The sequence below is a fragment of the Mangifera indica genome, chromosome 1 (genome assembly GCF_011075055.1).
Source record: "Mangifera indica cultivar Alphonso chromosome 1, CATAS_Mindica_2.1, whole genome shotgun sequence".
NCBI lineage: Eukaryota > Viridiplantae > Streptophyta > Magnoliopsida > Sapindales > Anacardiaceae > Mangifera > Mangifera indica.
This window is the reverse complement of record NC_058137.1, coordinates 16536712-16608800: the sequence shown is the minus strand read 5'-3', so window position 1 is coordinate 16608800 and position 72089 is coordinate 16536712. Positions and strand designations below refer to the sequence as shown.

General features: G+C 31.1%; 3 protein-coding genes and 1 long non-coding RNA gene across 6 annotated transcripts; all 4 read left to right on the top strand.

The window, feature by feature from the left end:
* Positions 1-21409: 21409 nt before the first annotated feature.
* On the top strand, positions 21410-39252 carry LOC123221818 (CCR4-NOT transcription complex subunit 11-like). The gene is made up of 12 exons (XM_044644742.1): positions 21410-21738; positions 23575-23685; positions 23967-24053; positions 24767-24820; positions 24952-25097; positions 25242-25392; positions 25473-25610; positions 35808-35879; positions 35968-36041; positions 36147-36288; positions 38377-38455; positions 38840-39252. Exons 1-12 carry the CDS (start codon positions 21592-21594, stop codon positions 38950-38952), a joined length of 1314 nt encoding a protein of 437 aa, XP_044500677.1. The 5' UTR covers positions 21410-21591; the 3' UTR covers positions 38953-39252.
* On the top strand, positions 25622-32252 carry LOC123221828. Its single transcript, XR_006503296.1, has 3 exons — positions 25622-30788; positions 30884-30963; positions 32119-32252. It is a non-coding gene; the product is annotated as an uncharacterized LOC123221828 (long non-coding RNA).
* An 810-nt stretch (positions 39253-40062) lies between the features above and the next one.
* On the top strand, positions 40063-44186 carry LOC123208883 (ribosomal lysine N-methyltransferase 3). Of its 3 annotated transcripts, XM_044626512.1 has the most exons (6): positions 40063-40196; positions 40311-40683; positions 41076-41272; positions 41832-42090; positions 43261-43307; positions 43398-44186. In XM_044626512.1, exons 1-6 carry the CDS (start codon positions 40186-40188, stop codon positions 43942-43944), a joined length of 1434 nt encoding a protein of 477 aa, XP_044482447.1. In that variant the 5' UTR covers positions 40063-40185; the 3' UTR covers positions 43945-44186. The 3 variants fall into 3 exon arrangements, with proteins under 3 accessions (XP_044482447.1, XP_044482440.1, XP_044482455.1); XM_044626505.1 differs by having other exon boundaries at positions 43261-44186; XM_044626520.1 differs by lacking the exon at positions 40063-40196 and having other exon boundaries at positions 41072-41272; positions 43261-44186.
* Positions 44187-66899: 22713 nt separating this feature from the next.
* On the top strand, positions 66900-68848 carry LOC123210538 (extradiol ring-cleavage dioxygenase-like). The gene is made up of 3 exons (XM_044628957.1): positions 66900-67280; positions 68075-68445; positions 68524-68848. Exons 1-3 carry the CDS (start codon positions 66915-66917, stop codon positions 68714-68716), a joined length of 930 nt encoding a protein of 309 aa, XP_044484892.1. The 5' UTR covers positions 66900-66914; the 3' UTR covers positions 68717-68848.
* Positions 68849-72089: the final 3241 nt, after the last annotated feature.

The window sequence follows — 72089 nt, the reverse complement described above, 5'->3', positions numbered from 1 at the left end:
TCATGATTAATATGATTTTTGTATTCCCACCATTGATTACATTAATTAGATTGATTAATTCTTCATGCGGTGTTGAATTGGTTAATGAAGAATGTAAAATTTGAATTTTCTTAGGAGTTGTATTTTGAGTTGAAGGGAGCAGTATTTATGGGCACCAAATATGCACATAAAAGTGTGCATATTTGATCTTTGGAAAATTGGTAAGGTGTCTTTTTTTTCTTTAATTTAATTTAATTTATATATTTATTTATTTCCCTTTTTTATTTTAATTATTTTTTGGGAAAAATACATATACATATTTTTCTTTCTGCCGTAAATCTACCTCATTTCGGTGTCACACGATTTTCTCTCCGCAGTGGCATCTCTTCTTAGGGCATGCCTTACCTCTCATCTCCCTTCAGTAGCAAACATGCTCGCTATTCTTCTCTAAACAACAGCACACGTTAACCTCCTCAACCCAGTCAACTTATTCCTTCTCAAAACCATATCAGCAAACAACCCATTTCTCTACCAGTTTGACGTGTTACTCTTTCCTTCAGCCAACAGAAGCACACATAAGCTTTCTTTCTCCTTTTAGCTAGCGTAGCACACAACAATCTTCCTCTTCTTCTCTGTACAGCACGCGTCCTCTATCTCCACAAACAGCCACATCTCCTACACAAGACATGTAGCATTGATGTTCTCTTCCTCTAATTTCTCTTAATAGACACATCAACCTTCCTTAACGCCACCCTTTGCTCTGATTCATCCACGTGTCACCCCAATTTCCTCTTTAACACACTTCTTTTGCATCCCAACTCCAACCATGTTGCTATTTCTCACCACTGTAACAAACAACACCAAAATGGGAGCTTGATACTAACAACTGCTCATTTCCCTCATTCAAACAAAAGCCACGCATCACACAACCCCATTTTTGCACAAGCTTGACACGTCCCTTATCCTCTTCACAAAGTAGCAGCTATGTTAGCTCTAGCATCCAAACCACTTAATTTTAGCAGTACCTCTCTTCCACTTCCTCTTCTTCTTCGCACAACACACATCCTCCTCATTTCCCCAAAACAACCACATTTTCTCACTTCTTACCAAATTCTCTAGCCAACATTGAACAAATTTTTTTGTTCCAAAATGGGTCAAATTAATTGCATTCCCAATGGAAGAGACCATGCGAATGTCTGACCAAATCTTCCACCGTAGCACCACCGCCTTCCTCTCTAACGACCAGTGATATAATGACACCATCGCCTCCTCATCTAGCTTTAAAGATGCCTAGCAACTCATTAAAGCCCAAAAAGAACCAACAGTAACGTAAGTCGCACCCTACAACAGTAAAGCATTCTCTATAGACACCCTAAGTAAGCTCTCGACCTTTGCTACTCTTCCCCTAAACTTTGCAATTTTCCAGCATTGATCAAATGGGTAGGTATGAAAAGCTTTTACCTAGAAAACTTATCCAAACAATGTATTTAGACCATCATACCCTAGAGACCTTGATTTTACATGATGACATCTATGGAATCCTACTTTGGGTAGGTTGGGATAAATTTTATTAACTTCATCACCACACCCATAAAGAGCTTATTGTAGAATTTCTAAGTTCTTACCACTTTGTTAATGATCTTACTGGTGCAGTCTATGGATTAATGAGTTTAAGGTTTAATAATAAACATCACAGTTTAGCCTTTAGTGATATAAATGTAATTTTTTATTTCTCAAATGATGCGGTAACACTTCGCCATAAAGGAAATTTTAATTATGAAGACATATAACATGATTTGACAAATCATACCTTCCACAAATCACCCTTGGATAAAGCATCCAAATTGTATAGCACCTTTATAGAATTTTATATAGATTTATTGTAAAAATCATTTATGTAAGAGGGGACAATGATGACATTGTTAGTAAAACTGATTTGTTCTTACTTTATTGTTTAATTAATGGCACAGGAATTAATGGTAAAGCCTTGTTGGGATGATGATTCAAATATATAGTCTTAGATGAAAAAAATAGAAAGGGAAACATTGTTTGTGGAGGTTTTATAATAGCGACAACTATCACTGTTGGGGCCTTTAGTGTGTCACAATGTGGGTATGAACCAATAGTAGGAGAAGAATTTATCAACCTTGAAATGCTTAGAAAAATAGTTATTTATCAAAAAATTGTAAATGGTTCTTATGTTTTAATAGGCAAAAACCTAACTCAAGACCAAATGAGGGAAGAGGCAGAGGTTCCAGTCGCAAAGGAAACACTTGAAAGCTCCAACATGAGGGTAAGATTGCAAGATATAGAAACACGACAACTCAAGCTCCAAAAGATAAAGAAAAAAATTAACAGCATGTTGAAAGCTTGTTTCCAACATAAGGGTTCATTCCCTCTCCTTTTTCACTTGACCAGACTCCTCCATATCCAATTTAGAATCCAACCGGCAGACTGTGATGATTATCTCACTTGTTCTATTGTTTAATTACTATTTTGAACTAACTTTCATCATGTTTTGATATATGCAGCCATATTTTGATGAATTGATTCATTTGATTATGTGGCATTTTGATGATTGTGTTGATGTTGACAGAGTGGACATTTTGACCATATGTTTTTCTATCACAATTGATTTAATATGTGGTTGGATGCATGTGAGAAATTTATGTTGATTTAATGTGATGTTTTTCTAGTCTAATGATGATTTGGTGCTCAATTTGTTGGTTTACATGTGGTTTATTGATGTGAAGATTTGATGAAAATTTAAATGTACAGGTTGACTGAGAATTTTACCTTATTGTTATAATTGAAATGCTAAGCTTATTGGATAATTGTTGCCAATTTGCTTATTATTTGATATTTTGATGATAGAGAATATTGAGTCTATGGATCCATAATTGTAAATAATGCTGTCATCTTTTCTTTTTCATTAGTTTGATATGATTCTTTTGAACCTCTTTTACTAAATGGTGCAGTTTTGTTCATATTTACTCATTCTAATTTAAAGGACAATGTTTGCATCTTCATTTAATTTCATCACATGTGCTTATACTGAGTTGGGGAGTTTTTCCTCTCTTTCCTCTTCTTTTGTCCATACTTAGTTATATTTTCTCTATTACATTTAAATTTTCATGCAATTTTATTTTCAATTTCTTTTTATTTGATTCTATGTTGCAATTATGTACATATTAGTTTTAATTAAACCCATATTTGTTTATGTCTACTTTGACTTTGGACTAAATTTTGCAAATTCACTTTTTAGTATGTCAAAAGACATATTTGGGTAAATATTTTCAGGTGATTTGAATGATTAAAGCACTTTTAGCAATTGAACCCATTTTTTGTTCATAAAAGGCAAAAAGTGTGGATATAATCATAATTCGTGATAAAGTTACGATTGTTACATTTGTCGTTTAAGGTTTATTATGCATGTGGTCATTATTTTGAAATTGTACATGCGTACTTAGAGAGAGCTTATCTATGCTTCGGTATATTTTCGAGTGTCTCAAAAGTCCTAGACTTGTCACTCAATGTTTCAAGGCGAAATAAAAAGTTGTATGTATTGATAAAGGACATGATATAGACATTTGTTTGATTGTTTGTATATCTCAAAATGTCTTATTCTTTTAGCTAACATTTATAAATGTTTAATCTTCTGTTAATGCTTTGAGCCATTTCTATTATGTTTTATTTATAACTTTTGCATTTTTTTTGTTTTAACCTTTAATCACTCACCTAACTAATATACTAAACATTCCCTTTTACATTAGTTATTTTGTTGATAAAATGAGTGGATTTGCATGAATTTTTTTGGATTAATTGAAAATGGAGAATGAAGATCATAGCATTATCACTTTATATGTCCAATATACAAAGAAATAAATTTAGGAGATCTTTGAAAGAAATATAAATATTTATACATGTATATAAAAAAAGAAAAAAAATGAGATAAATCTTAAAAAAAAATGAGAAAAAGACCCAAAAAAGGGAAAATGAAAAAAAATGAAAAAGAGAGAAAATCATATCTCTCTAGCTTGTGGCATACTTGGTTAGACTTATGTAGCTTTTTTGTGTGTTTAATATATTCCACTAAGGTGGAGTGATCTCTTCACTATGATCAACCATCTATAATAGCACATTATTATGTCCAACATCTTTGGTATCTTATGGAACTAAAACTTTATCAAATTCCACCTTCTTCCTATTAGTCCTATTGAGAATGAATTTTCTCTTAAGGATTACATCAGTTCGAGCAACAAAAACTTTTTTCTTTTTCGAGTGGTAAAACAGTATCCCTTAGTTTCCTTCAAGTACCTCACAAAGACACTTTTCAAATTTAGCACTTAGCTTGTACAAAGTCAATATCTTGACATAAGGTAATCCTTAAGTAATCTAGATTTGACTTTCACCTAATCCATAACTCATATGGAGTTTTGTCTACAAATTTTGATGGGACACGATTTAGTGTACAAATAGTTGTTTTTAACGCATAACCCCAAAATGACAAGGGTAAATTTGTAAAACTAATCATAGACCATTTCAATCAAGAACTTATTTCTCTGTTTAGATACACTATTATGTTATTAGGAAGAGTAAGTTGAGGTACTATCCCATTCTGTTTTTGGTATTCTATGAATTCAACACTTAGACATTCACTTCCTTGATTGCTTTGACGGATTTTAATATGTTTCCCAAGTTGTTTTTTTTACTTTGTTTTTGAATTATTTGAATCTTTCAAAGTATTCATACTCATGTTTCATCAAAAAAACATAGTCATATTTATTGAAATCATCAATAAATGTGATGAAGTAGGATTCCTCATATCTGTTATGCACTATCATAGGCCTACATACATCATTGTGTATGATCCTTAACAATTCAGTTGCGTTTTTGTTATGCCTAGTGAAAAGTGTTTTGGCCATTTTACCTAATAGGCACGATTCACGTTCATCATACGACTAAAAGTCAAATGATTACAAAACTTATTATTTGAGAAATTTTGATATGAGTTTCGGTCTATATAGCCTAGCCTGCAATGTTATAGATATTTGGTATTCAGATCATTTGTTTTCAATCGTTTATTCTGGATATTGAGTACTTCATTATCAAGTTTCAAAATATACAAACCGTTACATAGTTTAGTTGTTCCATAGAGAATATTATTTAAGTTGATAGTTGTAATACCACTAGCAATAAAATATAAATATCTGTCTTTGTCCAACACGGGCATAAAGGTACATAGTAACAATTATTCAATTTTAAGGCTATCCCAATGGGTAATCTAAAATAATTAGATCATATGACTAATGTAACAATGTGTGCTCCATTTCTAGCACCTAGGTCAACTTATCTTTTGGTGAGCAATCTACTATGCCATAGCTCCTGCATATATAATAAATACAAGAACCGCATCTTATATTTACAGCCCAAGATGTACAAAGAGAATAGTTTATCTCAACGACAAAAATACCTAAAGTAAAAGCAATAACTTTCTTTTTCTAGCTTTCTAAAAGGGTTTTGCAATGTCTCATCTAATGACCAAACTTACCAAAAAAGAAGCAAACTTTTTTTCCCTTTCCCATACCATCAATGGTCTATGTAGCAATAATGGGCGACATTTAGGTCTTGGACTTGGAAGTTCCTTAGTGGCAACAATAAGCATATTAGTAACAACATTCTTCACATCTTGCTTCGTAATCTTCACATATACAAGAACTCCTTGAGAGTTTTCTTTTTCTTGCTCGGGTTTAAATTCATAATGAAATTACCTTAAGACAAAGGAAAAGACTTTAATATCAGGTCAATAACAAGCTCATTATTCATGATAAAACCTAAGCTCACTAATCGTTTGATGTAGCCAATTATCTGGACAACATAAGGGCCAACTTGGCCTCCCTTTGAAAGTTTATAATTGCATAATGTGCTTGATAAGTCATAACGTTCAACCCTTGCTCAAGTGCCATACAACTCATAAATAAGAGTGAGAATAGATGGTGCATCCATCTCATTGTGTTGCTTTTATAGCTTAGGTGTCATGGAGGCCAGCATGAGACACTGAACCTTCATGGAGTTATCAAAATACTTGTTGAAAGAATGCTTATGCTCTTAGGTAGCATCAGGTATAGGCTCATGAGGTGGTATCCCTTTAAAAATATACAACCACTTTTCTTGATATAGTACAATTCTAAGATCTTAATACCAATTAGTGAAATTGTCTCCTTGCAACCTGTTTTCTTTCTCAAGAATTGAAAGATACGTGGTTGCCACAGTGATTTGTTTGTCTACTTTAATTATTTTATTAATTCATTTAATTTCAAATTTTAAATTAAATACCCTCATTATTTTCCTTAAATCGACAACACTCACTATTGGACTTAAGAAGTTTCGGTAAACTTCCTAATAGACTAAGATCCTATCAGACTAACCCAACCTTCATTTTAACAAACATGCTAAGATTGGACTAATTACGTAAATCAACATATTAATCACAAAAGCTCATAATCTCAAGTTAGGTGTTACCTTAACAAACTATGCGATCTCGATTATGGCTCTTAATATCATTAGGGTGAATACTACATATCACCTTACATTGACAAATACAATCCCTACTTTGTTTTTAATACAGTTTACCTTTGTTTTAACGAACAAGCAAAGTATATAGTTAAGTTAGAGCCAATTTGACCACCACCAAATTTCCACCTAATAGAAGTGTACCTTTCACTTTGGTAAACACAATCGAGGTGTTATATTAGAAGGCGTCAATTATTAATCTTTAACTTAATATTATTTGAATTATTAATCTTTAACTTAATATTATTTGAGGGATTTTTATTAATCGTGTCTTACTAGTTTTAGTCTACATGTTAGGTGATATCTGTGAAAGTAAAACCTTAAGCATGTAAACTACAACATAAAGTAAATATGCCAAAATACAGCTAATTCTAATGGCAAGCCCTATAAGCAATGAAGGGTTTTACTGGTTAACCTAGGTCATGCTCCTCGGGTCTTCAATTCTTTCCCTTCATCTTCATTCTTCAAGTGTACATGGTTTTGTCTGTTAGTTACATATTTTTTAATAAAAGCAAATAATATAAAACCTAATTATAATTTTATATTTATTCAAATAAAAAATCTCGTGTTATATTTGAGGGGAGTTAGGTGAGAAAATAGGTACATCTAAAATAAAGAGAAGGTAGGATGCACATGTCTTATTTAAAAAAGATTACAAGCATACATTCCCAAAAATTAAAATAACCAATCATAGGCTTTTTAGTTGTACATCGGGCACCATGTATATACATTCATACAAACATACATAATCAAAATTAAATTAAATTAATTTTAATTATTTAGCCAAGTGCCAAATTAAATTTTAGTCTCTTATATTTTTCATAATTATATTCAACCCGATATGACTATAAATTTGTAGTTTGGTCTTTATACAGCCAAACAGGGTTAAAAATGTAATTTTTGCCTTGAATGGGCATGCAAGCCCTCATGGACGGGTGTTCATCATTACATATATGAAATTTGTCGAAATTCTAGAAGCGTGAACAATGAACTAAACAACCATGGTAGCAGGCCAATTTTTGATTGATGAACAGACGTTCATGTTGGATGAATGAACATTCATCCATGAAATTCTTCACGCATATTGATGAATGGACATGCGTCGTCACATGCATGCCTATTTGCAATGTGTTTTCTAGGTTTTGTTGAGAAGCAATTGTCAAAAAAGCTCCCCAAATCTGCTACGTCATTGTTGAGATGAGACAATACGACATGTAAGCCTATCTCACACTAGCAACAACCCTCAAAACACATAACAATGCTAATTAAAGGCAATTTTATGTAATAACATGAAATTGATGACATTCTATTGAATTCTTAAACTACACTTTCTAAAAAATTCTCAAGCAAAATAGAAAAACTAAAAACTTAACAGTTTAAACACATACTTTATGTTATACAATTGTCAACATTTATGCACCAACTTGAACACAAATCAATTTACAATTTTATTATAACTGAATCAAATATATGCAACAACATATATAATTAATCAAAAGCAGCATGTATAGATTTTCATGAAATTACCCTAAACATTAACTTTGATACAAATATAGGGAATTTTCAAGTTGTTGAAATCTGGCAAGCCAATGGAATACAAAAAAAAAAAAAAAATCAAACAAATAGCCCAAAAACTCTCATGGAGGATCATGTTTGAACAAGTATTTTCATGAAATATGTTAAAAGCATACATAGGGTGTTTTAAGAACATGATACTTGCATTTGGAGGCTTTTTACATGGCTATAAGTAAATTATCTAACCCATTATAAGGGAATATCTTCGTATCCACACAAAGCACAGACAGAACAGAGGCCAAAAATGGTCACTTAAGGTTACCAGGGCTTTGTGAACAGGGAAGGTATTTCGATGAGTGAAGTTGGGTAAAAGTTCTAAAATTGTGAAAATCATTCTATATTTATAAAACATGACGAACAGTCATTCATCATTAATCCTTATCTTGTACGATCCGTGATTTATTTAAATTTTGTGCACAGTTATAGATGAAACCTAGATAAAGTTTTATCCTAATTCGTGTCATCATGAACGAGTGTTCATGGCCTATGAATTGTCATTCATGGTTGAGGAAAAAGTCAAACTATGCCAATTCAATCTTATTGGACAAACCCAATCCATTCACAACTTCACCTCTATTTGAATACTTTAGGATTATAAATAAATAATCCAATACCTCCAAAGTTTGAATTAACTCCTATATGCATGTAAGCCATAAGCTTTTTATTAAACTGATAGTATCTAAATGCGGGTATAATCTAGACATGGACAAAGATTGACTTCTAATAAGGCACCATGACCACTCGACTGATAGAATGTTAGCAAAAACTCTAGGTTTTGTCAACTTCATGATTACATGCAATATGATCTCTTCACTAATTGATATCTCTCAAGGTTAAGACATGGATGCAAGTTTATCTCAGTAACTTCTCAATATGAACTAATACACATCAATAATCAAACTATTTAAATCAAATTTTGATCCTATCCTACTGTGGTCATAGATTCGAGTGGTCATCAATATCTTTCAATATTTTGAATTCAAGATATCACCTCTTGTGCTCGGGAATGACGAATCCTCTATTAATCCACCTTAGCCTCCATATAAATCTGGATATGGCAATCATCACCTTTATAGTTATCTCAATAATAGTGACACATTAAGTGGTATCAAACAATATCAATCCTTGTATGAGATAGTTCGGTCACCTCAAATCAAGGATCACATGTACTCATAAGTTAGAAGATTCATTTCATAAGCATTAGAACAACCATCTATATGGAAATTCTTTTATAGAGTTGGTCTAGTGAACACGTCTACAATATATACTCTGGTGTGGCACCAAGTTGTTATCTAATAGCTTTGACACATGAGAACTGTCGTTACCTTTTAATAGGGTCATTCAACTCTATGATAATCCCATCACTATTTCTTGTGTCCTTGGTCAAAGTAATATCAGGAGTATGAACATTTTTATAATGGTCATCTAATATGTCCATAAAGTTCTCATGATTAGTTGTTTGATCTTCCCGTCACAATTTTACCATTTATTAAATGCAAACTATGGTTATGTTATTTTTATAATTGTTTGACATTTATAAATGCAAATTATGATTGTATCTTATTTACAACCCGAAATTTGTAAACTCATGAATATGGATCTAAACTCCTAAATATCATTAAAATATTTATTTGTATTATAGTAATTGTATCTGATTTGCAAGTTGAAGTTTGCAAAATCGTGAAAATATATGTATGGGCTCGAAGTCTTAAATTTCGTCAAAATATTTATTTATTTTATAATAACTATATTTTATTTACAACTTGAAGTTTGTATAAATTGTAAAAGAAATATAGACTTGAGATTTGAAATATTATTAGAATTAAAGTTTTAAAAACTATAATATTCTAAATATTATTATAAAACTAAAAGTTTTGTGAATATTAGATAATATTTGGATCTAAAATTAGATGGATAAAATTAAATAGGCTTTTGACAAGATTCTCCACCTAGAATATATGAGTCCTGAAAAATGATTACATAAAATGTCATATAAAGACAAATCTAAGACAATTATTTTTCTGGTATCACATCCTCAGAAGATTACAAGCTGAATATGTGGAGATAATGGTAAATCCACTAGACTCATGGAGAAATTTGAAAGATAAATTTGAACATTAAATTCAATAATACTCTTAATGGCTCTGTAATTTAATACAACTTTGTGATGTTCAGAATTTACCCTGATTGAGGTAATGTAAAAGAGAAAATATTCTTCACCTTTCATTTTTATAATATGCTTCTATTGTAGCAGTATCAGGAAAGGAAATTTTGAATTAATGTTTTATTTGCTCGTTAACAAGAAAACATTAAACTTGCTCCACAAGCACTACATCGTTCCTTGAAGTGAACACAACTATTAATAGTAGTTATCGTGGGTGTAAGTAAAGTTATGAATGAAATAATTTCAACCTAAAAATGGTTATAATAGAAAATTTCAATCATATGACTAGAAGTGGACTAAAACTAAAGTAAAATAAAAAATAATGTAAAGTAAACCACAAAAAAATATGTGTGGTTGTAAATAGGGCTGGACTCGAACTGAGCCTGTTCAAGCTGAGCTCGAGCTCGAGCTACTCGTCAAATTTTTCAATTAAAAATTTTAATACAAAATGACGTCGTTTTGACTAATATATATTAAAACGACGTCGTTTTAATAACAAAAAATAAATCGAGCTAAATTTGAGCCGAGTTCGAGCTTAGTTTTCATGAGCTCAAGCTCGAACTCGAGCTCAGCTATATGTAAATCGAGTCGAGCTCGAGCTCGAGCTCAGCTCAACTCAAATCCAGCCCTAGTTGTAAATGTCATTGATTGTATATTTGTTCTACACACAAACATTAGATGCATCTATATTGAACATCCATAAAAATAAAATTAAATTTATTGATGATTTAGATCCTATTGATCTAAGGAATTTTGATGTTTTAAGACTTCTTTCAAGACTAAGAATATATGTCACTAGACTATTGATGTGAATGCCCAAAATTTTCATAATTAAAATCTATTATATATCGTTGTTTTGAAGTCATGAATATTATTTTGTGTTTTATTACCATGTACTCCTTCCTTTCACTATTTTATGTATATTATGAATAACATAATTTTTAAATGAAATGACAGACTTCAAAATCTATCAAAAGTTGATGATTAAGACATGTTTTTGGTGAATAGTGAACAATACACACGATTCTTAAGGAAACTAAATTTGTCTTGACTTTAGCACCATTTGAAACTAAAATAAACATAATTTCAGGGCTAATGAACATGATTGAAGGCTCTAGAAGAACCATAGTTTTCTTAAAAATAGGAACAAATTAGGCATCAACGATTCATTATATCCAAGTAAATCCAAAATAAATCTATTTAGTTTAAAAGATATAAGAAATAATGGTTATCATATTAAAACTATGAGTGAAAATAGTGCAAAATTCCTCTATATAATTGGTAACTGAAACCTATGCAATATCGAATCAAAAGTTCTCTAATACAAAAGTTGTTATATTTTGGAATGACCATTTAGGTCACCTAGAAGCTACAATGATACGTAGAATTGTTGAAAGTTCACATGGATATGCACTAAAGAATCATAAAACATTTTTGTTGAGTGAAAAATTTTGTACTACCTGCTCACAAGACAAATTAATAGTTATACTATCTCCTTCAAAAGTTGGAGTTAAATCCTCATCATTCCTACAAAAGATTCAATAAGACATATGTGGACCTATTCATACATCATGTGGGTCATTTCATTATTTTATGGTCTTAATTGATATGTTTGCATGATGGTTCTATGTTTATTTATTACCAACTCGAAATATTACCTTTGCTCCACTATTAACTCGAATTATCAAAGTGAAGGCTTATTTCCTAGATGACTTAATCCAGTCAATACAATTAGATAATACTGGTGAATTTACATCTAAGATATTTAATGATTATTGTATGTTTATAGGGATTGATGTTGAGCATCCAGTCCCACATGTCCACACTCAAAATGGATTAACTGAGTTTTTATCAAACGACTCTAGATAATTGTATGTATTTTATTACTAATAACCTAATTACCAACTTCTATGTGGGAATATATTATATTATATGTTGCAACGTTAATTCGTCTACGACCTTCTTTTTATCATTAATATTCTCCTTTACCATTAGTTCTTGGTCACCAACCAATATATCTCATTTAAGGATATTTGGTTGCATTATATATGTACCTATTGCATCTCTTTAACGCACGAAAATAAGACTCTAACGTTGTTTGAGAATTTATATTAGATATAATTTACCATCCATTATCAGATTTTTTGAACCATTGATAGGTGCTCTTTTTACTACATTTGCAGGTTGTCACTTTAATAAAACAACATTATCACCTCTAGGAAAAAAGAAAATACCTCATAAAGTTAGATACAAACTCACTCGATGCTTACCTACTATATATCATCTAGATCCTTGCATATATTAAAGTGAAACTAAAGTATAAAGAATAGTACATTCATAAACCATTGTCAACCAAATTTCTAATGCATTTGTGGATAAGACAAAAGTGACAAGATCACATATACTAGCTGCTAATGCATTAGCAATAATTAATGTGACTATTGAACAATCCGTTTGAGTTGTGATTGATCAATCTACTGCATGCTAGAAACACGATAAACTTGTTGGATCGAAGGACATTGTCCCTCGAAAATGAAAGACACAGAATCATACAAATATCAATTATAGTGATCTTAAAATGATTGAAAAATCCATACTTATTAATATTTCTCCAAAAGAGATTATGGTCCCTAAAAAGGCCAAAGCCCCTAAAATAGAACAAACTCTTGAAATAGAGGAAAATAAGAACATAGAAACCACTATAAATTATGTTTATACAAGAGAGATATGAAATCATAAAACAATTAATATTAATGGTGTATTCTCATTCGCAGAAGCTACTGAAATTATGAGTGATGATGATTTTGAGCCATTTATTGTGGACGGGTGTAAACAAAGACATAATTGACCTAAATGAGAAGTAATAATTCGAGCAAAATTAGCTTTACTTGCAAAATATCAATTGTTTGGGTTTATAGTCCCAATATCTAAGGACAGACAACCTGTTGGATATAAATAGGTATTTGTGAGAAAAATGAAATTGCTAGATATAAGATAAGACTTGTGGCCTAAAACTTTTCCCAAAAGCTGAGTATAGACTTTGATTAAACATATTCACCTATGATAGATATAATCACATTCAAATATTTAATATACTTAACAGTCTTAGAAAAATTAGATATGTGTCTAATTGATGTAGTTACCATTTATTTATATATAAATTTAGATACTGAAATATATATTAAACTCTTTGAAGGATTTAAATTATGTGAAGCAAAAAGGGTCAATCTAAGACACATGTACTCAATCAAGTTACAAAGATTATTGTATTGATTAAAATAATCCAAACAAATATGGTATAATCGTCTCAGTGAATACTTGATAAAAGCGGGGTATATGAATGACCCTATATACTCATATGTCTTTATAAAAAGGTCAGAATCGAGATTTTTCATTATAACAGTATATGTTGATGATATAAATTTAATTGGGACTCATGAAAAGCTTAAAACTATTGCCAAATACTTGGAAAAAGAATTCGAGATGAAAGATTTAGAGAAAACAAAATATTGTCTTAGCATGCAGATCGAACACAATTCAAATAGAATACCTATCTAGTAGTCAACATATATTGAAAAATTGCTAAAAGGCTTTAATATAGATCCGGTTCACCCTTTGAGCACTTCAATAGTCGTTTGGTCTCTTGATCTAAAAAAAAATGAAAGGATACTTGATCCTAAAGTAACTTATCTTAATGCCATTGATATCCGATTATATTTGACCCAATCCACTAGATCGGATATATCTTTCGTAGTGAATTTATTGACCCAATTTAGCTTTACACTAACTCCTCTCCATTAGAACGGCATCAAAAATATACTTCTTTACTTATATGAACTTGAGATTTGTGATTATTTTATTTTGTCAAATTATTTAAAAATCCTAGTTTGGTTGAATATGCAGATACTAGTTTTTTTTTTTTATAAAGCTTGCTCACAGATGGGATATTTTTTCACTTATAATGACACAATAATACCATGACGCTCCACCAAACAGACTTTGGTTGCAACATCTTTAAATCATTTAAAGATTTTAGCTCTTCATAAAGCCAATCAAGAATACATATGGTTATGGTTTGTCATCCATCACATCCAAAATACATGTAGTTTTTTCCTATAGGCCAAAGGACTATTTGCAACCCAAGGTATGATGTTTTCCTAAGTTTCTCCCCGTTAACTTTGAAAATCTCATTTACCCACCCATGGGCGGTTAAAATTAATGATTTTAAATGCAAAATCATCATTTTGTCTGTATTATTAGAAATAAACTTAAATTTGATTTTATTTTCCCCCCTAAACCCTAAAAATTAATAATCTCCCCTAACCCAAGTTTTCAAAAATAGTATTTTCACCCCTAGAGTTTTCAATTTTTCATATTCAAATTTTTAACGTCATTTCTTCCTTTCCGACAACCTCTAGGTGACGCCTCTTCCTCTTTGATGTAGCTTTCTTTTGACGGTTCCCCTAGGTATGGTCGTTGACAAAGATGACACGTCTTTGTCTAGAGACGAAGACTCTTCATTGATGAAGATCGTCTTCATCTCTAGATGAAGACAATTCGTCTTTGTCGACAATCATGCCTAGGGGAATTGCCGAAAGAAGGTCACATTAGAGAGGAAGAGGCATTGCCTGAAGGTCGTCAAAGAGGAAAAAACTACACCAGAAATTTGAATTTCACATGAAATCTATCTTATATGATTAACATGGCATGACACACAGACATAGCCTTACCATACACAACTATGTGTCATTGAAAACTCACAGTTTGACTTTCAGTCCACATTAACTCAGCCAAATAACAATCATATTCATGTATAAAAACTATATTACCCTTAAAGCGCACCTGTGAGTGTTACAATACATTATTCAACCTAACAACTATTTCAACTCTTCCAACACATTTCATCTATAAATAAGAGTGATTTCAAGTTAGAAAAGGTTAGTAACCATATTGAAACATTCTGTAGTAAATTCTTTTTAAAACTAAGACCTTTACTTTCTTTCACTAAGCTCAATCTTATACCCTTGTGAGAGTTTTTGTATTAAACTTGAGTATTCAACCTTTGAAAGGCATTTTCACACTCTAAACTTGTAGTTAATCCATTGTGGGTGAAATCTCAAATCAATTATTGTATCTGAAAAAAATCTCGGATAAGTTAGTGTATTAGTTTAAGTGTTTAATGAAACTTTAAGTCGGTTTCTTGAGGAAGTGGATGTAAGAGGCTTGAAAGAGAAAGCATCGAACCATAATAAACACTGAGCATCTTTTTTCCCTTCTCTATTTATTTTTAGATATTATAAATAACTTGTGTTTAAATTTTTAAAAGATCCCATTCATCCCCCTCTAGGATCACTTTAGCCATTAAAGGGTTTTTCACATGCCTTAGGAATGATCATTCATATGATTTGTCATATGATTTTCCCAATTTTATCATACTTGTAACAGGTGCTCCACCCTCCTGTAATGCCCTTTCATGAGTCTGTATATATATAAAAACTATTTTGTGAACTATATAGATTTTTTACACGTATAAAAATTTCAAACACATTTACATCTTTCTTAAGGGTAACTAAGTAGATGAATATCATCCATCTCTATAATGATTCAAGCATAGTGACATGAGCATTTACTGGAATTACCCTATGATAAACTAAACCTTCATGACTTCACTAGAGTCAAATTTCACACTTTGATCCATTCATAAAATATGTGGACTCCTTTCAACATTAATTGTTGTATCAAACTCAAGATCTTCCATCTGAATATCATCCACCTTTCAACATATATTGTTCCTCATAATGCTTTTTTTTTTTAATTTTGCTCTTATTTCCTTACAACTGATCATCATATATAAGGTGTCACATGATTTATTTTTCTAATTAACACTATCAAACATTTGATGTCATGATCATCTTGGATCTTGTAAGGCAATCCATTTATTAAGTTTTCAACATTAATTCTTATATGGATATGTTTTCGTTTTAGATTGATTCTTAAATGAAAGCTCAAAGCCTCAACCAATTCTTCGTAAGTAGTTTCTTATTCAATTATCAACAATTTGTGATTCCTATCAGTATATCTAGTTGTGTTATCATCTTTGGATATCTTCTACCCTCCATACCACATCATAAATTAATTTTGACCATTTTTTTAAAAAAGTAAATCTCTTGCAATTAACGAAACAAATTTGGTTATAGCAACATATGCCAGAGTTAGACACGTCAATTGGGTCAGGCTAAAACACGAAAATAAAGCCCGACATGAAAAGACCCAGCATGACATTGTAGCATGTCGGGCCAAGCCTATAAGCCTATCGGGCCAAGCCTATAGGCCTATCGGGCTGGGCTTAAGGCTTTAGTATTAAGGCCATAGGCTGCCCCAGCCCAGCACGGTGTAAAAATTAAAAATAAAAAACAATTTTTTTCTTCTGGCGCAAGTCTCTCCAACACAAAAGCAAAACAGCTTCTAGTAGAAGCAAAATCTGCTTTTGCCACTTGGTGTCGTTACTTTTGTCAGCTTCTACCACTTGGCAGAAGTCGTTCTGCTTCTACCAAACGATAGAAGCTAGTAGAAGCAACGATTTTTGCCTTGTGACAGAAGCTAGAACGACTTTTACCTTTTATGGCATAAGTCGTTGGCCTCTTCAACGACTATTGACTTGCTTAATTTTTTTTTTTAATTTTAATTTATAAACCCATTCAATTTTTCTTCATTTTCACTTTCATTTACAAATCTCTCAATAGTTCAATCTCAATCATTTTATTATATTTTTAATCTTATTTTCTCTTATCAACTCTCTTTTGGAAAATATCTGAATTCGTAAATAATAATTTTTTATGTTTATAATTTTATTTTTATTTTTATTTTATCATTACAAAATATTACAAATGGATCTAATATCAAATGAATTCAATCTATTTGAATATTATCATGCTGGTGTTGATGATATTTTTGATTATGCACAAGGTGGAATAAGTGGAGCACCAACAGGTGAAAGTGATACAAGTACAAGTTCACATTATTCGATCAAGAGGAAAAGAAAACAAACGTCAATGGTGTGGAAGCACTTCAATCGAATAGAGGAAACAATAGGAGGAAAGTTAATTCATCGAGCAATATGTAAAAATTGTGATTCTCATTTAACATGTGCAAGTACAAGTGGAACGAGACATCTTCGTCGACATATTACTGATTACTGTAAAAAAATTCCACGTGAGCTTGGAGAACAAAAACAAATTACATCTACCCGATCACGATCCGTTGGTCCAGGTGCCACTTCAACAGGAGGTCTGAGTGGTTTCAGAAATATGAGTGAAATGTTGACTTTTACATATGATCAAATGAAGATGCAACACTACATAGTCAGGTACGTAGATGTTTTTGATCAACCTTTTAGTTTTGTAAAAGATAAAATTTTAGAATGGATGATGCAAAATAGTATTCAACTAGCATTTAGAAGAATTTCTATGTCAACTCTTAGGTCAGATATATTGAGAAATTATGAATTAATGAAAATAAAAATTATTGGAGAATTAAATAATTTTAATAGTGTTATTTCAATAACTTCTAATTTATGCACTACTACAAATTAACATATAAGGTATCTTTGTGCAACTATCCATTATATTAATTTTGATTACCAGTTATGCAATAAAATTATTTTATTTAGAAATTTAGAATATCCGCATGATAGTCTTACAATTTATTGTGCATTAGCAAATATTTTTAAGGAATATAAAATTAATAATTTTATTTTTTCAATTACTTTTGATAATGCTAAAAATAATGATAAAATTATTGAATATATATATAATCATTTATCTTCACCATTTAATGGAAAATTATTTCGTATTAGGTGTGAATGTCATATTATTAATTTAATTGCTCAAGAAGGCTTGAGCTTGACTAAAAAACGTTTAGAAGTAATTAAACATGTCATTGTATATATTTCATCATCCCCATCACGGGTACACAAATATCATCAATTATATAGATCAATAAGATTGAGAAGAAAAAAATTAAAAATAGATACTAAAACTAGGTGTAATTCAACATATCTTATATTGAAAGCATACGAAAGGTATAAAGTTCTTATAATACGATACTTCAATACCCAACCAAAAGATTTGATGGATTTTTTTTGACAGATCAAGATTGAAAAATAGCTATGGCTCTAGTGAACTTGTTAAAGTCATTGAAGACACCCATAGATTATTGTTCAGGTGTGTATTATTTAACAACTTGTTCTCTAATATATAATATAGTAGAAATAAGTGATATTTTTAAAGAACATATGTATCATCACTCTGATCATACTTTCTAGAATATATATATGTAAATGAAACAAAAATTTTAAAAATATTAGAGTGAAATTCATTTACTTTGTTCTACAACTATTGTTTTAAATTCTTACAAAATTTATTTGATGTTATTAATGAAAATTTGTCAATTAATAGCAATATTAATTCTATTGAATATGTTCAAGATTTTTTACTTGATATGTATAATATTTATGAACAAAAATATGGAAGAATTGAACAAAGTTTTGCACTAGAGATAAGTTTCAGTAGCTCAGGTAAAAAAAAATCATGCATATGGTCTCTATTTCGCAAAGGTAAACAACCTGTCAATTAAAGTACAAATTATAGTCAATTTTATAATTATATCAATATTAACCATTATCCAAAATTTGTTTAAAGATATAATGCTAAAAAATTAGATATTTTGGCATGGTGGAAAGACAAGGCATAAATTTTTTCTGTGCTTGCTGTCATAGCTTGAGATCTACTAATACCACTGGTGTCAACTGTAGTATCGAAATCCGCTTTTAGTGTAGGTGGATGTGTGTTGGATGATAGACGATTTAATTTACATCCAAATATGGTTGAGGCAATAATGTGTATGAAAGATTGGGTCAAAGCCGATTTCAAATTATAAAATCGCGTGGAAAAATATATCTTTGAAGAATTAAAAAAATTAGATGTAGAAGATGAATAGACAAATGTTGTATATTATATATATATATTTTATTGATGTTTTATAATTTATATAATATATAAATTAATTTATTTGTACTATGTTATCAATTTATAATATTTTTTATCATGTAACCATGATATTCTTCTATCATAAGTGAGAAATTATAAATAAAATATTTGAGGTACTGCCTTCGGTTTTAATAATTCAAAAATAATTTGTATTTAAAAATTTTAATTAAAAATTTGTTAAAAATTATTATTTAAATGAGTTGGCTCAGCCCGATTAAAGCCCAACCCAGCCCAATTAAAGTCTGACTCAATTAAGGCCTAACCTAGCCTAATTAATGCCTATTATTATATGGGTCAGACCTTAGACCTTTATATATCAATGAGTCGGCTCGCCTTGAAGGCCGATTACTGTTTGGGTCTCGAGGGGAGCCCAACCCGTTGCTCGATGGGCCGAGCTGGAGCCGGCCAAGCATGGCCCATTGATACCTCTGCCAAAGCATACAAATATACAGTGATGAAATATCTCTGCATATTCACCACACTTTTCATGATGAAATATATTTCTAAAATATCAAAAGCCCTTTAATTTTTATATATTTCAAATAAATTCCAAAAATTAAAAAATTTCATTTTATCCCATTTGCATCAATCCTGCCTACCCTGCCTAGAACACTCTTGCCCTTAGTTTCTTATGATTTTTTTTCCTAAATTATAATTCAATATAAAATCAATTTTTCATATTAATATAGATTTGAAGTAAATAAATTATTCTTTAAAATTAAGATTAATTAAGAATTGACAAAATATTGATGTTAAATCGATCACCCCTATCATTTTTACTTAAGAATTTCACATATTTTATATAAAATTTAACTTTAGAATATATAAACGAAGTTAAAAATTATACTCATAAGTCAAATTAATAACAATAATTAAGATAAAACTAAAAAATATAGGTTAATAGTGAAAAAAGAAGAGTGTAAACTATTTCTATTTAAAATTTTGGTTATAATTCTTACAAAAAATAACCCAATAAGATGTTTACTTAGATTAAAATGATTTTGTTTTTAGAGTTTTTTTAAAAAAAAAATTTAACTGTTTAGGCGTAATTGTGGATGAAAAAAATCTTTCAATGGTTATGAATCTTGAAATTATAGATCATAAATAAGGGCAAAATGGATATTTTGTTAGACTCAATTAAGGTAGTTTACTTAATAAAAAAATCTGATCCACTTAAATAGATTCTTACAGCACGGCGCTGACGAGTAGACTTAATGTTGGTTACGGCAAAGGTCTATTTCGCACCCAAGTTTTAGCATAAACTCAAAAATATATTCATAATAGTTAAAAAGTTTAAGTATCTATCGATGAATTAATTTTTGTTAAAATTTTTTATTAGAGAAAAAAATAAAATCGTTATTTTACGATTAAACTCTAAAATCTTAAAAATTCATATCATTTCCTCCAAGATTAAGTTTTGAAAAGTAATTTTTTTCTCTTTCAAATTTTCTGTTGAATGACAATTACTTTCTCTCTCTCTCAATGTTGACTCTCTCCAACGCCTTCTCTCCATTCAAAGTTTTTCCCTCCAATTGGAATCCAAAGATATCCCTTTGTCTAGATGACGTTAGAGAAATTATCATTGTTTGGATGATGACAATGCATCCAGACCAAGGGCAAATGCTTGAGACGATGAACCCTTGGTCCGGAGGTGTCGTTGTTGTTTAGACGATGACAATTCCTCTGGACGATGCCTTCATCATCTAGACGAAGAGTTTCATCTAGATTTTTCAAATTCAGATGACATCAGTTGGAGAGAGAGAGCTTTAGATAGAGAGAAGACACCGAAAGGAGGAAGCGGTTATCGTTTGATAGGAAATTTGAAAGAGGAAAAATATCACTTTTTTAAAACCTAATCTTAGAGAAAAATTATTTGCTTTTTAAATCAAAGAGAAAAAATAATATAAATTTTAGAATTAAATAATGATTTTATCATTTTCTTTAACAGAAAATTTTAACAAAAGTTCGTTTAAAAGTTTGTTTATGAACGAGTATTTGAGTTTTTTAACTATTAGGGGTACTCCGGGGTTAGGACAAAACTTGGATGGGAATATCTTTTGGCCTATTGGTCATATGGAAAGACAGTCACGTTGGTCCCAGGAGATAACCCGTTCGCCGATTTCTCAAAGCACTGTTAACGGAACTACCCCTTGCCTTTCATTCTCTCTTAGCAGTCAGCGCCTCGTCGTGTAAGCTTTGGTGCTCTATCTGAAACTGAAACTGTATACGGAGCAAAGTCTGGTACGGAAGAAGATGTTGAATTATGAAGAATCCGTTAACTTATTCGCAATGCTGAAAGTGGACCAAAAGCCGGTGGAGGAGATAGTCTCCGATTTCATATCCAAATTCTCTCGCCAGCGTCACTTCGCCATTTGTTACTCTCTCTCTCTTTTGCTAGAGGTAATAATTTACTTTTCTTCTCGCTTTTGTTATTCCTGTATTGTTTAGGGTTTTCGAATCAACTTATTCTTCAAGATTTTGTGACCTATTGAGATATTAATTTTGGAGCCATTTTGGCTAGGGTTTTTATTTGTATTTTCATATGTGATTAAAATCTTGAGTATAGAAATTTTTGTTAGTGACTGAACTACTGGGCGAGAAGTTCACCATATCATAACGAGTTCTTTGCTTTTGGCGGTTTGCCTGAATTTGTTGTAGATAGTGGCTTAGTCTTGTCCAATGTGTGGTTGGTGGGAGTAATGGGCTAAGGCTAAGATTTTTGGAGATCATTTTGGGTGTGAAAGGCTGCTTTCTGTGGTCTTTGCGATACATTTGTAAGCTTTCATCTTGGCATAATGCTTCTGTTGTTAGGATGAAGGGGATGGGATATTAAGCTCTGCAGGAACCTGAGAATAGATGGTTTACAGTTTGCTGATCATCTAAACCTGATAGGAGTCATCTCAATTGATAATATGAGGGAGGATAACAGAACTATGGCTTGGATTAGTCTTGTATCTTTTCTTCTGTTGTTAGGACTACTTCTACCCATTATTGTTTACTCCAGAACTCCTTTTACTTGTCTTGATTTAGTTTTTCAATTGTTTGAGTTGTCATGACCTACAACTACATAAGCTTTGTGTGAATAGTTGCTAACCCTTTTGTAAATCTTTTTTCTTTTGAATTCTTTTATCTATCAATTTTAATGAATGTGCAAATAACATAAAGGAAGGGCTTCTTTTGAATAATATTTTGTTTGTCTTAATAGTTTTCAAAGCTACAGCCATCCTAACTCTGATCACCTTGTTAGGAACTTTAGTTTTTTAAATCACTCTTGATGGTGTCTCGAAAGAGCTGTAGTAGGAGATTCTACAAGACTGTTGAAAAACAATTTGTACAAACTTATCCAATAGGTTGGAAGTCATACCTCCTGAACTTCCTTCAATTCATTTAGAGGAATACTCACAATTCTAGAGTTCAGCACGTTGATGATACATCTTCCCATTTAGATTTTTATAAAATTTAAGGTTCCATTCCCAATAAGATAAGCAAACATTCACCATGTTAGCATACAAGGATTATGTCAATAGTCTCCCCGTACAACCTTGGAAAGACTTGATAGATTGCTGCTTTTCGCAATGAAATATCTTTCCTTAATCTGATTTTCTGCCCATATGCCTCTCCTATCTGGTAGAAGGAAAAAAAGTACAAGCTGCAACATGAAATTTTTGTGTCATTGTTAATGCTATTTTATTTACTTCATCAGTTTCTAGCAGATGACGTTTTAAAAAGCTATTGAATTCTTTAGGTTATGTTTTATTTTTGCAAGAACATTATTGATCACCTAATGCCCTTCTAAAATCGGAAAAGATTTTGAGGCCCTTAATGGGCTTCTTTTTCAGTTCAAAGTTGTTTAAATATAAATTTAAGAGGTCTTGCCAAACAAATAATATAAGCTGTTTATAGATGGATATCATTCTAAAAGAGTAAATCTTATATCAAATAGAAGATTTAATTTTTTTGGTTTATTCTATCTATAAAGATAATATAGTTAGGCACACTTTTTTGGGGTTGGATCTTGCTGTGTTCTGGTTAAAAATTAAGTTTATTGTTGAAAAAATGTTGTTTCCATCTCTGTCAAATGAGTATGGGATTGGCATTTCTTTGTTGGTCATATATAAGAGTTGAGTTTCTGTTTTTATTATTGTTGTTATTATGCTTTTGCTGTTTCTCTTATCATCCTCTTACTATAAGTTTTTCTATGGTAGCTTGCTAACCAATTGATTATTTAAATTGTAGGATAAGAAGGCACTGAATGCAACTGAACGTTTAGTTGCATTTTCCATTCTACATCAGGGTTATTCTTCCCAAAAGAATTCTGCAAACCCATTTATATCTTTAATAGTAAATGTAAGTTAATTTGTTATTTTTTGTAATAGTGTCTATTAAGTAAGTTTATCAATCTTTGATTGGTGCTTTATGGAGAGTAGGCCATGTATGGCTTGGGTGTAATTATAGTGGTGTCTAATGTTTCGCTTAATTTTTCTTAATTTATTTTCTCATAATTTTCATGGTCTGTTTATGTTAAATGTATGAATATGTTGGTCCTTTCATGACAATGTCCCATTTTTCTTGCTTTTGGATAGATGATGTGATCCCTTCATGTATATATTTATTTGTGTTTTTTGCAGTCTGCATGTGATGATGAAGCGGAAAAGTATGAGAGGGCATTTATTCTCCAGTTGTTAAACTCTGGCAGCTCTAGTAGTAGTAACGAGGTTTTACTTTCTTTATTAGCCTATAATTTATCATGTTAAGGGATATTTTTTCAAAGTTGCTAATGCTGTGTTGCTATGGGAGTGACTAAACTTTTTAAAGGAACTTAGGAGCATATTGCAAACAAATGAGGGATGCACTTATGAAAAATTTTATTAGACAGAATATATCTTCAATAGTGTTGTTTGGGAATTTTGTGTAATTTAGAAGCAACTTATGAGTTGAAGAATTTATACATTGTATTGCATGGAATCATGAGCTTTGATCATGTGTCAGAGATGTTTATGCCTGAATATCAAAACTTGGTGTATTGGCAGGGACTGAAGTGGATTGGAGTTTTTAGATTTTTATTTTTCGCTTGGTATTACATAGAGTTGTAAATTTATTTGCATTCTTCTCTTGTCCAATAATGTATTATTTTAACATGGTAGTTTTATTGTTGGTTATGTATCTAACATTCTTAAGACTTTGCACTCCAGGCACCAAAGAATTCCAGTTTTCTGAAATGCTCCACTAGAGTTGCATCAATTTATCTTTCAACTTATTTAGTTGGTCAGATGATGTTTGATTATTGTGACTAAGTATAATGTTGAGTTGATGACAAACTTGACATGTAATTTCCATTTTTTTTGTCATGCCCATAAACATTTTAATTATTTTTCTATTAATAACTCTTGTCAAGGGGTTACTGAATTATTTTATTCTCTTGTATCAGTTTCTTAAACAGTCAGTTGCTGACTACATCAAAGGTTTTGATTCTTCATCTCATGTAAGTTTCATATATATGGACATTGTGTTCCTATTTACCTTTTTCATTTGGGCCTAATAACTTAAGATATTTCTTAAAAATTATGTTTTTTCCCCATCGGTTGATATTTCGTTTTATTTGGTTACTGCCAGTCTTTCCCTGAACGAGAATGGTTGCAACAACAATATTGTGATAAAGTACATTCGGAACCATACAATTCTTTGTGTAGAAATGCTGTTGTGAAAAATCTGTTGCCAGACCCTGATGTACCCCGTGGCTGTGATGCAAATTCACCAGAGTACGTCTTTCGGGGTGGCAAGACTGTTATGAGACATTTATTTTCTTTTTCACTTATATTTTAGAGTCTATTTAAGCTTTTCCAATGGGTTTGTATTTATTTTTATTTCTTTTGTTCATAATGCCATTGAGGGTCCCATTTTAGGTTTGATGTGCAAACTGGAGCCAAACCTAAACTGGGAGTTGGGGATCGAGACGAGGCTGTCACTGAATTGTTGGCAAATCTTTCATTGAAAGGCTTAAATCCTCAATGGATTAGGCCTCGTCCACCAAGGTTCCCTGTTTTGGATGGAGAGGTATGACATTTTTGAAAATATTCATTATTATGACATTGGTTCTATAATTGTTTTCTTAAACGTATCTTGCCATTGTACAGCTTGAGTGGCTTATTCCTGATAACAATCATGAGCTTGTTTGGGATCACAATATGTGTGCTGATACTAGTAGAGGAGCTGCAGTTCGGGACTTGATCGCTAGAGCTTTAAAAGGACCCTTACAGCCTACACAATATGAGGTTCTAACATATATTTTACATTATACAAACACATTGTACCTCCTTCACACCTCATCATTTTATTTATTTAAAATTCTAATGGTAATACATCGGAGCATGGTATATTCTATGCACATGTTTCACTGGTTTGACTAAGTTTATGAGTTTATAATGAGATTTTTTTGAAACTTACATGTTCCATACTACAAATAGGTATTTAGCTCAATTACATGTAACTTTTCCTCTCAAATAAGACTAATCTCCTGTGACTATTAGTTAATATGATCTTTTTAGTGCTAGACTATAGGTATAAACATTGTTGTACTGGGTTAAGTAGATGAATCATGATGCATAAATTCTGTTTTTTATAGGAAAATTCCGTTCTGGTTTGAATAATTTCTTCCACACTTTTCTATTTATCCATTAAGGAAATTTCTACAAAGATGCTGTAGAAATTACAGAAATACAATCTGTACAAAAAAGAACTAAATGAAAGAAAGAAAAGGGAGGTACAATATAACCATTATTCTTTTCCTAATATACTAAATCAATATTTTCTAAAATTAGTGCGAGTCAAATCTTCCAATAGAATCAAATCTTTTAACACTCCCCTGTAGCTGGTAATATATGGCTAATCATTTCCAACTTGTGTATTAATGATTCAAAATTTGGTTCCAGTATAACTTTGGTCAAAATGTTTGTTACTTATGCTATAGATGGAATGTATGTTAGTTTGATTCTTACTTTTTCAATTTTTCTCTTGATAAAATTTATGTCCATTCTTACTTGCTTCATTTCATCATACTAAACTGAGTTATGCACTATATTAATAGCAGATTTCCTAGCACTATAGAGAACAATAGGATTGTTCTCAGATAGCTATAAGTCCTCAAGGATTCTTTGAACCATATCAACTCAAAATTTTTTGAGCAATTGCCCTAAATTGAGCCTTAAGACTATGTTGGGCAACCAGGGACTGCTTTTTGCTTCACCAAGCTACTAAATTACCCCATAGTTTTGTACAAAAACTTGAGGTGGAGCGGCTATCTTGTTGTGAACTAGCCCAATTTGCGTTAACAAAGCCAACTATCTCTTTGTTCTCACTCTTTTGAAACTGCAATCCCTTCTCATAAGTCCCTTTTAAGTATTTTAGAATATGCATGGCTGCATTAAAGTGTGTTTGAGTAAGAGAATGTATATATTGGTTTGCCACACTAACGAAATAAGCAAGATTGGGTTGAGTAAGAGATAAATTGATTAACTTTCCTATCAACCTTTGGTATCTCCCTTTTTCTACTGGAGCAACATCTTTTTTACACTTTCAATTTCTGCCCAAAGGTATTTTTGTTGGTTTACTCCCTAACATTCTTATTTCTCTTAGGAGTCAAGAGTATATTTCTTTTGAGAAATAAAGATCCCTTCTTTGCTCCTTGATATCTCCATTCCGAGAAAGTATCTCATAGAACATAGGTTTTAAACTTTGAATTCTATCTTCAAATATTTTTTGAGGTTCATTATCTCTGTATTGTCGTCACCTATAATTATGATATCATCTACATAGACGATTAATACAAATATCTTAGTACTATAATTAGTTTTTATAAATCTTTTGAACCATGTTCTTGGTGATTGTTCTCGACCAAATGGTGTTTTCTTTAGTTTTGTAAAGTCTCCCAATTTTGTCTTTTTCTTCAAATCTTGGTGGTATACTTATTAATGTTTCATTAAGATCACCATTCAAGAAAACATTTATAATATCAAATTTTATGATCTCCCAATTATGGCTTGTGTAAATCCATGTGCCACCAACCTTGCTTTGTACCATTTAATGTTGCCATCAACTTTGTATTTAACTGTGAAGACTCCTTTGCACCATATAGTCTTCTTAATTTTAGGTAAATCTATCACATCCTATGTACTATTGTCAATTAAGGCTTTCATTTCTTCATGACTTGCTACACTCCACTTTGGATTATTCAAAGCTTCCTAAACATCCCTTATTATATTTACTCTATCAACTACTTTAGGAAATGCTCTAAAATAGGTAGACAATTGAAAATATGTAATAAAATTGGTAAGTGAGTGTTTAGTGCATGATTGCACCACTTTTTTTGGAGCCATGGGAAGATCCAAATTGGCTGTTGTTAATGGGTTCTCCTTAGGACTTTTCTCTGGTTTGGACGTTTGGCAATGCTTAGGAACTAGCTTAGGTCTTTTGGAGTAAACTATAATTGATTTCTCAAGATCGAATCTTGGCTTCTAATCAATCATTTGTTTGGGTTTAGGTATGGTTTCTAGTCACTCAAGTAATAGTTCAATTCCAGTTGTTATGACTTTAGTTGGCGTAAGTGAATGTTCAATTCCATTGGTTAAGTGTGTGATAGAGGATTCTTGACTTGGAAAGGTAAGAGAAATCAATAATGATATTGTAGGATCCTAATGTGACTATTCACTTGATTTCTCACCCTGAAGAAGAGTATTGGGTTAGTAGGGTTTTTCTTCAATAAAAGAGACATCTCAGGTGACAAAGAATTTGCTGGTAGATGGACAATAGAATTTGCATTCTCATTGGGTTGGTAAATATTCATTAAATATACATTTTAATGCTTTACATTGAAAATGTATGGCGATGGTTATTATGGTTATGGACATATGCACCCAAATACTTTCGATGGGAAAGAATTTAGTATTCAAAGATAAGGGTAATGGGTTAAAATAACATTTAGAGGAGTTCAAAATTCATGGACTTTTGAAGGTAATCAATTGATTAGGTAAGAAGTTGTAAGGATAGTGTCACCTTGACTGAAACGAGGGACAAAGCCAGAAAACATCATAATACAGGTAGTTCATAGTTGTTAAAAGTGAAAAGCACCTAAAAGCGATGTGGGATTGCATTGCCTAAGCAAAAAAAGAGAAGCGAAAGCTTTGCTTTTGCACCAAAAGCGATAAAAAAATAATAATAAAAATAAAATATAATAAAGACTGATCACTAAAATTTCAGAGAATAATATTATAGATGAAGTCTCAAAAGCACAAATTGATTTTTATATGAAAACATGAAAGAATGTTAAAACTCTTCAATGTACATAAATTTTTATCAAATATGTATTTTAATTGAAATCAAAGTATTTATCTTCATCATTGAATGTCACATCTTATTTTTTATTATCAAAATTTTCATCTCTGATTTCATCTATTTCTTTATCAAAACATTCTTTTTCATCTGAGGACTTGTATTCTAAAACCTCCTTTTCCTTAGATATTGACTTATGGTTATATTAAAAAAAAAAAAAAGATTTTGGCCTTTTTTGCTGTGGGTTCAGCCCCACCAATGCAAGGACTTGTAGTACCTCTTGTAACATGAATAGGTTTGTCAAGCTCACTAGCCCTAGCAACATTTCCCCATGTTAAAGAATCATCTTCAAACACCAATTCATCATCACCATCAATGTCATTTGCACCCTCCATTTGCCCCATCAGCCATTCATTACTTTCATCAATTGTATTAAGCAAAATTGGGTCTATGCTATCGATAATTGAATGTTGACGTTACAATACTCAATTGTATTTTGCAAAGACTAAATTATTTAATCTTTGTTGTGCTAATTTATTTCTCTTCTTGTTATGAACCTGTATATATATGAAATACATATTGATTAGTACACATATTAAAAAGTAAATGAGAGTAGGATAATATATATTGAATGATTATGTAAGTATAACTAATTAATACTTACATGGTCAAACACAGCCCAATTCCTTTTACAGCCATAAGCATTACATGTGAGGTTAAAAATTTTGACAACAAATTTTTGCAAATGTGGACAACTCGATCCATAAACATTCCACCACTCAGCTGGTGATTTTGTTTCTTTATGTTTGACAACGAGATTTATCCCAAATAAACCTCCACCTCTCCTATACAAGGATAACTCATCACTGATTTTATCTTGCTCATCCGTGGTTGGGACCAATCTTTGCAAGCATTTATACAAACCATTTATGACCTTAGTATCTACTTCCATCCTATCAGGGTTAGCGTAATAGAATTTGGGATTTAAATAATACCTTGCTATGTTCAATGGGTGATGAAGCTAGCAATCCCATCTACGATTAGTCATCTCAAGTACATGTTCATACTTATGTTTTTCATCTTCTTTGAAAGATTTTATAGTTGTTTCTTTAACCCTTACCATAGCCTCATATATATATCCCATTGCAATTTTTCTTTCACCATCAACTAAATGGAACACTCCAACAAGAGGACCAAATAGCTTCAAAATATAAGGGATATTATTTCATATTGTAGACTGGATGACCAATGATGTAGTTCTTTTTCCAATTGATTCCTCTGCCCATCTACTGTGTGTCCATTCCTCTGATGTAAATATTTTCCTCAAATTATTTTTCTGTTGATAAATGTGTTGCAATGTCAAAAATGTTATTGCAAATCTTGTAATAGCTAACCTAAATAACTCTTTAATCCCTATGAATTGTCTCATCATATATTCCACGTCAGACTGATTATAGATATATCCATTGAGAGCAATAGCTTTTTTCATAGTTCTTGTAATAACAGACAATTTTCTAATATTAGATTAATGCAATATGTCACGCAAGGTGTGAAATATAAATAAGTCCTCTTAGCTTGTAACAATTTTCCTGAAAAACAAATAAGATATTCAAATTACATGTAAATTTCAATATATGAGGATTGATTGGAAAAAATAAACAAAAGTTCAAAATTTAAACTCTTACCAACTAATATGTTGTTCGATGCATTGTCAATTACAAATTGAACTACATGTTGTGCACCACTCTTCTCCACCACCGAATCAAACAATTCAAATAATTTCTCTTGTTTTTGCATATGCAAAAGCATCAACAGACTCAATGTAATCCGCTAGGGGAATTCACCAAAAAAATTATTAGAGTCCTATGAGTTTTATCTGTCCATCCATCACCAAAAAAATAATTGGGTGGTTTCATCTCAACTTCATGTTGCCAAATTGACTTAATCATAGCCTTAAAATTAGGATAATTCACGACATTAAAAGCTATGTCTGCATCATACATCCACCTAGCAATATCTTGACAAACCTTTTCCCTTAATTCCTTTTTGTAGGCTTCATTTATAGTAGATTGTCTCATCGCATCTTTCTTTTTATTTTGCCCTATTTTGGTGGAGTTTTTAGCCATGTAAGCATCCATACGACCTTTAATATTAGATCGTTGATTGAAGCTGCTATTTTGATAAAAATATTTACTCGCACCACTTGAAATTTTCTTTGCAGAAGAGATGATATCATCTTCGTCATCGTTATCTCCCAAACGATCAACATCATTTATATCAGTAAACAAGTTCAGTGTCTAGGTGATCATTAATGAACTCAACATGTCCTGGTGATCATTTTTCTTGACTTTGGATTTTTCTTTCATTAAATAAACCCAACATGTCCTGGTGATCATTAATGAATATGACAAACTAACGGTTATCATTTAAGTTCAATGTTCATGTTGGACCCCAAATATTATTATGGATCAAATGAAAAGGTTTAAGAGGTTTAAATGTATGAATTGGATAATGGGTATGAGTCTATTTAACAAGCATACAAGATTCACATTCAAAGGACAAATTTTCTTTGTTGGTAAACAAATGTGGATCCAATGACCTTAAATATGGAAAACTAGGGTGATTAAGTTTTTTACGCTAAAGTGTTACCTCTTAATTAGAGAAAGCTGAAAAGAAGATTTTCCTTGAGCTTCATTTGTTAAGTAATAATTAAGGTTGTCTAGTTCTTTAGCACTGCTAATTGTCCAAAGATCAGCCCTCTCCGAAGATCGGTCTTGAAATACACAATAAGAAGGAAAAAATCTCACTATATAGTGCATATCCTTGGCTAACCTACTTTTCTAAAAAAGATTGCACTTGAGCTTTGGAACATGCAAATTGAGTTTGAAAGTGAAGTTTGACGAGAGAATTTTCCCTTTCCTTCTTCGGGGATGTTTCACCATTTGCGAGTGACACCTTCAAACTTCCATCACATTTTATATGGTTTACCATTTTCTCCATAGACCCAGTTAAATGATTAGATGCTCTTGTGTCTACCATCCAACAGTTTGCATAAATTGTTTTAGATAAAAAATTACCTATATGAACCATAGGGGCTATGGAATTCTGGGAAGTCGAGTTCTCTACTCCTTTGGCCATTTATTGTTTGATTTAAGAGTTGCTGAAGTAAAGTGACCTGTTCAAAAGACAAGTTCAAGGGATTACCTTTTTTGGGTTTGATGTTATTTATGTCCATGTCTGGCATGAAAAGTCTGTTGTACTCCAATTATTCTGGGACTATGAGATTGTATTTGATATTTGTAGGAGCTACATGGCTAATCTAATATTTCCTAGGACTATGGGATTGTATATGATATTTTTATGAGCTACATGAGTGTATTTGATAATTGTTGGAACTATGGGGGTGTGTTTGATAGTTTCAAGATATAAAAGGGTATAATTGATATTTTCTCTCAGGCAACACCAAATTTGGAAATTTTCGGCAATGACAGATGTGATGAAGATAGGTCAACAATATCTGGTCAGAGAGTTTCCAACATCAATAGTCTGATCAGCAGTTTTTGGGCCAAATCTTAAAGGTTTCGGCAACGACAGAGATAAATAGTTTTTGACATCGACAGTGGTAGATTTGCAATTTTGGGAAAATCTCCAATTTTCCAGTGGCAACAGAGTCTTACCAGTAGTTTCTGAGGTCAGAGTGGCTTTGGTAGGTTTCCAACAATTTCTGCGTCAGAGGTGGTTTAGTGGCAGGTTCCTGGCAAGTCTAAGGTTTGAAGTAATTTTTCTGCGGCTTCCGGTTGTTTCTGGGGTCAGAGGTGGTTTTCCCACAGGTTTTTGGTAAACTTATGATTTTCTGGCAAGTCTTGAACAAGCTTAAAGGCATTTGGCAAATCTCCGACAGGTTTATAGGGTCCTCCTAGTAAAAACTTGTAGACAGATTTAAAAAAAAAAAATCATAAACCACTATATAGAGGTTTCTGATTTGAATAATTTCTTCCGTATTTTTCTATTTTCCATCAAAGGAATTTATACAAATATGTTATAGAAATTAAGGAAATACAATCTGTACAAAATGGAAATAAATCAAAGAAAGAAAGGGAAAATACAATATTTCAATTATTCTTTTCCTAATATATTGACTTAATCAATATTTTGTGAAATTAACATGAATTAAATCTTCAACCAGAATCAGACCTTCTAAGATAAAGAAATTCTGAAATGTTATTGCTTGTAAGATATTTATATTAAGACCTAGTAAGCTTGTGGAGAGGATGAATTGAAGTTCTAGTTGATGCTGATGTCCTGATGTTTTTGTGGCCAATATGTATTGTAATGACACCTAAATAGCTTTTTCCCAGGGGATTGCAGATAGTGTTTCCTTAGCTACTCAATCATCATTAATTACTAAAAATTAAAAATAGAACTGTTAAATGCAATAAAAAATTGAAAATTATTACACATTTTGTATATTAAGTAAGGATTAAACAAAATGATGGATCTTGATGCATAATCATTTATTTATTTTTGTGGAAGTCTTTAACCATCTATACTGAATTTAGGCATTTTTTTCCTGTCATCTTGCATTTGTGAAACCAATTTAATTCAAGAAATTGTTTACTACCATAATAGGGCCACACAAGAACATTGGAATCTACTTACCATCTATTTATTTTGGTGTTCATTTAGTGAAAGGTTTAGTTTTCATTCTGAGTCAAGTTTGATGTACCTTGTGGTTTCCCATATTGAGTTTATCAGCTTTTGGTGCACTGGTTTGGTGTGAGCTTTTTCCAAAAGAAGAGCATTGTTGAAACCTCTTTAATGAATTATTTCTTCTTTTGTTCATTGGTTTGAGGAAACCCAGGATTGGGCAAGAATCCTAAAGCAGGGGCAGGAGAAAGAAATCCAGGGCAAAGAAAAGGCATTAATTATATACTTTTTGCATTGAAGTGAATAAGAAATAGCTATAAAGCAGCTACATTATTTTAGCAGAGCAGTGGTATTGGAAAAGTCCTCAGAATATATGGACTGAGCATTAAGATGTATACCACTTGGAAGCCTATTCATGGATCATCTACCATCCTACTCCTTAACCATTATCAGTAACCAGTTGTTGATAGCAATAAATTAAGTGACATTGAGCTTGATCTATTTTATTCGGAAAACTGCAGATTTTTTATCAAATGGCATGCTCAATGTTCCTTCAAGTATTCAGTTACATGGCATATGATATGGTTGTTGTATAAATTGAAGGTACCACAAAACAATGTTAAAAAAAAACTGCTAAGAATTTGTCACCCTGTAACAAATAGTTACTCACCTCTGCCACCAAAGAATGATGGAAGAAAGTAAAGTCACGGACCATAAGTTGAAGCCAATTATGGAAAATAAGTAGATGCCATGTGACTTCTTCATGGCTATTGTGAAATGATCATATCTGCTCCTCCCTCTCTTACAAGACTAACAGTGTGGATTTTGAGATAATGGCATTTCTTTCCTCAAAATATTCTCTATGGAATAACATTTAGGATCTGTTTGGAAATTTCTTTTTAGAGTGCAAGTTTTTGTTGAGAATGAGGTTTTGATTTACTGCTAGGCAGTTTATAGAATTTTTGGAGGCATGAGAATATTGTTTAGAAAGGAAGGATGATGAATTTGAAATAATTAGCTGATATAAATTGATTGTCCACTGGTATGACCTAGGTTCATATGCATTAAGAATCAATTTATAGTGAATTTTATTGTCAGATTATGTAAACTGGCTAGTTTTTATATTGCATTAATTATGGAACTTCAAGAGAAATAAAATAAAAATTTAAATCAATTGGAATATTATGAAACATTTGTCTTTTGGGTTCTCTTTCATTGTGGCAGTTTGAATTTCTAGTTTGAATTATGTTTTTCTAAGAATTTACTAAATTATCCTGTAAATTTATGTTAATATTTTAAATGTTATTTATGGTTATTCAATGTGATTCTAGGTGCTGTTACAATTGATTTCTCGGCTACTAGTGTATCTTTTTATTTGGCCAGCAGAATTTTGATTATGTTGGAGGCTAATATGAGGGCTATGACAAAGGGAACAAATTCTGAATGCAAAACTTAATTGTTGAAGAACTTGCTTGCTCACTTTTATTACTTGAAATTTGTTCTTGAGTCTTCTTTCCATTGTTCTTCTAAAGTATTCTATGTATTGCCCCAAGTTTCTGTTCTTTTGCACTACAACTAAGGGTTTGTATTCTCTTGGGTTTAAAATCCAAACTAAAAGCCAACACTGTGAATCCTGGACAGTTGAATTATTGTATCACTAATATCATGACCTATATTAATTGCCCACACCTCTAAACATCATTGCGATCATTTTAGCTGTCACCGGCTGTGCCATCATAACCACTGTTGCCATTGTAAATGTTACTGTTCTAAATGTTACCATACTCATTTTATCCTGTGTATGGTGATGATTGTTTTCTTCACAATTGTCTATCTCATGTCATCCACCATAATTGCAGTCACTGACATCATCACTGAAGAAGCTATTACTAGAATATACATTCTATTAAGCTGGCACATCTTTAATGTCATATCCAAGGTTTTATCATCTCCATCAACATTGCAATAGTAGTGCCTTCTCTGTATCGTTCCAATTTTATTGGATGGCTCCGACAGACTATAGCAGTGCCTTCTCTGTACCTTTACCACAACCACAACTATCATTGTCATCACTGTCACTCTTACTGCATGTCTCTTTTAGTATCTTCCATTTTATAATCAATATCAAACTATATTTGAAATCTGAAGTGATGAAGAATAAGGTTTATTGGTGGGTTTCTAGGTCATTATCTTTCCAGTCCTTGACCAATTAGAATTGCAAACAGAAGAGGACAGAAATCTCTTTCATGTTTCATCATTCTGTTGTCATTAGGAAGCAAGGGAAATAGCTTGAACAATAGTTCATTTCTTTGATGATACCATCTTATTTACATTTAAATGCACAAACGTTATTTACAATGAGTTTAAGCTATTAGACTGATCGAGCCCTCTGTCTGCAGCACTTTCAAGAAGGAAGCATAGCAAACTATTCATTTAACTTACTGTATCAATAGGTTGAAAAGATAAAAAAAGCTAAAGTTGTCCTTTTTCTTTTCCAGCAAGTTGTAGTGGAGTTGGCAAATGATCCAAAGCTTGTATATCACTGTGGACTGACGCCAAGGAAACTACCAGTATGTCATGATAATCCCATGGTTTTTTTCTTATATATGCATAATTTAACATGCACTTATGTTTCGAGGCCTCTTCTCTTGATATCAGGAGTTGGTGGAAAACAATCCACTAATTGCGGTTGATGTTCTTACAAAGTTAATAAATTCGCCTGAAATTTCAGAGTATGTTTTTGTTGTATTAATTAATTTTTTTCTTCTATCATAGTCAAAGTGTTGTACTTAGTTTTATATCTGAAATTTATGATTCCTAGTTGTATGTGTGCACAGGTATTATACGGTTCTTGTCAATATGGACATGAGTCTACATTCAATGGAAGTTGTAAACAGGCTAACAACAGCTGTTGAACTTCCAAAGGAATTTGTTCGCATGTACATAACTAACTGTATATCATCTTGTCAGAACGTCAAGGTAATCCTCTTTGCTATGTTTTCCTTTTTTTTTTTTTTTACTCTAATTGTTTAAACGTATATAAAGCATTGTGTAACGAAGATAGTAAACTTGATACCTGCTTTGTTTTGCTGGATTAAGGGTAGTGGATTTGAACTAATTGGTCAATTAAATAGGGGGAGTTGCAAGCAGATAAGTGGCCTACCAATATCTCTTATACACTTAAAAGAAAATCTACCAGCTAAACTAGTTTTTACCCACAGGAGGACATGACAGGAAAAAAGAATAAGTTAAAAAATAGACAGTATACAGTTTTAAGGAAGATGAGATCAGAATGCGGGAAACATTGCAAAAGAAGTTCCTTAGTATTTTATCTAAGGATTTATGCATTTGGCTTTTTAATTAATATTGTGATTCATTGGTATTGCAAACAGGCCTTTGTATTTTATCAGTGCATTGAGTGTTGTTTTTCTGTTCATTCTTACTTCCAATCCAAAGTATCAAATCTCATTGTGGCAAATTATTTGGGAAGGACAATATCTTTTGTTGTGAAAAATCCCTTGTGGGGAAATACCATAGGACCGCATCCAACCTAGCAATACTCCACTATGAAATAGTGATTAAACATTTTATTTACAGTTTCTCCCTAGCAGTGTTGGACCATATCCCTCACAAAAGCCTAGCTCAGGAATTATTAACAGCTTTTACCTTTAGTGGTTTCATCTTGCATCTTTCTTCCTCTTAACATCGTCCATTTTTCTCCAATAAGGATTTTTTATTCTTTTGCTTTGTTCCTCACAAGCCTTCTCCACGTGTAGCTTGATGACTTTGGACAAGTAGAAGCCATTTGTAATGAAGTTTGATTTACGCAGACAAGCCTCAAGCTTTATCTTTCTTGTAATGTTAGTAACGTAGAATACTGCCCTTGGATAATGCAGAGAATGTGTGTGCTTGTACAAAATGAATCATAGCAATACACTCAAACCATTCTGCTTGTACAGATTATGTGGTAAGTTGCAGAGAAAATGTCTTCCTCATTATACTCATTTAAATCATCTTCTTTCCTGTCCAAATAACCTAAAATAAATTAGTGACCTGAAATTCACAGCTCATTACCGCACCATTTTTTCTACATGCGGTGAAAGCATAAACATCGTCCAACAATCATTGCAGCACAGGTTTTCAGAATCACCTAAAATAAATTAGTTACCTCATTCAATTTATACTAAAGGAGGAACAACGGGTCTATGTCATCCATTACACTTCAACAATTCATGCACTTACAAAACAAACAAATGTTGAGACTTCTTTGAAAATTTTCACAAGTATGTATTTGATCATGAGCCGGGTTCAAGCTAGAAGCTGTAGGTGGTACTTTGTTTTCTGGTTTAAACATAATCAAAGGAATCTTGAAATTTATACAGTGTCAGTGAGAGATCTCAAATGCAAGAGAGTTCACATAGTGATGTTTGGTGGTAGGTCTACCTAGAAGTTTGGTCCTTGTGAATTAAATATTAAAATTTTATGCATTGAAGTTCTAAGACTGTTGAAGTTTTGTTAAAGTTGTGGACTGTCCGAAGTTGTGATGGATGCATGGTGCCTATTGAATAGTTGATCTTTCATGCAGCAACTTACATAGAATGTTAGTTGATTTGGGATCTTTAACTAAAATTTTCGGCATAAAACTTTGGTACAGTTTTAACTTTCTTGCCTTACCTATTTTATTCAATGGTTAAAAACTTAAGTCATGGTCACATTTATTGTTGTCAAATCATTAATGCTTTATATCTTTGGATCAGGATAAACAAGTCTAGAATTTAAGGGTTTAAACCAAAACATTCTGGAAAATGTTCTTGAGTCCTATATTTCTTACACAATTACCAACCTAAATTATGAGCCCTTAGATTAATACATTTGAGTGGTTGAGATTAAAATTACTGATCATTTTCATGATGCATTATTTGTATTAGTTGCATCAAATATCGATTATTCAAATATGCTGATCTAATTACTTGAAAGTTGTGTCATAAATGTCCTGGAACCTCCCCCAAACATCCTTTTATTTATATAGTTTGTTAGAGTTTCACAAATCTTTATGCTATTTTTCAGGATAAGTACATGCAGAACAGACTGGTACGGCTTGTTTGTGTTTTCTTACAGAGTCTAATCCGAAATAAAATTATTGATGGTGAGTTTCTCTTTGCCGTATCATTTCTTTTTTCCCTTAGTTATAATATTGTGTCATAGCAGTTACTATAATAATTTTGGGCTGCATATAAGCATGATTTTTTTTTTTTTAAAGTTAAATGAAAATTGAAGTTGTGAAAAACGGAGTAAGAAATTACTGATCAAGCTACCTGTGTGTCTGTATGTATTTTTATGCGCTGAGGGAAGATTTTTGTTTGTGAAAATACTCTGTTGATTGGATAAACTACTAGATGCATGATTATTTTGTTGACTTCACATTCTTGTATAAATACATTGGTAGCCAGTAAAAAAGTACAGCACTTGTATTAATGTGTGTTGAAGCAATTGTTTCTGATTCTCACCCATTATGATTTTGTCGTTGCAGTTAAGGATCTTTTCATTGAAGTTCAAGCATTTTGCATTGAGTTTTCTCGAATTAGAGAGGCAGCAATATTATTTAGGCTTCTGAAGAACCTGGGCTTCGATTTGATTGAATGAAGACTGAAATTCTTAGTTGGTCCTGCAGTATCTCATTTCTAATCTTTTCTGGGTTGGTTAATTATAACATTAGTAATAAGTTGTGTGTTAAGTTTCCATCAGTTGTCAAAGTTTAGGAATCCAATTTGGTGAGCTATTTATGCAATAAGATAGATAATTTCATCATACAGGTTTAGGACCTTTCTGTTGATTATGTTTAATTTAAGTATTAGCAGGTGGCTGCTTAGTTTGCATATGGTTTTTTAAAACAAAGCTTAGGAAGGAAACTTTAAATGCATTTCTTTGCACCATTGAATTGAATTGAAATTGACATAATTATACTTTTTCTATTTCTGGACAAAAATATCCTTGTTTGTAAACAAATTTCTATTTACTCTTTTAGCCGAAATCTATTTAGTTGACTTTATATTTATCTCTCTACTTTCACTCCACTTTTATATTGAGGGGCAATTTCGAAAAAAAAAAAAAAGAGTATTTTCCTGTATAAAATGCTATAATGAAAAAGATGTGGTAAAAAAAACGTATAAGCGGAATAAAATAAAGTTAAAATAATTAATTTCTCGTGAAAAAAAGAAATCTTATTTGGAAATTGAAAAAGAAAAATCAAAAGATAAGCTTCGATAACTTATATGGAAAAGTATATTATATACTACCTTGTTTATAACAAATTTAGGGAATAATTTAACTCAAAAAATAAAATATGAGAATTTTAAGAAAGGTGTTTAAAATATATTATAATATAAAAATATTTACAAAAGTTTTAATAAGATTAAATAATATCCTCTGAGTTCGAATTTAGATTTATCAAAGTTAGGGTAGATTTAAAGGAAGTTTGATAAATTATGAAATAGTTCAATTCAATTTTGAGTTTGGTATTACAATAATTTTTAATTTTAAAATTATATTTTTTTTAATTAAAAAATATTGAAAGAAATTTGAATTACATTAAAAAAAAAAAGAAAATAATAAAGGTAAAATAAATTATTAGATAGATTTTAAAATTAAATTAAGACTTATTTTTAATTGAACAAAAAATTTAGAAAAATAATTTTAAAAAACAATTTTTAAAATTAAAAAAAAATAATTTTTGAGTTGATTTCAACCCAAACTCTAAAACTTACCTGCCCCTTATTCAAACTCAAACTTGGTTTGAAAACCTTTGTTTAAGGTCGAGCTTAACGATAAACTCACAGTAAAACACCTAACAAAAACCTCCTCCTTTCCTGCGCGGTCATGGCTTCCAGGTAAAACGAAAATTCTCTTCTTCCTTTATATTCTTGTTTGAAACTCACATTTTTTATACTTCCCATTTAGTGTCAACGCGCTTAACTTAATACATTTTTGCCGTATTTAATTAGGCGAGTAAGAGCTTTTAAGCGGTGGATGAGTTCCCACGGCATTGAGTACAGCGATGCACTCCATATCAAAGACGACCCAGAAAGAGGGATCTCCGTTGTGGCCTTGTGTGATTTGAAGGAAGGTGATGTGGTGGCAGCCATTCCAAAAACTGCATGTCTCACGGTTAAAACTAGTGGGGCTTGTGAAATAATCGAGGCAGCTGGTTTGGGTGGTACTTTAGGCTTATCGGTTGCTTTGATGTATGAGAGGAGCTTGGGGGAGGAGTCTCCTTGGGCTGGTTATCTGCAGCTCTTGCCTCATCAAGAGTGTGTGCCGTTTGCTTGGTCTCTTGCTGAAATTGATTCTCTTTTGTGTGGGACTGAGCTTCACAAGGTACTGTAAATTTGTTGGAAAATTTAATTGTTAGATTGAGATAAAGAAAATTCATTTACTTTGTAGTTTTTATATAATAACTGGAGTGAAAAAAATACATAGGGGTTCAATTTAGTTTAAGTTGTTTGACCTTTTGGTAAAGTGCTTTTTAAAGTTCTCCAGCTTTGAGTCCCTCACATTTGGTGTGCTTAAGGTTTTTTTTACGGAGTAATGGAACAATGCCTGCATGTTAGTTATTTATTTTCTTTTGATTATCTGGATTGTTTAATAAAGTTTTCTTGGTAAGTCGTTTGATAAAGTCAATTTGCAGCTAACAGTGTGAAATTCTATTCGAAGTTTCTTTTTTAGCTTGAAAAAAGTTGTCTGATTATTTGTGTCATAATTCTAGGCAGATAGTTGAAGAAGATAAAAAGTTTATTTATGAGGATTGGAAAGAATATATTCGATCCCTTTTGGATTTGGCTCCTCTGAAGGGTAAAGCACACTTTTTTGGTGTTGAAGAGTACATTGCTGCAAAAAGTCTTGTTGCTTCTAGATCTTTTGAAATTGACGATTATCATGAATATGGAATGGTCCCCTTGGCAGATCTGTAAGTGTGTAGTCTCTTTTGTAACATATCCAACCTATAGGGGCTTTGATATTTTGAACAAATGACATTGGACTCATGCATTCATGCATTCTTGTTAGTATAGACATATTTTGTGAAATTATCATTCTTGTTATTGCCTTTTCATTTGCGATGATAGGCTGAAATAGAAACAACTAATTGAAATTTTTTGCAGTTGTGTGAGTTCACCACATGTTTTATCATTTGTGATTGTCTAATCACTTCTCAGTTCTATGCCAAATTGTATCTTCTCTTCTTGATGTATAATTTTGTATTAACCTAATAATCTCAGCCAAGTTCAATTGTTGAAATCTTATACATTTATCACTTATAATGAATCCACTTTCGTCTTCAAAGCTCTACTAGTTTATCAATGCATTTGTAGTTTTTTACACTACTTGTATATTAATAATAAAAAATTACTTAAGAATAACATTGATGCACATCTTGCTGCTTGTGCTTGGAAGGAATGCACTTGCAGTATCTCAGTGCTGCAAGTCTCTTTTCGTTGTCCTTAAATGACATATCTCATGCATTGCAGCTTTAATCATAAAACTGGTGCTGAGGATGTCCACTTCTCCTCAGTACCTTGGCATCAAGAATCTGATCATATCGATGACAATGACCATCATGAAGATGAATCATCAACTGAACGTTCTGACCTGAACAGGGAAGTGACTGCTCCTCCAGTGGGAAAAAATTCTTCTGACAGCAGTGACACAGAACATTCTTCTTATTCAGGGGATGATCCTTCAGTGTTGCAAATGATTATGGTGAAAGAAGTCAAAGCTGGAATCGAGGTTAGTATATTTTCTTCTACTAATATCCTTGTGTTGTGTCCTTCATATTTGATTTTTTTTTCTATTTTTTTAATCAGTGGCTTCAATGAGTACATTCACTTTATAGATTTTGAATTCAATCAATGTGCATTGAGTTGTTTCAACTAAACAATACAATATTTGTTGAGTTAATTGGCATTTTTTGTTTATACTTGGTGTGAAACTGAACAATGTGGTTTCTTGTTTGAGGGCCCAACATATCTACCAGTTGAATGTTTCTTTATGATTGTTTCCTTGTGAAACTTATGCTGCCTCCAAGCAAGATCTTACTTGCCACAAATTTGAAGAAAGATATACAAATAATAGTAACTTTATGCTTCTAGGCTTTACTTGAAGGCTGTGTGAGAGTATTAGATATGTCACTGGCCTGAGTCATTAAGTTATTGTACAGTTGATTTATTTTCATATAGGACCCCTTATTTGTATTTAAAATGTGCCCTCAGGTTTTTGAGTTCCAGAATATTCTGCCATTCTGGTCTTTCGCTTTCATTTGGTAAAGTAGGTATGGTTGCTTATGGTTTTGAACCATTGAATGTTAATACCCGTTTTAGATTACCATTGACTTGATATTATGATATACTGTTGAGAGTCTGTAACTTAAATCTTAATCATTGTTATGTATGAAAAGTCTCATACATAGAAGACATAACATGAGATTTTTTATATCATTAATTACTGACAGTTAGTGTATAAAGTTGTATATAAGAATGTAAGTCTACTTTCCATGTGAAACAAGATCACTTGAATATCACCACGGAGATTTTAACTTGGTGCATTGATGTAGTTGGAGTGCATTGAACATATGACCCAGTAATATTTTCTAGTTGAAAGAGAAAAACTGTTCGTAGATAGTTTACTCTAAGCTTAGGGAGGCAATATAATGCGATCATTACTTCTTATTTTCATGTATCTTGAGTCATTAATTTTGTGATGTTATCATTATAATAAATTTGTGTTTGAGAACATTATTTCTCCAACAAATTTCAATTTCATTATTAAATATATTCTAATGTATTTGTAATTCAATCATCATATTATAAATAATGTATAATTTAGTCGAGGTGATTAAAGATGTTTTCCTCTTATTAATTACTTTTTACTTGGTCATGGTGTGTTTTTTTTTCCCTTTAGATTTTCAATACCTATGGGTTGGTTGGAAATGCTGCACTCCTACACAGGTATGGGTTCACGGAGCCAGAAAACTCATATGACATAGTGAATATTGATTTGGAGTTGGTACTTCAATGGAGTTCATCTTTATTTTCTAGCCGACATGCTAGAGCAAGGTTGTCCTTGTGGAGAAGATTAGGATACTCTGGATGTGTCAGTCAAAGTTCTGAATATTTTGAGATAGCATCTGATGGAGAGCCCCAAATTGAATTGCTTATATTATTATACATCATGTTAATGCCTGAAGATACATTTCATAAGTTGGATCTTAGTTTATCAGCTGGTGAGAGTTATAGTGAAGCACTAAGTAAAATATTATCGGAGAAAAAGAATGTTGCATTTGAAAAGACTTTGGATATGAGCAAAGAAGTATTCTTCACAGAAGGTGTTTGTGATGCGCTCTTGTCATTAGCAGATGTGCGGGAGAGTTTTTATGCCTCGAGGTCAAAAGAAGATGATCTTGAAGTTTTGAGAAGTGGTTCTGTACAAGATAGGAAGTTTTACCATTCTTTGGTACTACGCGTAAGTGAGAGAAGGATTATGGAGAATTTGCGAAAGAATGCAGCAACTCATATGCAGTCACTGAAAACTGCTAAAAGGAGCTCTATGAGAAAGAGATTAAAGAGAAGTATGATGCAGAATTAATTCAGAGTAGGGTGCAGCATTAATCCTTTCAATAAAATTTCCATGATGTTCAGATGCAAGGATGCTGCCGGTGATAGGACAGAAATGTCATTTAAGGTAATTTTTCTCAGGGTTGTATCAGTTAGGATGTCATGTAGCTTATGTTTGTAGTTGTTTACTATTTTGATAATTGATTGAGTTATTTATGTGTCTCACTTATGCATGTAACATATTCTCTTGTTCATAGAACAACTTTCTTTTCATTTTTTCTTTTACTATCTATTGGCTAAATAATATTGATTAATTGGCGCTGTTTCAGAGTAAGAGATTTAGTACAATGAAAGGTAGACCGCTGTTACAGTACTGAATGATATTTTTTCTTCTTCATTTTCTTGTAATTTAGAGATTATATATAATGCAAAAATAGACCCAACAACACACAAGGAAATTTGATCAAATTCAATAATTCATTCATTTAGATCAAGTGTTGAGTCAGTAAAACTACTTTTCCTAATAATAAAGACATGCTTCTTTTACCAAATCATAGTATTTTCTTAAAATTAACTGCATCAATTGATGTTCAATATTTTAATTTCAATTTTGCATTTATTGTATAATTGGTCCTGAAATGACATAATTTTCTAGATTAACCAATAACATAATCCAAATCTACCTCATACGTCCTGAAAATCCTCACCGCTGTTTAATTTTCCAAATTAGTGGATAGCCCACTGCACTGGTCTCTAGCCAAGGGTGAAGAATGAAAAGTATTGTATGGTATTATAAGGTAAAACTACCCTTTGTCCAAACTTGTCGGATTGCATTTGAAAACACTACTTACTAGAGTAGCATCTAACGATTTGATGTATAGGTATATGTCTCTTGTCCAAAGGAAGTAATCTATTCGTCTATATTCCATTTGTATCTTACACCCACGATGAAAAATAATAATTTCTTACCATAGCAAGACATTATCTTTATTTTATCTACATCTAATATAATAAGATGTTAATTTTTTTAATTTAAATTTGAATTGTAACTAATAAATTTGTAACTCATCCTCTTTGTTACATAAATATAAAAAATTGATTAATATAAAAAATCGATTAGAGAGGAGATGAAATAGGAAAAAGATTAGGAAACACCTTTAATATTTTAAAATTTTTCATATATACCCTTAATGCATTCATTTTCTCTAAAAAAATATATCAATTCGTATAAAAGATATGTATCATATCGTAGGATAAGTATTGTATCATATGATATGTTTACTGTATCATATTAATTCGATACATCTTATCATACGTATCGTTTTCTATTTGTATCGTATCATATTATAGGATACGATATATATTATATATTGTAAAATACTGATAATTATGATTTAAGTCGTAATCCAAACCGGATCAAATTGTTTTTTTAGTTTAGTTTGGTTTCGTTTGAAACCTAAAATGATTTGGTTTAGTTTAAAAATTTTTCAAACCGCTTTTTAGTTTAGTTTGAAAAATCTCTCATACCACACTAAATCCTACCGTGACACCCCTAAGAACAAGTAAGTTTTCAATCTTTTAGGAATATAATTTGTATGATAACTATTATTCTTGAATTTAAAAGCCCATATAGACTTAATAAAATTAAAAATTTTCAAAAGTTAGGCCTACTAAAAAGATATGTAACAAAATTAGGGGCCCAAAATGAAAAAATAAATCTAGAGTTGTAATATCATAAATAAAATTTAATGCCTTATAACCCAAACAGGACCCAAATATTTTATAAAAATAAAATAAAATAAAATTAGCAAATTAATATATCAGTTTGCTAGTGTATTCCCGGTACTACTAGTATGAACTTTGTAACATCTTTAATTATCTTCTAAATATGTATAGTAGGCTAATCCTCAAATGTTTTATTAGGGAAAAATTAAGAAAAAAAAAGAATTGGGTTAAACTGTACTCGAGGAAATTCTATCTAAAACGTTATCTAGTTCAAGTTGAAACATATACTGTTCAAAGGTCAAAATCAAAATTGGTGCTATGCAACACTCTACACCAAGTTTAGAGTAGTGTTATCCTTCCATCCAAATATGCCATTTGATTAAAAACTCAAATCCAATTCAATACTTGTATAGTCACCAAGAGGAGAATGCAGCTATGACCTTTGCCAATACAATCGTTAAATTTACCGTTAACTATGGGGGTTCGGAGGGGTGTCCCCCTGAAACCTCTTAAGAAAGGAATAGGAATTCTTTTAGTGGGAACTCATGAGTGCTTATCCATTCTATGCCGGTAATTGATGAGGCTATGCTTAAAAGATTACATTCGACGCTGGTGATCAATCAGGCAGGATAGAATTTTCCCTTTCCAACTGGTCTTTGAGTAGAATACCCCTTCTTTTGCCTACCAACTTTCAAAAACTTAAAGTCTCGTCTATAAACTAATTTCTGTTAAAATTTTCAATTAGAGCTACAGATAAAATCGTTATTTTAACAAAATATTAAAATAACTATAATTTTATTTCATTTTCTAACTTTAGTTTTAAAAACTGATAATTTCCCTCTTGACCTTATATATTCTAGTTTTAAAAAATGAAAATTTCCCCCCAACTGTAGGGTTTCATAATTTTTCAATGTTTTTTTTTTCCATCCTCCCCCAAAACTTTTTGAAACTTTTTCACCCCCCATATGGTTTTTTTTTTTCTTTCTCGCCTTCTCCAACCACCTCTCTACCTAGGATCAAGTTGTTGTTAGCCCAACATCCTTTTCCATCAAGATGGCAATGTGATTCTCCTCCGTTGAGTTTGATTTCTCTGTGGCCTCTCTTCCCCGTCTCTCTCTCAATGTTGCCAACAAACAAAGAAAGTGAGTCGATGATGAGAGAGAGACATTGAGACAACAAGATCTTTGAGAGGTGATGAGTTTGGTGGTAGTTGTCTAGATTGAGATCTCTAAGGGGTGAAGATCTTCATCCACTATGATCGTCGTTTCCTCTTGTCGATGTCGTCGGAGGATAGTTCAGGCAAGGTAAGACCTACATTGGCTCGACTCAAGCCAAGGAGGAGACTAGAGATGGTTGAAAGGATGTCAGAAAGTGAAGTTCAAGAGTGGGGGTAAAATTGAAGTTTTTTAAAGTTATAGGGGCAGCTAAAATGGTAACAAGATGAAAACCCTAGTTTGGGGGAAAATGTGAGTTTTTAAAATTTGAAAACTTTAGATAGGGGTGAATTTGTTATTTTTTAAAACTTGAGAGGGAAAATATAATGAATTTACCCTTAACCTAACTGAAATTTTTAACAATAATTGGCTCATGGGTAGGATTTTGGGTTTTTAAAAGATAGTGGGTATGAGTTTGGAATTACAATATACCTTGGGTGGGAATAAGTCTTTTGGCCTTATTTATTTTTTGTTGGAAATTACGAAGTTCCCCTGTGCATATTAAATGTTTCTTAGGTTATGCAACCAATTACGTATTCAACTTTGAACTTTCAAGATGAGTAGTTTCATTCATTAGAATAATTGTAAGATGGATTTAATGTTGAAGGATTTGCCTCCAATCAAAATCTGCCCAATTTTCTTTTAATGGATAATGAAAAATGGTTTCAAGTGTTGAGGATAACCAAATGACAACATAATTGTCTTATCATTCTAGCATGTCAAAAGATTTCATGTTTCAGTGGCACCATTTCATTACTTATGTAGTACCTGTAGATGTTAAAATGCTCATGGCAAGAACCATAAAACATCTTCGCTTGGAGGAGAAATACTGGGCTCTCTTCTTCAATTGTCTCTTATTTGGTCTGGGTCCACCTATGACGGGTTGATCAAACCCGGTTTACTTTAACTGCCAAAGGCAGTTGTATGAAGGTTACTTGGCAATTGGACTTTTATTTAAAGTCCAAAACTACCTTCCTTCAGATATAGAGATGTGTTATTTTTACAGAAGAGGTTTTACTTTTCCTTTTCTCCAAAACACAAAAACATAACCAAAATTGCACACAGAGATTAAGTCTCCCAAAGTAATGCATTACGTGGGGCAATTGGGTTTTGAAAATGACTTACATTAACAATTTAAATAGACTTTGTCGCAAAGTTGAATCTGGATACACAATTTAATGTTTACAGAATTTCACAAAACATTAATTTGGTATGTTTAATTGTTCCCAACATTGGTATCGGAGCGTAGGCTTCGAATATGCTATGTTTTTTGTGAATGAAATTATGTATTCTATAGAAATTTATCTAGATTTCGATTTTAGATTGAAATTTTGATTAAAAATTTGTTTTGGGCATGAATTGAATTCGACCAAAATTGCATGAAATTGGTAACGGGAAACATGTTGGATGGTTGATTGGAATTGTTTTACATGCATTGAAATTAAAATCACGTTGAATTAATGTCGGAATTGATGAAAATCGAGACCAAAAAGCTTGTTCTTCAAGCCACCGTATCATCAGAATTTGTTGACATTGGAGGTCGTCGTTGGTACGAAAAACACCTTTGACCAGTGGGCTATAAACACCCCATGGTTCTGTCATTGGAAAATGGTCGTAAGGCTGTGAATTTAATAGCAGAATTTATTGGGTTCATCATGTGAATTCAAGTTGAAATCAGGTTAGAAAAACCCGATTGTCTGACCCATTGGTTAACAGGTTGGTCAAAACCCATCCGTCAATAGGTCAACCCATATGATCAATCGAGTTAACCTAAACTAACCAATGCCCACTTGGGTTAGTTGATCGATGTTAAACACTATTGTAATGGTTAATATGAACCTAGAGGGGGCGTGAATAGGTTCTTAAAAATAAATCAAATGATACATTGTAACAAATTTCAGAGCAAACTTTACAAATCACACAACCAAAATATCAACAATAAATTTAACAGTAATAAACTTTAAAGTAGGAATAAACAATAATAACAACGAGACAAACAACAAGCTGAAATAAATAGTAACAGTAATAATAAATGTCAATATTAACTACAACAATAAATAACGATAAATATCAATAATCACAGATAATATTTAAAGAGATAGAGTTGTAGAAATGCTCATTTAGAGTGGTTCGAAGCTTTCTCTTACAAGCCTCCTACATCCACTTCTCCAAGCAAACTACCTTACATTTTCACTATCTTTTGAAAAATTTTCTATAGGTAGCATATCCGAGATTTTGTCTATTACACTAATTGATATGAGATTGCACCCAGAATATTTGATTACAAAATATGAAGAAGTTTAAGTAAACAAACTCTCAAAGAATAAAAGTTTGAAGCTCACGAAGAGTTACAGAGAAATCAAAGTGATAAGATTTTTAGTCTTTCTTTTTGGCTTCTTTTGATTTTTCTTCTCCCTATTTTTTCATCACCTTTGCTCTTCAATTTGAAGCCAAATTCATAGAGATATTTTGATTCCCGTTGGGTTGAGTTTCTGTTGACAATCTTCTGAAAAAATTTGACAAAGAAAAAGGACCTTGATTAGAGTTCAATAGATAGGTTTAAATGCTTCAATAGATAACTTTCAGCACTGACGACAAAATTGTGTCATGGGTGGCTTGCTTTATTTCTATGTTTAAAAAACAATCTAGAAGCTTGAACGGGTATATGCCGGCTTGTGCGCACGGTTGAAGTATGGGTTTGATTTTAAGAATTGGCATGATTGGAAAGTTTTAAAAAACCATACGGGAGGGACGAACTTTACACGTGTCACACTTATACTAAATTCTATGTCACGGTTGGGATAATTTTTAGAATGGTCTAACTGAGATAATAAATATTTTGACAAATGGTAATGATGTATAGGACAAGTCTGACAATAATTCAGATGAAAATGTCATAGCTGGGATAAATTTCAGAATGGTTCAACTAGGATAATAAATATTTTGACATATGACAGTGACGCATTGGACAAGTCTTTTAACAATTCAGATGAAAATGTCATGGTTAGGATGGTTTTCAAATGTCCCAGTTGGGACATTTAATGGAATTAGAAGAAAGAAGCTTTCTTGTACACATTACGACAAGCAGTTGGTTAGAGATGACACTTGACAAGAAAATGTGAGGAAAAAGGTCATAGGTAGGACAACTTTCAAATGTCTGCCCAGGACATTTAGTGCTCATGGTTAAAATAAATAAATTTAGTTGATTTGGGTCAACTAAATTAATATTTAAAAGCATGGTTAGACTATATCATTTTATTTCCAGAAGGCTAAATGATTGAAGCATGATTTGATCATAGTTTGGTCATGGGTAGGTACGACAAATTTTCACCAATATTTTTTTATCCATATTTATCTGCAAATTTCAAATTTTTTCCATCTTGTAATACATTTCAACATTCTTTGAACATATTAGTAAATTAAACTTAGATTTTTATCCTTATCAAAACATTAAAATTCAACAATCGATCAACTATCAAAGGTTGACTGTCACCATTGACTAGCATGTATGAGCGCAAGAAGGTGCATAAAATCTATTTTCAACGTGTGGTGTGCATAAAGGCATGTATAGGCTCTGTTTCGATGCGTGGAAACATGTGCGATGTCGACTCAATAAGTGACTGTGCCTAGGATCATGTTTTGGTGCATGATAGCTTGTGATCACCTCTTTCTGATGCGTTCTGGTGTGTGAAACCATTTTTCAGATCTTAGCATCTATGTGATGCTTAGATCTATACTTGAGATGTGTTCCATGGGTCTTATGGCATGTAAAGACATGTAATACCTCATTTTGACTCCCGAAAATACATATTGATGTTTCAAAAATACATGTTTCTAATTTATGCAAATTTGTTGACTAAGGACCATCACATTGTGTTATAAGATGTGATTATCTCATAATCTAATGGTACATGTTGCGACTATATATAATCTGTCGTACTCTCTTAGTTAAAAAAAGATAACACATAGTCTAATAATATCCGTGCATGATTGTTAGTCATGTAATTAATAATCATATTTGATATAAGAATTCAACAAACTTTTGGGACTGGGTGGATACATTACACTTGCTAAAGAGCAATGCTTCGTAATGTATGAGAGAACATCTATCGCTTTGATGTTATTCCTAAATTAATGAACTGCAAGGTATTTGACCTACTACACATTTCATAGGAACTTTATCATGGATAAAGTGACTTTGAGAACAATATGGGTTGATAAAATGGTCATAGTCATAATAGATGATGCATTTGTTGTATCATATATCTTGTTACTCATACATACGTTGCAGAGTCAAGTTTCAAAATTGAGTGGCTTAAGTCCAAATAGGGGAAAAAGATTGTATAATACTCAAAGAACAAGAACAATAAAATGAAACGGGAGAGTAGCAAAAGGACTGGAAGAAGAGACAGAAACAAATTGAGTAGTTGCTATAGAAGCAATGAAAATTATTTCGCTCGTGAATGAACGAAGCTAAAAATGATATTGTCTCATTCTATATAAAGTGATGAAACTTTATTTTCTAGTACTATGATATCAACTGAGTATTATTTTACGTGGATTATGGACTCGAAAATCACTGACCAAGTAGTTCATAATAGAAGATCTTTAGTAAATTTGTGTTGAATTCTGAAGAAGGTGAATTAGATGTATGTAGACAACAACACAATGGTTGTAGTAAGAGGAATGAACACAAGAAAATGAATTTTCCAATGTGATCGAATCCTATACCTACATAAAATCCAATATACTCCAAATATTCAATGAATCTTGGTCAAAGTACTTGTTCTTTTTAAACTAGGATATAATTTGAATTTCTCTGGGTGTTTTACCAAAATGTAATAGATTTGATTTCTATAGATTTGATTTGTTGATTGAATGATTATATGGTGTTTGTCATTCTACATTTTGATAATGTTAAGTTTTTCATTATTTGCTTCTCCTATATATGGATATAAATGTAAATATATGATATGCTAGATTAAAGTATGTTGGCCAAGGTGGGTTGAATAAATTGGCCAATGAAAGTTTATTAGAAACTTTCACATAAATATAACTACCCACATGTAAGCATTGCCTTGTTGGAAAAACTTCTTGAAAATCATTTGATAAAGTTGTAAGCATTTGACTTCCTTTGTAATTTATATATTTAGATATATGTTTTCTTATAAATGTAATGTTTGAGGAGGTATCTCATATTTCATTACTTATGATGATGACAATGTTCGATTCAGTCTTGTCTATTTGATCTCCTATTGGTCAGAAGTAGTAGACTACTTTAGAAACTGTATATAATTGAAGTTGCGAATCAATTAGACAAAATGAATAAGAGTTTTAAGAATTGACCGAAGTCTTGAGTATTTATTTGAAAAGTTCGAGGAATTGAGTAATAAAAAAGAAATAGTTCAACTAGTGATTCCAAAAACTTCACAACAAACTGGTATAGCGAAAGAGAGTAATTAAACTCTATTGGAAATGATTAGGTCAATAATGATGCAAGCAAAACATCAACATCCCTTAATGATGATATGACATTAACTGCTACTTGTGTACTTAACCGAGTGTCTATTAGATCAGTTGCTTCTATTGCCTATAAGTTATGGTCAAGTAGAAAACCTGAGTTAATTAATTGCAATCTTAATGGTTAATAATGTTTAATCCATAACAATTTTTATTAGATATACAGAACACTCCAAAAGGTATGTGTTCATTATAGAATATTCTGTTGAAAGATTAACTGAAATAGTATTAAGAGATACTACATTCGTAAGGGATATTTTTCTTAATAAGGATGATGTTGATAAAAGGTTTCATCTGAAGAGATGAGAAAAGAATAAGGATAGGTACATCTTAGTAACCATTAGTTGAGACTTAAGAGATAATACCTATACTTATTTCAGATCGTGGCAGCAAATGCAATTGAGCTCCAACCTATTTCGAATAGTAGGAGTAATGATCCTTAATTGCTTGCTTTGTTCATCTCAACTAGTGGGAGTATTGAAATTAAGTTTTAATCTATTTTGGATAGTGGGAGCATTAATCCTCAATTGCATAAGAGTGGATGTCTATAAATACTCTAGTGACATTTTAAATTGAAAACGAGGTTTTCATAACCACTCCTAAGATAATGAAAAACCTAAAATTATAAAAGAAATTATCTCATCCCTGAATAAGAAAAATGTTGAGATGTATTGGAAGAAGATATGAAATACGCAGAAAAAAAACCAATTCTAAGTTTTGGTTGACTCACCGTTGGGTCAAAAATCTATTGGGAATAAGAGGATTCCCCAAATCAATTGTAAGGCAAATGACTTAATAAATAAATATAATTTTGCTTTATAGCAAAAAACTATATCCAATGAGTAGGTATAGATTGTGAAGAAGGATGTTTTCATCATTTATAAGATTTACTTCAATATGTTTAATTCTATCTATAGTAACACATTTGAATTTAGGATTACACTAGACAAATGTTAAGACAACTTTCCTTAGTAGAGAACTTGACAAAGAAATCTACTTGAAACGAGCTATAGATCTCGTTGTTATAGGTCTGAATGTAGAGTGTGCAAGCTTCAAAACATTGAATAACCTAAAACTGTCATCCAGATGCTGGTACTTAAAATTTTGTAAGTGTTAATATCTTATGACTTTAAAATAATTAATCAAGACCACTATGTTTATATGATGAAGTCTGGTGACAAATTTATAATTATATCAATATGTGATAATATGTAGATAGTTAGAAATAATTTGAAGTGATGATCATCAAAAGATGGTTGTCCATATTTTTGACTTGTAGGATATGAAAAAAAAGGTTACATATTGTGAATTAAAATCTAGAGGAATTGTTCAAAGAAACTTTTGACTCTGTCACAAGAGCATAATATTTAAAAGATTCTAGAACAATCCAATATGGTAAGTTGTGAACCTATTGACACTTATTTGTCAAATGATGAATTATTGAACCAAGAGATATATCCCAAAACTTATGATAGCAGTAGAGAAATGTCAACAGTTACTTATTTAGATGTCATTGGATGTATTATGTATGTTATGGTGTGTACATACCTAGACATTTATTTTTATTGTTGGACTGGTTAGTCGATATAAGTCAATATTGAAAAGAGTATTGAAAGATTATCTATAGAATACTGATATTTTAAAAGGCTCTATGGATTATTGTTTGTGTGATTAAAGATCAAATTTACGCTTGATTGACTATTGATATGCCAGTTGGGGAAGTGATTTAGACCAAAACAAATCAAATTTTTGCTATATTTTCTTACTTTAGAAAGGCTCATATCTTGGAGTGATATGAAACAGAGATACGTACCTTTATCCATAATAAAGGCTGAGTATATAGACTATTCAGTAACTATATAAGAAACTGTTTAGTTAAGAAGATTCTTCATGAATTTAGCTAAATAGGATGATATTGTCAAAACAATAGTTATCTATTGAAATAAATGATCCCAAGTTTTATAGGATAACCAAACATATCGTTATTAGACATAGTGTTTTTAAGAGATTTCATTTCAAGAGGGAAATGACTGTATAATATAATTCTATGCATTTATGGTCATTGATCCTTTGACCAAGATTATTCCAAGAAAGGTATATCTTGCACATGTTAAATTTCTTGGATTGCATAGACCATGATTGACAAATTTTGAGCTTATATATTGTACTAGTGGCATAATATAAAAAATTATGAATTCAAGTTCAATTTATGTTTGAACTTGTGTCTTGAAATTCTTGGGCTTTCATTGGATACACATCGTTTTTAGCTCAACAAATTTGTAATGTCACACAAGTGAAAGATTAGCTTACTCACATAAGCAATTGCCTTTAGCGTTGAGAGAGCGTGCAAAAATGAAACATTATTTTTTAGAAAAGTGATACTGAGAGAGCATGCCAATAAGAGATGAATTTCTTAAAAAAAGATTTATAGAAGTTAAAATGTCACCTTGATGATTGGTCAAAAAGAGGTCATAGATAAATACATTTGAAAATGATCGATTTTGATTCCCCATGTCTAAAAAACTTGTGAATGACAGATGTGAGTTTTAATGTAAAAAATACTTGTAAGTGTAAAGATGATTAAGAACTCAGGTTAGGTACTAGGTGTAGCCACTGAACTAAGATCTATACAGTGTTATGAATGACATTTAAGAAAATACATATTGTAACATATAATTCATACCATGTGTACATAAGTAAGACGACTAGTTAAAGTAATGAGAGAGTGAATCTCTCATTCCTCACTGTGTGAGACTTTATGAGGATTATCTCATATTGATACCCTTTAACTCTCTGTTGTTGCTTGATGTTTACTCTTAGTGTTGCTATCTTAGCTTGACATCTATGGCCACACACGATTCGATCTATGTAACATGACTAAAAAAGTAGTTAAGTTTAAATTGAGAATTTCAAGTAGAAGAAGAAGACTTATATATATTACATGTGTCTATCGATTGGCTGATCATGTCACTCATATGGGAGAATGGACTTGATCATGGATACATAGGAAAATAACACCATGATAAATAAGGGATTAAAGGGAGCTAGTGTTATTGAGTAAGTTTAGGGTGTTGCGAGCCTAACGCTTTATTTTGTTTTATTCATGTTGAAGCGACTATGCTATTCCTAATAAATGCATAGTATTTAGCTCCCAAGTATAGGTTGCTCGTGAGGTCACACGATACATTTAGAAGTATAAAACGTACTACTATATGAGATTTTTGTGGCCAAGTATTTGGTTCAAGTTTTCCGTCATGTGTGAATAGGAGATATTGGGTTTGAGTTCACCTATGATGAGTCCACCTAAAACACGGTTTGCTTTAACTGTCAAGGGTAGTTGGTATGAAGGTTACTTGACAGTTGGACTTTTATTTAAAGTCCAAAATTGTCTTCCCCTGGATATAAAGATGCGTTATTTTCACAAAAAAGGTTTTACACTTCCTCTTCTCCAAAACACAGAAACAGAACCAAAATTGCACATAAAGATTAATTCTCCTAAAGGAATGCATTACGTGGGGCAAATTGGGTCATGGAAATGACTCACGTTAACACCTTGCATCATATTCCAATGGACTTTATTGCAAACTTGAATCCGAGTAAACAATTTAATGTTTATAGAATTTCACAGAATGTTGATTTGACATGTTTAATTGTTTCCAACATCTCTCATGGTGACATTCAAATGATAAAAAAAAAAAAAATGTTAGATCTTTTCAAAACCTTTTTCAAGTACACCTATTTGAAGATAATAAAAGAAGCTATAGTAGACCCATTACTTTGTCTCTTTCTCCACCATAGCTCATCATTAATGTAGCTTGCATGGGTAATGCAGTGACCATTATTATGCACCTTACTATATCAACAATATCTCAAGAATCTAGCCAAACACAAGTGTCACTATTAGAATATAAGAAATTTGCAACCTTCGGGTAGTAGAATAGCGATTAAAATTTTTAATAAATAATTAATTATATTACAAAAACCTTTTTTTGATTGCCTTGTAGGATAATTAATTCACAACATGCAATAATATAAACATATGGTGTTTATTAAATATACTTGCGTAGACAACTCTTTTGTCTTTTGTTGATGGCGAGAAGTTATGAAGTCACTCTCAAAACCAAGTGTAGACTTGCTTCTCAATATCTACATGAAACACGAATAAAAATGGAGGCCAAAACCATACTCATAATATGCTAGAACTTTGATGATGGGTGAAGTGTTTAAATGAGACTCACAAAGTCTTTTTCTTCTCATCACATATGGCTAGGGTAAAAATAAAAGCACATGCATTTTTTTTTATACAATATCTCTTAGAGGTTAAGGTATAGATATCTCTTCGAGACTGAGATATATATATATCTTTTTAAGGCTGAAGTTACACTTGTACAATTTGATCTTTTCATCATACAATATTTTTTCAATATTGAAGTGTTGATAAAGTGTCTCCCTCAAGGCTCATCGAATTAGATAGATTGACTTCTGTCGATAATCAGATAATATCAAATTGAGCATCAACTCAAATCCACTATAGCCACATATTTAATTGGTCACTAAGATATCAACTGCTATGTTTAGGAGTGACAAATCTTTATTGATCCATTATAACCTTTATATAAGTCATGATATGGCCAATCACTATTTTTCTAACAATTCTCTTATCAAACTATATTAGGTTGGTATCAAACCATATCGATCCTTATACAAAATAGTCCAGTGATCTCAAGTATAAGGATCACATGTATCTTCATTCACTAAGAGAATATATTTTATAGATATTAGAGCAACCATATATATAAAATCCTCTTAGTAGGTCAATTTGGTGAACACGTGTAGAGTTATCATAGTATTAAACTACCTCATCAAAAGATTATGACAGTTTTCATGTGTCAAAGTTGTCAACGAGATCATTCAATACTATAATAACTCTATCAATATTAGTTGTGCTCTTAGTCATGGTAATATTAGAGTTACAAACATTTTAAGAATAATAATCTATTGTGCATATAGGGTTTTCACGATCAAGTGTCATGCATTGATCCCTTCATCATTGTTCAACTATTATTAAAACATTTGTCTGAACATATATTAATGTGCTATAAAAGACAAAAATAGTCATAGAAAATTATAAATATGACATTTATTAATGAATTTATATCGTTATAGAGATTAACTCTAAAGCACCAACCCCAACATAAAATCCAATGAAGATACTTTTTATCCTTTTTAATGAATTTAACAAGGCATGATGTGCAACAAAGGATTCTCCAAACCTTAATTACCTTGTGTCAGTCTATCTTTAGAAGAAATATCAAGACCATGCTAGTAAAGGGATCTCTTATGGTAGAAGATGTGTGTACAAAGGTTCTTGTGAGTTTTGTGTTTGTTTATGTGTTCCCTATTTAGAAGGAAATAAATATTGTCCTTCTTGGGTGCAATTATCATACACTAACTAATGCTAATTGCACCAATTTATGATTGCAAGATGAAGTTAATTCTAATTGAAGTTTTATTTGTTAGTCCACATACTACTTATTTAATACCAAATGCATGTTTTGTGAATACTGGTATAATCAATTAATTAGCTTTTATATACTTAAGTGTAACCTAGGTCCTGAAACATTTAATTAGTTAGTGATATATCTTTAAGGCTAAGGTATAAATAAAATGTCTCTTTCAGGAATTTTCAATTCATATAAATTGAATTTTGTCAATGATCAGATAATATCAGATTGAACACCAACTCAATCATATTGTACTCATAAGTTTTAATTAGTCATTATCGTCTGTCAGATGACCCTAACTAAGACATAAACTCCTGTGCTCAATAGTGACATCTTTTATTGATTCTTCATAGTTTTTATACATATCTCTATATAACTGATTACATTTTTGCTCTTAGAGTTATCGTTTTGGTTTAAGATATTGATTCAAAAAACAAATTAAGTAGCAATTGTGATAGCGTTGTCAATGCCACCACTGACACCCTCTTTGTCTCCCTGGTAGTTTTCTAGTGTAGAAACCACCCAAAATCTAGTCAAAATGATTGAATGATGTTACATAGATTCGTGTAATGTTGTCTGACCGACGATCTATGCATCATCCAATCAACATAGATTTGTGCAATAGATCGCACAAATTTATGCAATGTTTTCTGAACGTTTCAACCAAATTGTGGGTGGTTTTCACATTGAAAAACCATCAAGAAGGGAGAGAAGGTGTCGGTGGTGGGACTGACGATGCATTAGAATGAATTGTCAAGAAAAATGATCGTTAGAAAGAGAGAATGTATTTTTTGAAGGTATAAGTACAATGTTTTGTATTTTGAGGAAGACAGTTGTCAACCCTAAAGTATGAAAACCTTATACAGTAGGGGTGAAGAAGTAATTTTCTAAAACTAAGTTAAGAAAAAATTGTTAGTTTTCAAAATTAAGGTAAAAAAATAGGATAAGTTTCTTTTTCTTTAAATAAAATTATTAAATAACGTTTTTATCTCTCACACTAATAGCAAACATGTGATAGAATCAATCATAATTCTTTTAAAAAAGCTTATTATAATTTATTTTAAATTTTTTAAATAGTTATTATATTTAAATAGTTATATATTTAGTTTGTAGTGCACCAAACATGTGATAGAATCAAATTTAATTCTTTACAAACCTATTCAGTTCATATTAATCTAATATGTAAAAACTAATAATAAAATTATATACATCAATTGAGATATCAATGATAATGTGTGATTATATGAATGAATAGTATTTTAATTTTAATTCAAAATCATATGTTTTTAATACTTAATATTACTAAAAAAATAATTAAATTTATTTATTTTTCATAAAAACATTCTTTAAAAATCATAATCATACTTAAATCTTTGAATATCTCTTACATCATTGACACATTCATTTTTATTTACGCAGACGTAACATGGCAGTGTAAGATAGTGTGAAAAAAACTTTTATAAACAACTTGATTAAACATATTATATTTATCTAACTGTCTTTGTTTTCCTAAAATGTAATCAAATTTAATTTGAAAATTTAACTTTGTACTCTAAGTTCAAACTCAAATATTTGAATTAGTTTAAATTCGATTTATTTATTAAAATGGGTCCAGTCTTTTAATTCAAATTAAAACCATTAGATTTAACCACAATTCAAACTCGCACTACTCATTAATCCAACCTCATGTGTGTTTTTGATTTATGAGAAGATAGTGCATCATTCATTAACACAAAATAGTATATATTTTCCAAGGACTTTTTTTTTATAGGGAAATTAAATTAAATACCCTAGAATTAAGTGCACGAAACAAATTTACCCAATCTTATCAACTCTAAACTAATAGACCCAATTACTTTGTAATAATGAAAATGCCCTTTTAGTTAAATCAATTGAAACTTGGAAAACAAAATACATAAACACGTGAATACACAAACCTACCACACATATTCGCACACCCATCTACCGTAACTTCCACCGGCAATTTTTGTGACTTTACCAGTGACCAAAATGGCTAAAAAGTTTAGTGAATCAACTCTTGTCATGTTTTATACATTTTAGTGTAAAGATTTAAGTGATTTTATGCGGTTTTTGGGTGTTTTCAGACTTAGGGTTTCAAATTTAAACATTAGATGAAATCGCTTGATTCATTGATGTTTTAGATAAATTTTTTTAGAGGTTTTGTGTTAGAATAGATGTATAGTTGTTTGCTCATGAAATGAGATTCGAAAAACAGAGTTTGGGACCTCAAATCTCACCTTGTGAAATTGGCATTTGCCACACAAATTTGTGTGGTGAGATCTATTGAAGATAGGGAGGAATTAGGCATTTTTCAAAGTTTTTCCACCACACGGATTCCTGTGGTAGGGGGCAAAATGCAACTTTTCAAAGTTTTGCCACCACACAAATTCATGTGGTGGTGGTTGGGGCTAGATTAATAGTTTTTCACTTTAGGGGTAAATTGAGAATTTTTCATTTTAGAATTTCTTAACATGTAAATTTCAAATTTTTTGTCCATTTTTTTTAATACTGCATATATCTTGAAAATTGACCTCATTTTTATTAGTTTTGATATTTTTTCATGCAATTTGATGAACTTGCTAACTTGTAATTTCTAAATTTTTGGTATGTTTTAATGAATAAAACATTTAAATTTTGAAATAAAGCAATCCATACAACTTTTTGAAACATGAGATTTGGGGATATTTTGGTATTTTCAAATTTAGCGAGTAAATTGGAAAATCTTCATTTTAAGGCTTTTGTACATGTAAATTTCATTTTAAGGTTAAAATTTATATAAATACCTTGATATCACGAACTAATTTCCTTCAAATCGAACTAAAAAACATAAACTTATTTTCTTTCAATTGAACTCACAATATTGAATATTGAGTGAATCTAAAAAATCTGAATAAAATGAAAAGGGTATGAAGGATATTTTGGTATTTTCAAAAAAAGTTGGGCATTTTCGCTTAAACAGTCTGAATTATGCATATTTTCGCTTAAACCCTTCAAAAGTGGGTATATTTGCTTTGCACTCATGAGTTTTGGGTATTTAATTTATGTTAAAAGAATTGTTTCCACCTAAGGTATAGTGAAATCACGAAGTTTTATCTTTTAACTTTCAAAAACTCAAACACTCATCTATGAATCAAATTCTGTTAAAAATCTTAGTTAAAATTAGGGATAAAATTGTCATGTTAACAATAATATTAAAAATATATATAATTTATTTATTTCTCCCCTCAAGTTTTAAAAAATATCAAATTCACCATTTTCAAAAGTTTTTTGATTTTAAAAAATCACATTTTCCCCCTCTCAAAACTTAGGGTTTTTTTAACCATCTTAGGCCTCGGTGACATTTCTTTTCCACCTTAAACCGTTGTTGATGTCAATATTAGTTCACATTTCCCTACCCTAAATCGTCATCCAAACAAAAATTGTTTAGACGATGAGTCTCTGACCATGAGACTCATTGTCCAAACGAATCATCTAGATGCGTTATTGTCTAGACGAATTGTTTGGATGACAATTCAGGGTAGGGAAATGTGAATCGACTTCGATGACTATTTAGGGTGAAAATGAGATGTCGCTAACACTGAGATGGTGATCAAAGATAGTGACTAGAGGTAATAAAAGAAAAAAACCTTAGGTTTTGGGAGAAAATGTGATTTTTTTAAAATAGAAAAACTTTTTGGGAGAGATGAGTTTGATGTGCCGAGATTTTTTAAAACTTTGGTAGAAAAATATGATAAATTATATATTTTTTTAATATTATTATTTAAATAATAATTTTATTTTTAATTATAACTTATATATTTAATAAAATTTGACTCATAAATAAATATTTAAATTTTTAAAAGTTAAAAGATGAAACTTGGAAATTTCACTGTAGCTCATGTGGAAACAAGTCTTGTGACCTTTAATTTAATTTTCCTTTTTTTTAACCTCATCTCAATATTATTTAAGGGAGGAGGACCTTCAATCGGTGTCATTGATGACGTATAAAAGCAACTAATTTATCTGTTTTATTATAATATACATACCTAATGCTCAAAAATCAACTGCTCGAATCCATTTTCAATAATGCCCCCACGTTGACCAACAAAGTCTCCATGTACCTGGACTCCAATACCTTCACGGTTCGTTTTCTCTTTCTTTGTCAGCACCACCAACCACATCAAGAGCATTCGGAATTTATCAACCGGAGTTTCTATCCTAATCTTCTTAAAAATAAGAAACTTCCAATGTTATGTTTTCTTCTTTTCATATGTATCATTATTAAAATTAGCTGGTTTCTTCTTGTAAATACATTGAAAAACAGATGTAACTTTCTTAATTTTTAATATTTATTAAAGATAAATAACATTTTATATTTTAAATTTTATTAGATACAATTTTATTTATATTTTATGAAAAAGCAAAATTTTATATAGTTGTCATAATAATAAAAATCACACTATATCAATATTATTTTGATCAAGATCACATTAATTTTAGTCCGATTGTCATTTGTTTCATCTCGTTAGTTTTGACTATTAGAATTGTCTTATCATCCTCTATGATTACTACCTTCATTTCCATCAAGATGAGTTGTTTTGTGCAACAAAACATTTTTTCAAGACTTTAGACTTAATTCGATTCCCATTAGATCTGGCAATGATTTGGGTTTTACCCTTCAATTTTTCTTTTTCTATTTTTTAAATTTAAAATTACAAAACATTTCTCAAATGTGCATTGTATATATTCTTTTTTTATTGAATTAAAAAAAAAAAAAAGAGATTCAACAAGGGACCAATAATTTAATTTTCTTTTCAATTAATTTAAAAAAATTAAAATACAAACCTAAGTTTGTGACTTCAAATTCTAGAAGGCGCTTTTTCTACAAATAATAATATTTTAACAAACCAATAAAAATGTGACTCAACGAGAGCTTTCGAAAAAAAATAAAAAAAAATGTTTCTTTTATGTGTGGAGTACTGACTCATTAAAACAAGAAGTGCTTTCAAAAACAAAAACTGAAATTTCTATTTTAAAAAAAATACTACAAAGCATAAAATTCTTATGACATTCAAAATTATTCTCTTATTTTATTTTAGGAAAAGAAATTTCCTTGTGCTTTGAAAAAGAAATTCAAAAAAGTATTAAACACATTGTTTGTATTTCTTGTACAGGATGAGATACATGCCCACGCCTCAATTAAAATAAAAAATAAATACAATTTTAACTTGAGAAATATTATATGTATATATATTTTATATATAATTTATATACATAAATGATGTGCTATCATACAATTAGATATTATTTTATTTTTAATTTAAAATCACTCAATCATATAATGATATATCATCTGTGTATCTAAATTATATAAAAAAAAATATAGTTTTATTGTTTAACTCTATCCATCTTCATATTTAAAAAAAAAAAAAAATGGACACCTAGTAACAGTAATAAAACAAATAAAAAATTATTATTCTTCTTTTGTTAAAATTTAATAAAAACAAAAATTCCTTGAAAGCACTTTTAATATGTTACAAAGTTATGGAAATTAGATTAAATCAAGTGTCAATATAATAAAATATAATAAAATTTTAATGGAATATTTCAATGTTAAGAGAACAAATTAAACTAAAATCTAATTGAAATTCAAGTAAAGGCCTTCCGTTAAAAGGTAGTTATTGGATAGCATGTTTGAAATTTAAGTAAAGGCCTTCTCTCAAAAACTTGAAGATGAGGACTAGCGTGCAAGCAGGCGTGAGTTATAGAAGTGCGTGGGGGTGTGTGAAACAAGTGCGTGCAGGAGCAGTGCACAACTTGAAACACAAAGACGCATGTGCGGGGGGCACGAAGCAAATGTGTGCAGGAGCGGCATACAAGTCTGATGAGCAGACACAGGTGAATGAGACAACACCAAATCGTAAGTCATTGGGAATTAAGGCTGAGTGGTTGTCTTGTTAAACCAATTGGGAATTGGGTTTGTGGTGATTAAGTGTTGCAATATGTATTCATGTTTTCTTGATGAAAAAAAAAAAAAATTGCTCCCTATACATTGTTTGTGATACTTACTTGATAAGTTTGACATTTGGTTCGAGAAAAGAGTGTCACTTCTAAGTTTACCAAAAAACTAGTTTGTTTGTACAACAACATTTGATAAGGTGCAAGATTACTTAACTAAATGCGAGACTTGATTATATTATGTGGATATATTTTCCTTGAGAAGAGTTATCCCGGTGACACCATCTACTATGAAATATGAAATACAATTTTGAATATGGTTTGGACAATAAAATTAATTAAATTAATTATAGATTTTTAATTTAATTTGTTTTGTGTATGATTTTGTAATTATTCAAGGGTAAAATTGTAATTAAGGACAAATATTTACAAAGTCTCTTAAGATAAAAAGTGGTAGGTAAATAACATCATTTTATTGATAATTAATTTTGATATTATCTTTTAACTTTAAAAACTCTTTGAATTACAAGAGAAATTAACCATTAAGAATTTATATGTAAATACTTACTAATAATTCCCTTCTCTTCCTTGCAGTGCACGCAGACGCAGTCCTCAATTGTTGTAGTTGACGAATTTCTTCGACAAATTTCCTGTTCCTTGCCGACGACGGTTTAAATACGGCTTCCGATGATGACGTTACCACCGAGGGGTGTCGGTTTACAGGCTTACAAGGTAGCAGTTTCACGGCTATATTTGTAAGTTTCACGACGACTTTCTAGGCTCAGACATTGGCTGATGACGGCGATTTCCATTGCTGTTGTGACCGGCGACTTCTCAGGCAACGACGGGAAGCTGGTGTTTTGTAAGGTCTTGTAAACTCTTTGGTGGATCAATTGCTTAAGACTGCAATTTTAATTTGAAAGTTTCAAATTAAAAGGTATAAATAATATTGCTTGTTCAAATCAATATTGTTCAAGTTTCAAATCAATTGCTTAAGGCTGTGATCAATTGCTTAAGTAATTCCGGTCCAACCAATCAGTTCAAATGGTTCAACTGGTTTGATCGAAACCAGTACTTAAAACGGTTTTTTTTTCGATCCGGTTTTGAAAATCTTGCTCTATACACATTTCCAAGAAATTTCCAATCTAGATCGTTGCTTTATAAATACGTTTCTAAAAGCTTCTGTTCTAGATAGTTGCGTCTCTTAATTAAAATAAATGTATAACAATTCAATTGTGTCTAATTAATTAGGTATGATATATTATTTTTAAAATGGCAGTGAAATAACAATTCCCACCCTTTAAATTTACAAAACCCATTTCACACGTGTTACTTTTAGATAAAAAGGCAAAATGAAAATTAGAAAAACTTTAAAAAATAGTATGCCAATTTTTCTTCGTCATTCAATGTTGACACCAAAATTTTCTTGTTTTATTCACTCCCTCTCTCCAATAGCTTTCACCATCTTCATCTTTCTCCTTTCCCTCCTCATTTTTGTCTTTACAAACTCAAACTTTATACATTTCTCTTGGTTTTCTCCATTTTTACTCCAGATGTTCAAGAATTAGAGGTACACTGCCTACCATTATGAAGATTTCAATGTTATTCATACATTGAACACCAATACCTAGCCATTTTTATTATCTTCATAAATACAAAATTCTAGAGTCATTGAGATGCAATGTAGTGCAATGGTGAGTGTAGAAACTCTAGAAGGGTTTGCATGGCATCAATGGTAAGTTGCATCAATTGCTCTATAATATATGTCCCTCTGTTCCTACAACATTGACTTGAAACCATAATTATGAAAGCTCGGATCTCTTACTAGGTATATAAGATCTCTATAATAACTTTTCCCAACAAAAATTGAATATAATTTATTGGACAAACCCCCAAAGAATAACGAAAGCTATACAGAAGACTATGAAGATAAAATTAGGCCAAAGGACTATTTCCCACTCAAGGTATACTGCATTCTCAAGTTTTCCCCCTTTAACTATGAAAATAGCAAATACCCACCCATGAACAGTTAAATTTAACAGAACCCTAACGCCTTAAAATTTTATCTCTTTTTCTCTCCCTAACCCCTAAAAACTAACCATTTCCCCCTAGGTCAAGTTTTGAAAAATAACATTCCCCCCCTCCTAGGGTTTAGTTTTCAATCCCTGACACCAAATTCGACGCCATCGCTGATGATGAAGCCTTCCCGACGCACCACCATGCTCCGACGACCTCTCTTCTCTCCTCTGAAACGTCGATCGACCCAGATCTGGCGTTGTCTTCACTTGGAAATTTGAAGAGCTTTGTCGGGAGACGAGGCTCTTCATCTTCCTAGACGAAGACGACGACCTCGTCTCCATCTGGGAAGACGATCATCTTCCCAGATGGAGACAAGGTAGTCGTCTTCGTCTGGGAAGACAAAGCTCTTCGTCTCCCGACAAAGCTCTTCAACTTTCTAGGGGAAGACGACGTCAGATCTGGGTCGATCGACGTTCCAGAGGAGAGAAGAGAGGTCGTCGGAGCATGGTGGTGCATCGGGAAGGCTTCGTCGTCAGCGATGGCTCCGGATTTGATGTCGGGGATTGAAAACTAAACTCTAGGGGGGGGGGGAATGCTATTTTTTAAAACTTGGCCTATGGGGAAATGGTAAGTTTTTAGGGGTTAGGGGGAAAAAAAGATTAAATTTTAATTTATTTTTAATATTACAGATAAAATGATGATTTTGTTCTTGAATCCTTTTTTTTTAACAGTCCATGGGTAGGTAAATGGGCTTTTCAAAGTTAACGGGTGACAATTTGTAGAAAAAGTATACGTTGGGTGGGATATAGTCCTTTGGCCATAAAATTAAGGACATATTAGCAGACAATGGGTGGGTAAGACTTTTTAAACTTAAAGGGTGTACATTGATTTGATCATAGTTTGTGTGGGAAATGGAGTTTGGCCTTTTTAATTAGGTAAATGATTTCGTCAAATTAACCAACCAACTGTTAATGGCAAGTTAAAGTTTTAAAATTCTGGGAAGGATATATTCCAAGCAACCCAATCTAAACACGTCTGATTCTGGTTGCTCAATAAACAGCATGCCAAGGGCAACGTCAACACACTATAAATACCAAAAAAACTCAAAGCTTGGTTTCCTTATAAAACCTGCTCTTCTCTTCATCTTCGTTTTCATAATTATCAAACTCAATACACATAAATCACACGTACAGCTATCTGTCATGGATACCTTCTACATCTCCCATGGATCCCCCACGTTGTCAATTGACGAATCTCTTGAAGCCAGGCCTTTCTTGAAGGCCTGGAAGGAAAAAACGTTTTCTGAGAAACCAAATGCTATTCTCGTTATATCTGGCCACTGGGAGACCGATGTTCCTACTGTTAATTCCGTTCAACAACATGACACCATCCACGACTTTTATGGCTTCCCTCAAGAAATGTACAAGGTACGCCTTTTCTTCATTCAATTGAGGTAAAATTGGAGCCCATTTCAGATAATTGGTTACCGGATGAAAGTTGGATGAGATTGTTTTGGTTAGTTTTATGATTTGATTTAAATTAATCTGAATTTGCAAAAGGGTTAGGTAGATCTTGTTGAGTGGTTCACTGATTAGTTGTTTCTTTGTGAATACAAGTTTGGTGGCTTGTTTTAATATTCTTTGGATCTCTACCTTTTAACTTGTCTCCTAAATTTTCAAAATTGGTAGGCCATCTGTTCAGCCTGAAATTATTTCATTTTTATACGATTTTTTAATTTACCCAATTCAATTCCCAAATGGAATTTAAGTGTATCTTGAGAATTGAAACGGTGATTTTGTAGGTAATGTAAATTTATTTTTACCAAAATTAGGAAACAATTTATCACAGTAACACTTAATACTGAAATTCACTAAATCCACGAAATTAATATTCACATTATGATGCAAAATACTGTGTTAGTTCTATCAACATCGAAGAATTCAATGTCACAAATTTGAAAATGCTTGATTTATTGAGTGAGGAGTAATAAACAGAAAAGATTGTAAAATGGAGGAAGTTGTTTTGATGGTGTTTAATATCACAGATTTTTTAAAATATTTGCATTAAGAATGATGGAATAATTGACTGATTGAGATAAATTTGCGGCTATTGGATTGTATATTGATATCACCCATGCAGTTTTGTGTCTTGAAGATAGAATTTTAAACTTTCAATTGGCTGCAATTTTTATAGTGAATTGCCTCTGTTATGATGATGTCAGCTCAAATATCCAGCACCAGGATCTCCAGAATTGGCGAAGAAGGTGAAGAACTTGCTTACAGCTGCTGGCTTCAAACATGTTAAAGAAGATAAAAAACGTGGGCTTGACCATGGTGCCTGGGTGCCGCTGATGCTAATGTATCCAGAGGCCAATATACCAGTTTGCCAGCTTTCAGTTCAGGTGAACAAGGATGGTGCTCATCATTACAACATTGGGAAGGCATTGGCTCCTCTCAGGGAGGAAGGCGTGCTCATTTTTGGTTCTGGAAGTGCTGTTCATAACCTGAGGGCTCTCCGATTCGATGGCAATAGCATTGCTACATGGGCTTCAGAGTTCGATACCTGGCTTAAAGATGCTCTCCTTGAAGGAAGGTAATCATTCAAGCTTAAGCAAATATTGAATCGTTTTCGTTTTCGTTATATGAGATGACTAATAAACTTTTCATTCAGATATGAGGATGTGACCCACTATGAAGACAAAGCACCACATGCCAAAATGGCTCATCCTTGGCCAGACCACTTTTACCCGTTGCATGTTGCTATGGGTGCTGCCGGCACAAATTCAAAAGCAGAACTCATTCACCATAGCTGGCAATTGGGTACTCTTTCCTATGCCTCTTACAGGTTCAAAACAGCCTCCTAAATTCCCAGAAAGGTGCTGCATTCTGTATGTTACAAGTTTCATTGCTGTAACTGTCAAATAAACGTAACAATTATTTATGAACTCTATGTTTGTATGAGCATGTTTTGATTGAATAAAAAGATGATTTCTCAAGTATTTGCTCTGCTACTTATCTTTTGAGAAATGGTTTCACCAGTAATGAGTGGATGACTATAACATTTTCTGCATAAATTTCTACAGTTGAGCTACTGATATTATTCTACAAAGATTTCTTTTTAACAATATTTATTTTTATTAATAATCAACTCAATTGTCTTATTTGGGCTACAAGCCACCAGATCAATATACATCTGACGACGGGGGGGACAATGCAGCCCAAGGAAAAAGATGGTTAAAAATAATAATTTCGAAATGAAATTTATCAAGCTGAATATCATTTTTCAACATTAAAATAATTTATTTGGAATCATATGTTAAAAATCTATTTTTATTTAAATAAATAGAAAAGTAAAAATGATTCTGGTATTAGGGGATTTAATGTGGCGGGTGGGTTGGATTTTAGGATTTTCATGTCCATACTTAATTTTTTTTTTTTTTTTAAAACAAATACCCAACTTTGTCGTATTGTCTTTTCTTTAAAATGGGGTCATTTTCATATTACAAATGAGCCAAATCAACACTGTTTATGTAACACCCAAAAACCATCCTAATACATACATACAATAGACTTAGAGAGTATTATGGTTAAATGATTGTCCTCAACTGAAAATACACAACTAAATAAATATAATTTTTTTATTCAGTTTTCTCAATTCACTCTTTTATATCTCTAATTGATAAATAGTCATTTACACTCTATATAGAATTTTTAATCTGCAAAAAGTTAATGACAACAGGATAAGTTGACAACTCGATAAACAGAAATTAAACGTGAAATGTGTATGCATAAACATTTAGTTCAAATGCTGATATAAAAAATAAAACAAAAAAAGATATTTAAGTATATAAAATAATGTATAATTAACTTATTATTTCATAACTTTTTATATATCAATCTTAAGTCAAAATGTATTTTAAATTCATGTAATGTAGTATCACCTAACTCTTGGTGACTTGACCAAAATTTTGAAATTATATGTCATTTGTACTTCTAGTAACCCAATCAGAATTTCAGAATTATGTATCACATGTAATTTTGATGATCTAACCAAAATTTCATAATTATATATTATCTATACTCCCAATGACCTACCCATAATTTTAGAAGTGTATACAATAAAACAAATAATCTAATTGAACCAAACTTATAATTGCAAAGTTTAGAGCGTATATTCAAAGACTATGGATAATGAGTCAAAACTTATATATACACAAAAATTTAGATCGTAAATGAAAAATAAGTTTTTCTTTTTTCTTTTTGAATATGTATAGTATAATCAATTCTATTTTGGTTGCTACAAAAATAAATTTATAAATCAATTTCTATGTAAGTAAAATTTGAGTAAAATAAATAGTTTACAGATATATTTTATAATTGACCAAAACATTTATATAAACAAAATAAAATATCTATATAACTTATGAAAATATTTGTATAAATTTTTGGGTTTAATAGAAAACTTTTATAAAAATATTTTATAAATAATGAAAACCTAATTTATTTTAGATTTGACTCCAATTTCCAAACATTTAGGGTAAAAATCAAACATTTATTATGTACTTATAAAACGAATAGTTTTTACTTACCTCCATTAAGAATAAAGATCCGCACAAACTCTTACATGTTTTAAGTTATCATGTAAGAACTTACTCGAATCCTAGTTATAGTCAATGAATTCAATTTGTATAAAAAACTTTTATAAATATTCTTAAATTCCATTAAAAAACCTCAGTTCAAAACTAATTTCACAAATTCTAAAAGTACTTAAAGGAACAACTCTAGACCTAACAAATGTTTATATTGTACGACCTCTGTTCTATGATTTTTATAAATTTATATAACTATCAAAATATTACAAAACTTGACAGGGTTATAAAAGACATATAAATATAGTTCATCAAAAAAAAAATATTTAGTTTAAAAAGGGATATAAAAACTTTTCGAAAATCAATTTCTTCCACAAATCATGAGCACTGCCAACAATTTCCATATTTGACAGTTCAAGCTTCTAATCATTTTAAAATATTACAAATTTTTTAGAATTAAACTAAACTTATTAATGGTTTAAATAAAAAATTCAACATAAAAATAATTTTAAAAGCCTTGTAAAAATAATTTCTTTCACAGGCTACCAACACTGCCAAATTTTTTTCAGATTTAATACACAATCTTGTAGTAATTTTTATAAATTATATATAATTTGTGAAATTGCAAAATCTTCCAAAATTAAGCTAGAAATACTAATTTATGATTAAAAAAAAATTCAAGTTAAAAATTATTTAAAAAGCTCTACAAAACTAAATTCTTTTTATAGGTCACAAATATTGTCAACAATTTTCCAGGTTTAACACTTTGAAATTCTAGTAAACTTTATCAAATTTCTATAACTTATATAAACATGAAAAATGTATAAAATGGTTAATAGTATTTTGTGACATCTTAAATAAAATTTTCAAAAATTTTACAATGCTATAAACTAATAATTTAAATATATAAAGTTGATATATAAATAAACTACTAGACATTTAAGGGTTTTTTTTTTGTAAAATTTAATTAGTACATAAAATAAAAAATATATATATATCAATTATTTTTATTATCAATTAGATAAATTCAAGGATAATATTAATTTTATAATTAAAATTTAAAAATTTTATTTATTTATGTATTGATTGTTTATTTTACATAATAATATGCTATTTTTATGAAACAAATAATATATAAAAAAAACTAACTTAAATTGGGTCTATAACATTTTCGTCCTTATACTAAAACAGTAAAATTGAATAGTATTTTTAATAAAAAAATAATATAATTCATGAATCCTATATCATATTTATACACAAATAACTAAAATATTGAGACTTACTGTGTTGTGAGAAAAACTATTTCAATACTCCAAGTCATTTTTTAACAAAGTTTTTGCTTTCTCCAAAATTAATACTTACAATCTCTCTTATTATACTTTTAGAGTGCTTGGATTGATTGAATGAAACATTTTAATGCACGTTTTAAAAGGTTTTAAAATATTGTCACATTTAATCCGTTTGATGAGAAATATATCTTACCAAAATTAACTTCTTATCCGTATCTATAATTTATGGAAATAAATATAAAATAATAGCCTAATAATAAAAACAATAAATGTTGGATTACACAATACATATATATATATATATATATATATATATATATATATATATATATATATATAATATATCTTAAAATAAATTA

Excerpts from the sequence above, each read along its gene's own strand:
- LOC123210538 (XM_044628957.1), top strand. The coding sequence starts at position 66,915 with ATGCCAAGGGCAACGTCAACACACTATAAATACCAAAAAAACTCAAAG. Across the intron at positions 67,281-68,074 it reads TCCCTCAAGAAATGTACAAG|CTCAAATATCCAGCACCAGG; the intron begins GTACGCCTTTTC and ends TGATGATGTCAG. Across the intron at positions 68,446-68,523 it reads GATGCTCTCCTTGAAGGAAG|ATATGAGGATGTGACCCACT; the intron begins GTAATCATTCAA and ends CTTTTCATTCAG.
- LOC123208883 (XM_044626505.1), top strand. Across the intron at positions 40,684-41,075 it reads GTGGGACTGAGCTTCACAAG|ATAGTTGAAGAAGATAAAAA; the intron begins GTACTGTAAATT and ends AATTCTAGGCAG. Across the intron at positions 41,273-41,831 it reads ATGGTCCCCTTGGCAGATCT|CTTTAATCATAAAACTGGTG; the intron begins GTAAGTGTGTAG and ends CATGCATTGCAG.
- LOC123221818 (XM_044644742.1), top strand. The coding sequence starts at position 21,592 with ATGTTGAATTATGAAGAATCCGTTAACTTATTCGCAATGCTGAAAGTG. Across the intron at positions 24,054-24,766 it reads GCTCTAGTAGTAGTAACGAG|TTTCTTAAACAGTCAGTTGC; the intron begins GTTTTACTTTCT and ends CTCTTGTATCAG. Across the intron at positions 25,098-25,241 it reads TGTGATGCAAATTCACCAGA|GTTTGATGTGCAAACTGGAG; the intron begins GTACGTCTTTCG and ends GTCCCATTTTAG.